Genomic DNA, 72089 nt, shown 5'->3' with positions numbered 1-72089 from the left:
CCAGGAAATGAGGAAAGAGTGAAGGAGAGCAGATGGTGGTCAGAGAATGGGAATGGAGAGTTGGAGAAGTCATAAAGAGCACATTGATGGAAGAAGAACAAGTTCAAGGGAGTGACTGAGCGAGTGGGCGAGGAGAGAGGTCCATTGTGAGAGGCCAAAGGAGGAAGAAAGGGCAAGAAGTTGAAGAAGAAAAAGAAGAAGATATGTAAAGTATGAGGTAGAAGAGATGGATAGAGTGAACTTCAAAAAAGGAGAATGAAAGGGAGGGCTCAGGGGAGATTACAAGAAAGATACAATTGGGGGATAGGAGTATGCCCACCCGCCAGTCATCAGGTCTGACCAAGTGGGTAAAAGAGAGGCTGACTGATATGCATAAAACTGACTGACTGATGTGTATGTAACTGAGTGATTGATGAGCGTGAGTCATAGAATGTATTAGTAAATACGGGATGTATATATCTAGTCTTTCACCTAAAAAACTGGCATAACTGACTTTCTCATTTTGACCTTGTGGGTATAGGGAATTCAAACAGAAAATAGATTTACTTTCTATCTGCTAGAGTAATATATCTATATTTCTATCTCTAAACATCTATATCTCTTCCGTGGCCTCTCTCCTTCTGTACTATTTCCTGTAACCAACTGTCTTCCTGCTATCTCCACATGGACGTACCAACGCTACCTAAAGTTCATCATGTCCAAAACAGAGCTTATTATCTTTCCTCCAGCCAGAGTCAACACCTGCCCTCAAATCTCCCTCACTGTCAATAACACCACAATTTACTCAGTCTCCCGAGCCCGCTGCCTTGTTGTCACACTTGACTCCACCCTCTGCTTTATTCCTCACATCCAAACTCTCTCCCAGTCCTGAAGTCAAACAGAGAACCAATGTGTTTAGATGGGGCACTCATAGAATAGAATCAATATAAAACATATTAAATTTTATTGATATGCATTAAAATAAAATCATCAAAAATAGTAAATAGTAGAGTAGTGAAATATTAAAAGATGTAATTGACAAATTGAACCAAATTAGTTTGTGAATAACTGTTAAGACTAGCAGTCTCTGCTAGTACGCGCCGCCCTTTCTCTCAATATATTCAATCAAAGTATATATTGATTGTATATTCGATGTGAATACATAGAATATATCCAGAATGTAGGGACTTAATAAGGTAGTGGGCTAAATGCTATTGCGTTGCAGTGATACTGCTCTAATTGGGATTCCCCCTTCTCCATAGTAAGGAAGCTATTTCCCTTAATCAGAACGCTATTCTAAGGTCAAAGGTCCCTTTAATATAGTGATTGCCGATACCTATGATATATGGTTGCGCTGAGTTATAACATATATATGGTTTATCTCCCAGTCCTGTCGACTACACCTTAAAAACATTGCCAGAATATGCCATTTTCTTACAAAACATGCTACCGAAACTCTTATCCATTCTCTCATCATCTCCCATCTTAAATATTGCAACCTCCTGCTATCCGGCATTCCTGACACCCATATATCCACTTCAATCCATCCTGAATGCTGCTGCAAGACTGATCTTCCTCTCTCACCGCTCCACATCTGCTGCACTATTTTGCAAATCCTTATACTGCCTCACCGTGTCCTCCAGAATCAAATTCAAATTATTCACCCTTACCTACAAAGCCCTCAACACTACCCCTACATACATCTCAAATCTCCTATCAAAATACTCTCCCTTCCGCCCTCTTAGATCTACCTCTGACCTGCACCTTGTCTTGTCTCTGGTAACCACCTCTCACTCGCGCCTACACAACTTCTTCCGTGCTGCTCCCCACTTATTGAATTTCCTACCATGCTCAATCAGACTTTCCCACAGCCTTCAAATCTTTAGATGCTCTTTGAAACCCCATCTTTTTTAGAGGTGACCTTATCTCCGTAACACTATTCACACTAATACATCCTCACAGCTGTCCCAATCTCCACTCTGAGCCACATATTTCATCATCATCATCATTTATTTATATACCGCCACTGATTCCGCAGGCTGTACAGAGAACTCATTCACATCAGTCCCTGCCCCATTGGGGCTCACAGTCTAAATTCACTAACATACACACACAGACAGAGAGAAAGACAGACTAGGGTCAATTTTCGATAGCGGCCAATTAACCTACCAGTATGTTTTTGGAGTGTGGGAGGAAACCGGAGCACCCGGAGGAAACCCACGCGAACACGGGAAGAACATACAAACTCCACACAGATAAGGCCATGGTCGGGAATTGAACTCATGACCCTAGTGCTGTGAGGCAGAAGTGCTAACCACTTCGCCACTGTGCTGCCCACATTTGCTCCTCTTGTTTCAGCTGTGCCCCCTTCCACTTAGAATGTAAGCTCTTTAATGAGCAGGGTCCTTCATACCCTTTGTTTTCATGTCCATGTTTATTTTGTCTACCTTGTATGTCCCTGTTTTATGTATGTATTGTTTTCTCTACTGTACGGCGCTGCAGAGCACTGTGGCGCCTTACAAAGCTATAATAATAATACGTTCCTTGGTTAGATCACCTCTTGTTATAGCCAACTTGATTTTTTCAATTCCAAAAGATTTAAGACCTCTCCCATTGCCATAATGTTTTTCAATAAAGTGTCTCGCGACTGACATGAGCTGTTTTGTTTTTTCTTCTCAGAGACAGCATTTATAATTGTCCCAATGTGTTCCAAAAGTCAATGTTTAAAAGGCCTTGCAGTCATCCCTACATAAATCCTTTCACATTGACATTTTAGAGCATAGATTATTCTATGTGTTTCACAATGAAATCTGATATTTTGCTGAATTTCATTGTATTTCTCTTTTATCCGCACAAGCCTGTTCATATAGAGACACGATATACATTTACCGCAGACATGTGAACCTAAAATTCGATTGGGAATTGATTTTGATTTTGGGATAAAATGGCTTTTGACTATTCTATACTTTAAAATAAAATAAAATATGGTTTCCCAGGCGCTCCACCACTTCAATAGTAAGAAAGAAAGACAGGACACACATGGGCAGAACGGAGCCCAAGCATATGGAACACCACAGCTAGAGTGCTCGCTGCAGACACAAGAACGGACTCCAGAAGGATCACCTGGTTTCTGACCTTTTTATCATCTAATTGTAAGTTCAAAGACTACTATATTGCATTGATAAAGATTTCAGATATCAATTTAGAACTTACATTTACCACCATACTAGTGGCTGAAGCAATCACAGAGGACATCAGTATGTATACAACTTTTCATCATACATATGCTTATCTAGCCTACAGTAACGGACAATAGAACCCACGTATGGATGTTTATTTTTATTTGTACTTTGCTCAAGAAAACTGCATGTTTTAGTATTTTAATAAATACAATACAAAAGATATATCCAAGTTTGATGGAACATTATTACTATTGAAGTGGTGGAGCACCTGGGAAACCATATTTTATTTTATTTTAGAATACTGTGAATGTTGGAGAGAACATTCAGATCCCTAAGGGCAGCACCTCACCTAAATAGATTTGCTTTGATTAAGACAGACAGCGCTTGGATTTTTTTTATTTCCATTTTATTCTATACTTTAGATTTTTTGCGCTATTCCATCTTAAGGAGACTCTTGGTTCAATGATGTCGGCTAAATCACTGATAAATAGTAAGTTCTTCCAGTGTCACTGTAGAATGTGCTGAATGTCTTTCCAATTATTAGAAAAATCTCAAATGAATCTTATCTTGTTGGTTGGTGCTATTTGTAGTTTGGGGTACAGCAGTAGATTTCAATCCATCATCTTTACCCCTTGTTAAATTGAGCGTTTACTGTAACCTTGCTCTATTAATCTTCAATTGAGCTCTTCAGATCTTTTATCAAAGTCACGGGAATTTGAACAGTTTACTTTCAGTCTAAGGAATTCCCCTTTGGGGATGTTTAATTATTAGGAGGAAAAAGGAAACTGTTGTTATGCAACACTGTCTGTAGCTGTGCATCTCCTATATAAGCCTGTTTCCACTGCTCCGTCACCTCTTTTATGGATGGTAACATCCAGGAAGTTGACTCTATTTTTTTACATCTCATAGGTTAATATAAGAATGATGTAATTTGTATTTAGAGTATTTAGGAATTCCTCAAAAAAAGTGTGTTATGACCGTTTCTATCGTCACCAATAAAGATTGTCCGATGCGATTAATGTGGTTCCCATGCACAAGAGATTTAATAGCAAAATATAACAAAATACAATAAAGTATAAGAAAGAATAACAAAGTACAAGAAAGTATAACCAATACATTACACGTGCGCACTGAATTCATAAACAGCCATCAATCCTGAAGTCTGCAGTAAAAGTGGCAGTTACTAGGTCCAGTGCTTGTTTATATACAGTTTGGTATGAAAAAATACAGTGATGATGTCAATGTATACAAAGATAAACTAAGGTCTTGTTTCATTGGTTCAGGGTGTAAGATAGTCCAGTACAATGCAGATCATAGGTCAGTTCAAAGTATACTTCTTCCAAAGGTGGGGGCAATTCACTTAAAGAGCTGTGTACGTGTCATGCCTCGGGAACAACCTTAATCCAGTTTAAACCAACCTATTACAGTGGCGCACCGCCGCGGACGCCTCTTTGACAGCGCCGCGGCTGCTCTATACTACAGTGCAGCCGGAACAGAGCTGCTACACATGCGCTGCAGGTCTCTAGGAATTATTTTGGGGGGGGGGCGGAGGAAACCCCCCCCCCCCCCCCGAAAAATCCTCCGTGCGCCCCTGTATTAACATGTGCTGCATACAGTATTTTAGAGTATCAATCTTATAATAATCATAACTAGCGATCACAGTGTGCGATCGCTTGCCCGCTGATTCCGGATTTCTGCTGATGAAATGAGGATTAATATAAGACCAAACACCATACATTTCTTAGGACCTGAACCATAAATACCTTTAATGTAAATTTATCTTTGTATAAATAACCTTTAAGTCTTACTAATAAACTGATGTGAGTTAGAACTTTATTAAAAGTGAACTATTTACAAATGTACGTGTGAATGTAAGTGTATTTGCTGTGTTTTCCTATGTGATTGCATATTTAACATTCATACGCCAATGTGTAAGAATCGCATTTGCACAGGATTCTATAATAATCGATATTTATTCATTTAAAATGACTTCATCCAATTATTCGACTTCGACAAGTGTGTTGGCTTCCCTTCCAGAAAATCAATATGTCGGCAATATAACTAGCCCATGTAACTAGGCAGTCCAAGTATTTTGATTTTCATCTTTAAACACTACTTCTCTCTCCCACAAACTCAGATAAAGGTCCGCATATGTGGGTACACATGTTGCTCCCATCACAGTTCCTTTTATCTCAAAATAGAATCTATACTCAAAAACAAAATATTTGAGTTTGAGAATGAAATCCAGCAGTTTGAACAAGAAGTTAATAAAGTCCACATTAGGTTCAGCTTGTAGGAAGAATTTCACTGCTTCAATTCCTACTGTGTGCTTTATTTTAGTGTACAGAGATTCCATGTCTACTGTCACTAGCCATACGTCGGATACCAAGGTAATTCCATTTAGCATTTTAAAAATATCAGATGTATCCTTCATGTATAAAGATGATTAGATTACTTGTTTTCTAAAATGAGTATCTACCAACAAACCAGATTGTTCTGTAAGACTTCCTATTCCTGACAGAACTCATATCAAATCGTATTCCGTTTTCACTCTTATGCCTTCCCGATATACTCCATTAACAATGTTATGATAAAGTTCTTTGAAATTTTCAGTCGGATTTGACAAAATGTTATTTGTAGCAGTTTTTATCCTTTAACGGTTTGCAGATCTATTTTTTTTATAAGTGGTGGTCGGCCAAAAAACTATATTGCATCCTTTATCAGAGGGTTTAGTAAGGACATCATCCCAGGTTTCTATTTCTTTCTATGCTTTTCTTTTGTCTTTGTTTAAATTATCGTAGTGTATCCATCGGGAGTTGTCCCTTAGGACATATCGATCTTTTGATACCACACTTGTAAACACTTTGATCTGTGGACTGATGCTATCACTAGGAATATAGGTGGAGTTTTTTTTGCATATTGGTCTCAAACTGTTGGCTGGTGGTATTTATAATCCTTGTTCCATTAAAAGTCCATTTAGTGAACGCCCTTTGCTCTTCGGCCATGGCGGCTGCCAGAACACCTATTACTCTCACTTGAGGCAAAATTAGAGATAAAAGATGCTATTCACTCCTTCATACAAACTAATGACCCAGCTGATACCTCGGTCTTTACTTACTGGTGCGCCCTTAAGGCGGTAGTTAGGGGCAGGATTATTCAAGTGGCTTCTAGACTACATAAGGCGACCCTGTTTCTGCAGACGAAACTAGAGGCGAAACTTAAACTTTTAGATACCCAGAACAAAACACACCCGTCCAAAGCGCTAAACCTTGAGAGAACACAGGTCAAAGCAGAATTACAAAAACTTCTTATGCAGCGTACCCAAATGGCATTATCTAAACTACGCCAAAAATATTACGTAGCGGGTAACAGAGCGAGCGGATTGCTGGCACGTAAACTTAGGGGACTGCAAGCACGGAATCGTATTAAAACCATCACGACTCCCAAGGGTGCTAAGATTACTAACCCTAAAGCCATTGCGGACTCTTTTGCAGCTTTCTATACAGACTTATATAATTTACGCACCGACTCCTCTACCCACCAACCGACAGATCATGACATTGCCACCTTCCTGAGAGATCTCCCCCTGCCAACCATATCCCCCTCTCTCAGACAAAAACTAAATGCCCCTTGGTCCCTAGATGAGATAGATAGGGTTATCAAACAACTCCCTAAGAATAAGGCGCCTGGTCCTGACGGATACAGCAATTCATTCTTCTCCACATTTCAAGAGGTACTGTCACCTATCCTTCTCCAATTATATGAGGCCGGGACTCATTCCGGCTCCTTCCCTTCTGAGATGTTAGAATCCCATATAGTAGTTATCCCCAAACCTGGAAAAGACCCTACTGATTGCAAGAACTATCGTCCCATAGCCCTTTTAAATTCAGATGTTAAAATATTTGCAAAACTGATTGCTAACAGACTCGCTCCTATCATCCCGAAACTGATCCACCCAGATCAGGTGGGCTTTGTGACAGGTAGACAGGGACCCGATAATTTGAGACGTATACTTCACTTAATAGAACAATGCCATAAGAATAATGATAGCATGTTACTGTTATCCCTGGATGCTGAAAAGGCATTCGATAGGTTACACTGGTCTTATATGACTCAGGTTCTTCACACCTTTGGATTTGCTGGCAACATTTTAAAGGCCATACTATCCCTATATTCAAACCCTTCAGCGCGAGTGTATAGTGATGGATTTCTTTCTCTAAATTTCTCAATTACTAACGGGACCCGACAGGGCTGCCCCATGTCCCCTATAATATATCTGATGGCCATAGAACCGTTGGCGGCACGGATAAGACTGGACCAAAGATGCTCAGGCTTAGAGGTGAAAGAGACATCTCATAAAGTGTGTCTATTCGCTGATGGCGTGCTCTTATTTGTGACTAACCCGGAGACCTCGCTGCCAGCAATCCAGGACCTGCTGTCACAGTTTGGGAAAGCCTCCCTTTATAAATTGAATACTTCAAAGACAGAAGTGCTCCCTATAAATGTCCCGGTAGACGTATTACAGGCTTTAAAAGATAAATTTAATTACTCTTGGAAAACTACTGGACTAACTTATCTTGGAATTCAAATAACCCCTCATTTAGCTTTAATAATAGAACATAATTTCTCTATATTACATCAACAACTATTGAAGCTTATAGGCTCATGGATGTGCTTCGAGGTCTCCTGGTTAGGTAGGATCTCAGCGTTCAAAATGATGCTTCTCCCTAAATTAATGTACTTATTTCGTATGCTCCCATTTTGCCTTCCCTCGGGTCTGCTGGCCAAATTGACCTCCCTGTTGAAAACATATGTCTGGAAGTCCAAACCCCCCCGTATTGCTATGCAGCGTATGACTAGGGGGAAACGGCAAGGGGGACTGGCCCTTCCTCATTTGACAAAATATCATGAGGCTTGTATTTTATCTCAGATCCGAGACTGGTATCTCCCGGGAGGAGTGAAGCCTTGGGTAGATCTGGAGGTAGCGTCTATTCCAGAGTTCCCCTTGACAGATCTTTTATGGATACCTGTCCAGTGGAGACCCCCTGTGGAGACCTTGCCGGCTCTTATCAGAGATACATTGACTGTGTGGGATCGATTGTGCCAGAGAACCGAGGGACTGTTGCGTCCCACGACGAGTGTGTCTCTACGAATAATCGCCAACCAAATACCAGACTTGAATCTTTCTGGATGGATTGGTAGGGGTATTCGGACCCTAGGACATTTGATGGACTCGGATGGGATCTGCTCCTACTCACACCTCAGTGACCTATATTCGTTGCCTAAAGGTGACTTTTACAAATACCTTCAAATCAGGCATCTATTAACTTCCTTACCGTTGAGCATTCCGGCAATAGGCCCTCCTTTAGCCAGGTATTATTCCCCATTAACTAAAGGTAGCAGTAGAGCCAGTATTACCCTCTGGTATAAAAACTTATTGAGTCTTGAGGCCGCTCCCAAATCCAAACCTCAGATCCAATGGGAATCAGACCTTCAGTTAGATTTGTCGGAGGAAGACTGGGAACATATTTTTGCCAACTCCTTTAAAATGTCCAAGTGCCTTAATCACACTGAGATGTTGGTAAAATTATTGAATAGAATATATGTTACTCCAGACAAACTTCATAAGATCTGGCCTTCTATATCCCCACTATGTTGGCGTAATTGTTCTGAGCGTGGCGATATTTTCCATGTATTTTGGTCATGCCCGGTAATAAGGCCTATATGGAATAAGGCCTTTCAATTGATAAGCTCTGTCCTTCGTCACTCGGTCCTCCCCACACCAGAGTTAGCTCTATTGCAATATTATCCCCCCTCTCTTCCCACTTGGGATAGATACGTGACAGGCCAGATACTGATAGCAACCAAAGCAGCTATAGCCCAGGCCTGGAAGCAGCCTCTTCCCCCTACTCTGGCCAAGATAATCTCCAAAATTAATTTCAATTTTGAAATGGAAACCCTGGGGGTCCCATATTCCACGTCAACATCGTCCCCGCTGATTAAGTGGAGAGCCTGGCATAATTATGTGACAGATGGGGAAGGAAATCCATCACGCTCACTTACCTCACCCTCTAATGATAACGACGCTGGTGAATGATCCTTTGTTTGATGGGGTGTAAAGTATTAATCAAGCCGAATGTACACAACGTATAGTCAATTGCTTTGAACTTTGACGCTGTATTTTCTCTCAAAAATATTGTGTATGTGTTCCATCCCCTTTATGTACCCTTTACCCTTTCCCCTTTTTTTTCTGTACCCCTTTTGACAAACCTTGAAAAAACCAATAAAAATTTTACTCGTTAAAAAAAAAAGTCCATTTAGTGTATAATTTAGTTAGTTCAGTATATCATCAATGGACAGCCAGAGATAGATTCCCTCTCATCTTTAGGTTGTGAGAAGATTTTTGCCAGGGTCAACTGTCTAGTAAAAAGATGCAGATCTTTTTCCCATCCAAGTCTTTTGAATTTGGATATTGGTAAGAATAGACCTTTATTAAGTAGGTTCATGTGTGCTGTTTTCAGGGTTCTTTCAGATAAGTTAATAATTCTCATCTTGGATTGTTAGTTTAATTCTATTTGCAGGTCTTGGAGGGAGAAGCATGAGGGAATGTGGAGAGAGGGTGGGGAAGGAGGTCTAGCTATTGCAGGGACAGCCAGTGAGGGAAGTCGAAATGACCAGATCACGAAACAGAGAGAAATGCTAGAGAAGGAATAGATACCCTGCAAGGGAGTACTGAGAAAGGACAATGAGTACCATGTATAAACCAGCAATAAAGAGTCCTTTGGGGTCCAGAACCGATCCAGTAATCCAAGGTATTCCAGATCCGTCCAGATGTTTAGATCTAATCCATGTATTCAGAGGTAGTCCAGAACTGGTCCACGTGTGCATAGAGTATCCAGATCTGTCAAGAGTGGAGAAATCATTTGCTATTCCAGTGGTCTATTTGGGGTCCAGAAGTGTTCAGAACCAATCCAGGTGCCTGGAGTGAGTCTAGAACAGACCGAGTTGCCCATAAGGAATCCCGATATGGTCCGTAGGTCCAGAATGAGTCCAAATGTTTTCCAGGTGTCAAAAGAGAGTCCAGAACAGGACTAGGTGTCCTGATTATGTCCAGGTCCAGTCCAGATTTCCAGAGGGAGTACATCTCCTTTCCAAGTGTTCCACGGTGTCTAGATACCTCCTATGACTACCTTATCAACACCTTGGCTAAACAGAGATGGCTCATGGAGCCAGTTGGAAGGCTTTGAGCCTCACATCAAGTGCCTGTATGACCTTCAGAACTGATCTATGTTCACGGCGTGTGTGAGTAACCCTTACAAATTTGCATTGCACCACCCATGGGGCTGGATCTTTTATAGTTCATTTTTCTTTGATAAAGCCACTATATTACTGTATATAAAAGTTTGGTGAAAAAAACATGAACATAATCTTTGGAATAAAGCAGAGTAGCCCCGATCCGGGTTTGTATTAGACATTTGTGTTTCAGCGCTGCAGCTCTGAAAGGAATAGACTGTGATTTTCATTCCATATGAGATAAATATGGAACTCTCTGCTTCCACTGAATCTTCCGTGAGTTCTGTAGCTGGTTGGCTATTGCGGATTTACTTTATATAATGGGATACTGTTCATTGTGTAAGTATTTGAAAAATTCAAGAAGAAGAATAACACGATTTGGGTTCACTTTTTATACTAATAATCCCTGAGGTTGGAGGTTGTTGGACACTATGCAATATTACCTGCTTTATGTACTTATCAATTTGTTGTAAGTAAATATTTACCACGTTACACGTTATTTAGTTATATCCTGATGAGAATAACGATTACTTTATATTGGCCACATTGTATTTTCATGCTTTATATATATAAATAAATTGATGGCTGTTTTAATTCACAGAATGATTTCTAATTATAATCAGCGCTCCTTTAAATTTGTTTAATAGCTTTTTGTATTTTAGCATTAATTTATATGTATATTAATAATAAGATCATTGGCAGGGTGTTTTTTTCTGGGATGTTCGCCAATATTTGTTTTTATCTTCTTATAGTTGCCCCTGAAGTAGAGGTCTGACCTTGAAATGTCTAAATAGAGCTGGGACTACTCCTCCCCTCGTCCCTTCATCTTGATTAGTACATAAACGGCTGAATAGTGTGTGAATCCCTGCAGCCATCCAAAAATCTAATCTAATGTAAATGCTTCTCAGAAGAGTGGAGGCTTAAAGCAACAAAGGGAAGACCAACTCCATATTAATGTCCAAGTTTTTGAAATGAAATGTTCAAAAGAACATAACGAATGTTATGTTAAGGTGTTCACATACTTTTGATCATGTAGTTGTATATATGGGTGGGGTAGGTTATACTGATGCTGATAATTCTGACAATCAGTATAATGAGAAACGAGACTTACTATAAATAAGACATCATGTGCGGCTTGGCTCGTATACATTCGGACAGCAGGAAATGCCGGCAGTTCAAATTTACGTCACTTACAATGGAGACAGTGAGATTTGCTGTTTTAAAGCAGCAATGCCAGGACCCTAACCCTAATACTAACCCTACGATTACTTTGTCCAGGCGGCGGGTTCTGGCATTGCTGCTTTAAAAGAACAAATCTCACTGTCTCCATTGTAAGTGACGTAAATTTGAACTGCCGGCATTTCCTGCTGTTGGAATGTATACGAGGCGCCACATTGTTAAGTGGGGGTGGAAATGGGGGTTATCTGTGTGCAATATATGATCAACGATAAGGAGTCTGCATGAAATATGGGCAATAGATCCCTCATCATTTCAGCTTTCACTAGGCCCTTAATATACATAAATACAAGGCCTGAATAACCTGGGGTTCTGCAGGTGTTGTAAAACTGCGAGTCCCAGCATATCCTGACAGCTATTGGCCGAGGTTTGTAGTGTTACAACAGTTGGAGAGCCACAACTTGTTCTTGCCTAATATAGACATTTGGGATAATTTAGGGAGAATGCTGGTGGAGCATAAATTGAAAAACTAATAGATGTGTCCCATCTGAGGGATATTTGTGGTCCATATACAACCAAGTGAATAGAGCAGTGAACAGACGGCAGCTCAGAATATGGCAATTTTCTCATAGTGATATATGACTGACAATTGGTGTAACCCCTGTTTAATGTATGATTGGTAATGTGAGTTTAACAATATGCATGATAGGCCCTTTATCATTTTCAGCTCCAGGCCCACTAGACCCTTAATCCAACACATCATAAGCAGCAACTCGGCTTAAGCCACCAAGTCACAGGTAGTGAAAGCTGCAATAACAGGTAGGAGAGAGCAGGACTGTCTGACAACTCCTCTGATTCTGGTGGGGCACTCCTGAATTTAGGTAATTGTTTCCCTTAGTCAGGATTTGGTCCAACTGCAAGAATATTTGGGTGGTATGTCCCATTTTACACTGCTCTGCTTGTGCAGGGAGAGTTGTGTGCACTTAACAGTATTGTCGTGTACTTGTTATATTACATCATAGGAGCGCCTGGCCACCCAGAGCCTGAATCAAGGTCTTGGGTGGGGGGCATATGTCCTCTGGCAATTGGTTGATATTGAATAACAAGGATATATCCAGGAATAATAATTTTCTGGGCAAATCATGAAAACCGAGGGCTGTCACTAAAATTTAGGGACAGCTTACTACACAAACTGTCTACAGAAGTGATACATTGACTATAAACAGTGGTTTTTTTGTAAAAAAAAAAAAAAAGATGCCGGAACTCACATCACGTAGTCAATCACTGTACACAAACTCACACACGTCAGTTGTGTAAAGAAACATAATGGTCTCTGCCCGCAGTAAGCAATCAGCGCGCAACCACATGACCAATCACAAGCTGAGCAGCGCCTCAAGCCAAGCATTGCCATCACAACCAGCGCGGACGATGTACGCATGCATCGGACTCGACACACAAGCAGCCTGCATGCACCGTTTTAATGATTTTGACCTGCTACGCTCAACAGGGCGATTCAAGTCCACGTCAGTGGCGGATCGCCCCCCCTACCAGGGGTTTGCTGCCGACAGCTGCACACTGTGCAGGTCCGTTCGGCAGTGACAGTGTGCTGCCCGGCTGTTCTGATTGTGTTTTAAACACAATCAGAGCAGCGGGGCAGCACACTGTCACTGCCGAGCGGACCTGCACATACTGGGCAGCCTTAGAAGTCGGACCCCCTACATCGCCCCGGGTATAGCAATTTCCTAGATCCGCCCCTGGTCCACGTGGACCAAACATCAAATGTTCAAGTTACTTTTAAAACATGGAAAATCCGTTGGAAAAAGGTGCTGGAACTCAGTTCTGGTGAGTTCTATGACAAAAAAAACACTGACTATAAATATATATATTTTTCTTAAGGGCAAAACTGTAATGTTTTATGTACATACGTGCTCTAGGACCGCGCTACCTGCTTCCGTCACACGCCTGGTCGGATCGTGGGCGTATTTGGCAGAACCCGGCGGTCTGTAGGGCCGCGCTGCCTGCTGTCATTATATGCCTGTCATTAGCAGCTTGCTGTCTTTTCACAGAATCCGATGGGCTGTAGGACCGCGCTGCCTGCTGGCATTATACGGCGGGCTGTGGGACCGCGCCGCCTTCTGGCGTTATACGGCGGGCTGTAGGACTGCGCTGCCTACTGGCATTATACGGCGGGCTATAGGACCGCGCCGCCTACTGGTATTATACAGAGGGCTGTAGGACCGCGCTGCCTTTTGGCGTTATACGGCGGGCTGTAGGACCGCGCCGCTCCCTCCTGGCGGTATACGGCGGGCTGTAGGACCGTGCCGCCTACTGACGTTATACGGCGGGCTGTAGGACCGCGCCGCCTCCTGGCGTTATACGGCGGGTTGTAGGACCGCGCCGCTCCCTCCTGGCGGTATACGGCGGGCTGTAGGACCGTGCCGCCTACTGACGTTATACGGCGGGCTGTAGGACCGCGCCGCCTCCTGGCGTTATACGGCGGGTTGTAGGACCGCGCCGCCTCCTGGCGTTATACGGCGGGTTGTAGGACCGCGCCGCCTCCTGGCGTTATACGGCGGGCTGTAGGACCGCGCCGCTCCCTCCATTTCCCGGCCAGGCCGACTCCCCCCTCGCCTCTCGCCGTGTTCGTGTCCCGCGCCCCCAGCATGGAGTACGAGTGGAAGCCGGACGAGCAGGGGCTCCAGCAGATCCTGCAGCTGCTCAAAGAGTCTCAGTCCCCGGACACGTCCACGCAGAGAACCGTGCAACAGGTATCCTTTTACCGGGCTGCACCGGGAAGGAGGGGGCGCCTCTGCGGCCTTGTGGATCGGCTGCCGTGAGCCTGGTCTGGGCCCGTGCTCCCCGCACCGGCCGGCTCTGGGCCTAGTCAGCGGGGGTTGCCGGCTCCTGGAAGTGCGTGCTGAGGCCTCCTAGCAGACGCGTGCGGCCGGGGAGTGGCTGCCGGTGCCCAGGCTGTGTCTGCAGCCCCTCTCCGGGAGGAGTCACCCGCTGTCACCCCCCGGGCTCTCCCTTCCCGCCACACGCGGGATAGGCCGCGCAGCCTGGACACTACTTCCCGCTGGTCCCAGCTTGTCCCCATCAGTGTCTGTGCTCAGATAGTCCGGCCCCAACCTGTTGCTCTTCAGCTCTGGTGGAACTACAAGTCCCAGCATGCCTTGTCACTGCATGCAGACCTTGTACTACTACACCTGCCAGAGATCCGTGGGCTGCCAGCTAAGCTTAGGTTATCTGTAAGATGTCTTCATTAAAATGTCTTATTTTTGTTGCTCCCTGACCACAACTAGGTGACCATGAGTCAGTAATGAGGGAAACTTGCTGAACGCCATTTTGCTGAGATTTGATAAGCGCTATAAAGAACATTTGTGTGATAGGGAGAACACGGTTTCCACATGGATGGAGAGCAGCCTCTGCCCAGCTTGTGGATGTTTAAATATTGCCTTCCTTTATTTTTGTAGACAGCAACGTATAGTATATGTTCATACGTTAGATTTCATATAAAAGGTCAATTCACAGGGTCATGACCATGCAATTCTAGACAAATGGAATACACTTGTTGCATTGGTTGCAGTTACCATAGTTGACATTCCTGCCTGCAGTTCTTGGTATGCAGCATGCATGTGAGTGATGTTTTAGTGAAGCCTTGCAGTCATCTTCCATGTGTATTCAGAGTTGCATAACCCATCTGGAGCTTTATCTGCTCATAAAATCCTGGAAGACCAAATCTTCATTGTGTTGAATTAGATTTTGCTAAAGGTCAATAAGAACAAATGTTTGTTCTTATGTCTAAAATGTAAGTAGTTTCTTTATATCTTAGTTCATCTCTGCAGTAATATGCTGCTTGATTTACACATGGGTTAGGATTAAAATTTGTGGATGTATCACCGAAGAGCATAATGCTGCCTGATGCTCTAAATTAAACTGGATTAATCTAAATGTTTGGTTGTGTTATCTGTTGCAAGTTTTTGTGTGTATGTATGTGTGTGTATATATATATATATATATATATATATATATATATATATATATATATATATATATATATATACACATATACACACACACACACACATTGGCATTACACTTCAGTGTTTAAAATTCAGATGTCTGTTTGACACAAGCAAAGCTAAACTGATGTGAAAATAAACTGTACCAAGTAAGATGTTACATAATTACATTTAATTTCAGTACCTCCCTGCAGTTGAAGATTTTACTTTTGTCTCAATGGGAGTGCATTGTAAACGCAAGTAGATGTGGTTAAGAAGTTTAAACTTGTGGTTGACTAAGAAAACTTACTGTTTTGCCAGAAGCATTTTGTTTGTATTTTAAAGCAGACTGAACACATTTGTAAATACATATCATGTGCAATGCGTTTTTAAAGCTAAACCGTCGGTGTATTGCCTAGTCATTTATTTCTTAGTAAGTGATTAATTACTATATTTATACACGAACATGTTAATAGTAATTAGTTATCAATGACACAATACTGTAGCTGTCTTCTGTTGCATTTCAAAACTGTAATGTAAAGAGGCACATATTTATTTGGTCATGTTATCAGTGACTTTATAATTTTGATTCTTTTAACAATTCCCCTGCCTGTTGGCTTGGTGATTTTAGGAAACAACATTTTTGAATTGGAGTTAACACTTGTCACGGTCATGGATTTTAATGGAAGCAACCAACTCTGGACAAGAACACCTAATTGCCCAAAATGCAACTTTTAGCACTGAATCTGTTATGCTTACATTAGCTGTCCAGTCATGTTTTAAGAAGTTCAGTATTATAATGTCTTGAGTACCAAGCAATGCATTCTTCATATAATCCTATTGAATATCAGTTTAGGGGAAGACACATGGCAGTGCTTGAATGCGGCGCTCTCTAGCTAGAAAAGTGCAGCATTTGTACGAGCTGCTACCGTGGTCTCAAATTGAAGTGTAGGGAACCACTTATCTCCTGCCACATGAGAATCTGCTCTGAAGACACTAGACACTGCATGCAACACTTCTAGAGCCGTGACAGGGAGGACCATTTTTTCCTTTATCCTAAATTTTAATACATATGGCAAAGTTGGCTCTGATTTAATCCAAACTTGGATTTTATATATTATAAATATCAGTAGAGCACAGTGTTCAAAGAATGCAGTGATATGGTGTCGCGTTGAGTGCATGTTATATTGAAAATGCCTTATTTGGCCATTAAAATTGCACAATTTTTAGGACTTGCAGTTTTTGGTAAAGTCTTGATTGTTAAAAGGTTTTTGGATGTAATTCAGTTACTGGTGATGTCATGTCAGAGCCTTGGATGTTAGGGCAGTAATCCATTGCTGATCTTTACTCACCGTACATAGCCGTGCAAGTAAAAATCAGCAATGTTTTACTTGGCGTAATATCAAGAAAGTGTGCGAGGCTCCTATGGCAGCTTATGCTGAAGTTAACTTCTTGGGGGACATTCAATTCAGTGTGAGGTCCCATAGCACCTATTTCCAGGTATTGTAAGCAGATGAGGTCCAAGCAAAAATAGCAATGTTTTAGGTACGAAACATGGTCCATTGATTTGGAATTGAGTTCCCTCACTTATTGGCTACATATGTGTACATCTATTACAACAAGTAAAACATCTGATTTTTTTCTGCTCTAACATCCTGCGGAGCCTTCTGCTTGTTCCAATGGGGCATTGCTAGGAATTGAATCCCCTCCATAGGGAGAGATTCAGTTAAGCACAAGTTGCCTCATATGCGAGCCCCAGCTTTAGACACAGATAAATGACCTGATAGGCATTAGAATCTGTCCTATAGTATCCATTCAGGTTTTGTTTTTGTTTGTTTTTTTAAAAAAATTATTAAGACTATGGAGAAATCTCACAAAATGGTCCGTTTTCAACACCACCTCTCAAAGACAGATTTGGCACATTGGATGCATTTTTCGGTCCAAAATATTTGTTTTCAGCAAGCAGAAAACTACATGACCTTTTTCCTTACTCTAAAGAAACCACCCCCATGATTCCATATTCTACTGCACAGAGGTGATTGAATATGTAGTAAATACACAATAAAATTTGGTTTTAATTCTTCAGGGATTTAAAGTCAATTTTTTTTTTTTTTTTTTTTAATAGTAATGTACAATATTTCTTTAATTCAGTCATCAACAAATAATTGTTTTCTAAACAACTTAATGCAGAAAGGGCAGGAGATGACTAGATGTGACTCTAGAAGCAGCGTTTTGTCAGTCTTCTAGTGAGTTATTAATATAACCAATCATCAACAGTAAAAATAGATACTGCTGAGAAATATACTTTACATATATGGTGTAACTCTTATATACTTGTGTATATTTATAGCGCATCTAAAATGAGGATTCACGTTTTCGTTCAACTTCATCATAGGATAAATCAGTGTTTTTAGCAATGGTTTGAATTGCTAAGTTTCCATCTACTACATTTTCATATACAACATAAAATCCCCAGAAAACACAGCTGGAATTACCAGTTGAACGTCTCCTGAATAGTGTGTTAAAGTAGAATTTAGGAGCTATTCACTCTAATCTGGGCCACCTGTGCTATTACATTGCCAGGGATGTGCACTGATTTCAGATTTATATGGTTTACTCTCAAAATGTAAAGTGTCAGCAACAAAATTAGAAGCACTGTGGCTGCCTGTTTAGGAGGTTTAGCCTTGCAATATATTATCTATTAGGGTTTTAAGTAATTGATATGACTTTAATTTCTGTTCATAAAATGTTAGTCTTGTAGCTTCCAGAAATTGTCTGAACTTATGACAGTCTAGTTTACTAGGAGGATATTTTCTTGAAGTTCATGGTATTTAAAGTGACTTACAAATTATCCCTGTTTTGAAAATATGGCCTTTAATGTGTTCACTACAAGCAGGAACTAGACATGTTTTCTGCATGAAAATCTAGGGGAAAATACATCCATCATGGTTTGCGAATTCTATGAGTGGTCAGAAATATTTCAGATTTTGTATTTTAATTTTCACCATGAAACTAAATTTGACCTTGACTCCCTCTCTCAGAAATTGGAGCAGCTGAACCAGTTTCCAGATTTCAACAATTACCTAATTTTTGTACTCACAAAGCTAAAATCTGAAGGTAAGTGCTAATTTCTTTCTAATGGTTAAAGCACAGTACTTATGTACTATTGGGCTGTCAGAAGCTGTTAAATGCACTTGTTCACTGCGGAGACCAGGTCAAGTTGCACTTGCATTGAAAGAACACCTATGTATGTACACACATACGCACGTTGTATGTACTTAAAAATTAAATAAAATACATTCCAATTAAATTTGCAGTCCATCTTTCAGCGTTACAGTAGTCTTATACAAAAAGGAAAGTGTTGTCAATTTTTCTACACTTGTATTTCCATTGTGACTTTTCAGTTCCTTTAAACAGTCTAATTTCCCCTAACTCTAATACATTATTTTTTTTAATAATGCAATTGGCTGCCTTTTTGTTCTTAAAACTTGCTGTCATATGGTATGTACTTTTAACAGTATTTAAAATAAAATGTTTTTTTATTTTTATATTCCTTATTTGGCTTCTACTTCTATTTAACAGTATTCTTTCCAAGTCTACAAGCTTTGATGCTTCCTTGAGCTGATCAAACTTTCTTTCTAAGCTGATTCGATTAGCCACGAGGTTTCGTCGTATCCGAGCAGCTATGTTTCTGCGCGCATTACCGGCAATTGTAGTAATGAAAGCTTCATGCTTTTTTGTTTGCGCCTCTGAGGTATGAGTAAGACTGACCAATGATTTATTAGTTAGATAGAACATTGTGCGGTAACAGCTGCAGGGTTACTACAGAACTTTGTGGCTAATTGAATCCGCTTCTAAAATTTAGTGTATGTGTGTATAATGCCATGTCACAATTTCTGCGGATAGCTTAAATCATTCTTTGGCCATTTCAATATGAAGTTTTTTTTTCATTGCAAATTGTGTGTTTATAGTATCCAAAGGAGCAGAAGACAGAGCATTATCCCCTTGTGTGCACTACAGGTTAATAAGTAGAACATATTTTGGGGTGTATACAATTCTGATGAAGCGCACCATTGAAGAAAAAACGCCTATATAGAGGATTTAATGAAAACAAATCTAGTGCTACCTAAGGAGTATTGTTAAATGTGAATAATGTACGTCAATCATGAATGTGCAAAATATGATGGTCAAAACGATTAGACCGTTAAATGTCTAAATCTAGGATATTTTCAAAAAAAAGTCACTGCAGGGATGGTGTGACTAATGTTTCAATAATGTTAAACTTCACTACCCAGTCATGACTTGTATCCAGCCAAGTCTTAGTTATTCCAACTATATCCCAATATTCCGCCAACATCATTCTATTTTGTTTTGAACTTAATGTAAAGAATCCTTAAATAGATAAGCAACATTTCTCCTCTTCTTATTAAATATGTTCATGCACATTTTTTATATATGAAGTGAATGACTGCTTACAAGTAAACTGCAAAGGTTTGATGCGCTCTTCTTCACCTAGTGAATATCGTTTTTTGTGATGTCCTTGTATAGTTAATACAGCAATGTAGCTTTTCCTCTAATGTGTAGGTTGTTTCTTTGTTTGTTTTCAAGCAGAGTATGAAGTTAACAAATTAATCTTTGTAGTCTTGGCATGTGTGCTGCTGCAAACCATATGTTGCAGTAATTGTTCAGATCATTAAGGGTTTCTGATTGTGAGGGATATAGAACATTTAATTATTTCAGCTGCTTATGTTCACATCCTACAGAAAGACTTAACATTTGCATACAGTAGGCTGAAAGCTATTTGTAGCAGGGCGATTTTATAAATGCACCACAGATGGAGATGATGAATTTCATCAGTGCGGTGTCTATACGTCTTTAAACAATCCGTCGTGGTTGCATGCATGTTTAATATACATTTACCTTTGTTTCCCCTGTAATGTTATGCTTAACATTTCATTATTGTGTGTATTTATAAGAAGTGTTCCTAAGCTGCTTAATGATGGTGTTGCAGTGACTTACACCTTGACTTCAGAGTGAGTTGTGCAAGCAGATCAAACCATTTCATTTTCTGCCTTTACTGTTGCTATGCAACACATGGCTAATGGCTTCTCTTTGTCTAGCATTTTGATACATTAAACAAATTTGAGTATTTGAAAGTAAATGGTTTTTACATATTTGTTATGTTTTTTTTTTTTACATGCTACTAGATCAGCCAAGCTTAATATTGAGGGAGGTTGCCAAAAAAAAGGCTTGCGTGTGCAAAGTGTCACAAAGTTGTTTGTTAAATGTTACACAGCCATTTTGCTGCAAGTGGTATGTTGTCGTGAAAAGGGAGTTTGCTCCTGCTCACTTTTGTCACACGAATGCAACAGGGGATGAACCTAAGGGACTTTTTGTTTTTTTGTTTTTTTTCTCCTCTACTCAGTTTGGCTTCCACACAAGTTGTGGTGCCACAGGGGAGAGAGCGACTCATCCAATGTCATAAGGGGCTCTCGGTTGGTTCACGTTGGCGTTTCTAGCTAGTCGTTGCTGCTTTTGAGTTTCTTGGAAGATAAGGAAATATTACCGTATTTCCCCATGTGTAAGACGTACCTTTTTCCCCAAAATTTTGGGACTAAAACCTGGGTGCATCTTGTACAGGGGTAGCGGGGATGCAGGGGGATGGGGGGGACACAGGCAGAGAGTGGAAGCGGGGATCCAGAAGGCGGACAGGCAGAGGGTGGCAGCGGGGATCCAGCAGGTGGCGGACAGGCAGAGGGTGGCAGCGGGGATCCAGCAGGCGGCGGACAGGCAGAGGGTGGCAGCGGGGATCCAGCAGGCGGCGGACAGGCAGAGGGTGGCAGCGGGGATCCAGCAGGCGGCGGGTGGCAGCGGGGATCCAGCAGGCGGCGGGTGGCAGCGGGGATCCAGCAGGCGGCGGACAGGCAGAGGGTGGCAGCGGGGATCCAGCAAGAGGCGGACAGAGGCACAGTGTCAGCAGGGAGGGCGATTGCTGGAAGAGTGTGCTGCCCGGCTGCTCTGATCATAGTCAAAGCAGCCGGCCATTACACTCTCCCTGTCTTTTTTGACAGCTCCCCTAAAATATTTTTTTTCAAAATTAAGGTGCGCCTTATACATGGGCAAATACAGTACTTTGGATGTGAACCTATTATTATTATTATTTATATGACCATATTCTGATGATGCAGGTGTCTTTTTATAAATACTATTTAGTTTAGCTTCTTTTCTCTGAAATCGGTTATCCACTTAAAAATTAAAGGGAAAGTCTAATATGTACTAAATTACTACAGTAAAGCATTTGTGTTTCTTAGAGTTGGCACCTTGACAATTGTGTTTCTTGAAATGTGCAACTTTAAATAAAAGCCTACGGTTTGTTTTAACAGCTTTTAAATGTTTACATTTAGCCTTGTTTAGAATGTTGGAAAATGAAGCTTACAGTTTAGTACGCACTGTAATTAAACATACATTGGGTTATTTACAGCATTCCACGCATATGCAGCATTACCCCTATATAGTTGCTATTAACTGCTCTCTTTACAATACGCAGTGCTGAGTGGAGCCTCTTTCAATAGAGCCTATTGTGTATGCAGTTTTTCTTCACTGTCAAAGCTTTTTTGGTGTTGAACGTTTTCAACAGTTTGGGGTTTTCTATGACATTCTCCCGGCCTTTGAAAGCTGTAGAATAAAAATTACCCTTGACAATGACCAGCTTTTGTGAATTGCAGCAGTTCCCAAGCGTTGACAGTTTTGCTATTTAATTGCAAGACCCTTTTTCATTTGTGGATATGTGTCAGATTATATTGCATCTTTAAGCTGGCTAATTTTATTTTCTATCTTACTATATTTTTATTTGTGAAGAAATGACACTTGATGGCTTTTGGGGGTTTAAGTTAGTTTTATATCCTACATTTTATCCCATTAGCACCTGTCTCCTACACACAGCAGACACAAACATCGGGGGACATTTTATAAAACTGTTCACACTGAAAACATTTGGGTTTATTGGGTAAAAATGCCTTACATTTATAAAAACTGCACAAGTGGCTTTTATAAACTAACCCCCAAATAGTACCAGGTGCACGTTCTACAGAATGTGTTACTTGACAGACAATAAGTCTGTCTCCTCCCCTTCCCCACATGTGCCGCTGGACATGTGTTAGATTTATGACCGGATCTATGGTGCCTTAAGGATTAAATTTAGTAATTAACTCTCCTGCACAATGTACCTATGTAAAAATGTTATAAATGCTTTTAAAACATGTAAATATTTAATGCAAAATGTATTTAAAACGTAATCTGGTGGTCCAGTGGCGATGGAGACACATCTGGTGGCGTTGAGCCGTCATTTCAGTTACTGTGAATGAGAACCAAAGTGCTGTGTTGCTGCAAGGTTCCACTTTTCCTAGTAGTCCAGAGTCATGGTCCACAGCAAAGAAGTGTCCGCTAGCCCCAGCCAGCAGCCGCATAACTGCACCGAATGTGCTTTTTAAGGCTGTCTTGGGGTTTGGCTACCATACCTCTGGAGTAAACATCAGGTTGGAGAGTACTCTAGACTCCGGTGCAGGTCTCCTGGAAAATACTTTGGAGGCAAGATAAATCTCCCAGCTCAGATTTGGGTGCACTGTGTAGTAATGCTAATTGTGAGCCAGGCCCATTCTGATTCACATACAAGCGATCCTATAGTTTATTTGCTTCCCTGCCTCTCTTGAATGTAAACTCACAAACTTGACCCTCTCTACCTCCTATCTTCTCATCCCCTTTTTGAGGTTTCCTTTGTTCTAGTTGTGTCCTGTAATGTAGTTGTTATCTCTATTGTCTCTTCTTGTATTGATTTAGTGGTTGTGTTTTTTTTTTTTTTTTTTCTTCTTGCCCCTTGCTGTTTGTTCTGTTTATATTTTGTTGATTGTATGGCACTGAATTTTGTGGCTTATAAATAAACGTTCATGATGATGAATGCAAATGTTGTCTGTCTGATAAGACAATATTAGGGGGGTGTGTGTGTGGTAATCGTGACAAAAAATTCTTTATTCCACATCGGTATACAAATACAATGCATAGATTATAGTATTACAGCGCAAAGTATATAATTTTTTGTATTCCACGCCATGCTGCTCTTCCAGGATATTGGCATGTAGTCTTTTAGCTTTTGACTTCACACACCTTGTATTGTTTCTGTTTTCAGATGTCTCCAACATTTGGAGCTTTAAATTGTTATTGCCATCCATTTTGATTCTGAGAGGAATATTCCTTTTTCATTCAATGCTTCTTGCCACCTGTGACTGGATCACTTATAAATAACTTCTGGCATAAATGAATTTAAAGGAAATGGCGCAAGGTGCTTATTTATAATTGCACATGCACTGATATTGTGTATATTTTGGTAAGGGAAATCTTTAATTTCTGAGACCAGGGGAAGAAATGTGTTTTTTGTTTAGCCTTGCTAGAGGAGATGCATTGTTTCTGGAGGTGTATATTTGATACAATAAGCCATTGTGGATGGAGGTCTTTTGTGTATTGTGATGTGGGGAAATGGCTTGTTTGGGGGTTGTACCTTACTTTGGGAATGTGTATTCCGCAACTGTCTGAAGAAAGTACTCATGTTAATTAGACCCTTTGACTTTCTAGTAGATTTCCTGCCTCTGAAATAAGATGCACAAATCACAGCAACGTTTCAGTAAATCACAGATAAGTGTAAATATTGTTAACTTTGAATTGCATGTAAATCCATGTTTTGGTAAACAGGTTAAATCCTGATTCTAAAAATAGCTCAGACCTCGAGGGGGCTGGCTTACCCAGTGAGGCTGTATTTAAATGTGTGTAAAAACAGCACTGTTTTTATTAAAAGTTGTTCTTGTTTCATCTGACCTGATCACTGGTACATTTAACCAGTGAAGAGCAAATAAACATCACTTGCTTCAAAGACCTGCTTGAAAATATCTTCCATTGTGAAAATCCTGTGACTTACAGATTAGACCCAAAATCTAATCCGTTCCCGGCTGTTTCTGAGGTTTGGACCCAGCTTTTCCAGTACCACCGCTCGGCCTGCTACCCATGCAGCCCTGGTCCGTATGATCCATCCACAGAAACCCTGATCCATAGTAAGAGGTCAGGAGTACCAGCCCAGGTACACCAGTAACGGGGTATACTCGCAGCGTCTGTTACCCAGAAGAAACCCCTTACTGGATGCCGGTAAGGAGTCCAGTGGTGGCAGCATTTGTAAGCCCCTTTTACTGTGGCAAGAGAGCGCATTTGGGATAACGAAAGGGAACGGTGGCAAAGTAAGTCCAGACGGTTCCCAGCAACAACAGACAGAGTGGCATAGGCGGTCCATCCTGTCACACCACCAATCTAGAGATCTCATGGATTTTTTTTTTGTCTGTCTTACAAGGTTGCCTCAGATATTTTGGATTGTGATGCTATAGTTTTGAGTACTTCTAACTGCAGCTTCCTCATGTGTCAACTTGCCCATTTAAGAACACCTATGGTTCACGAGAACATTCCTTGATGCATACTCTCACTGATATTTGTTGGTGCGATTGGACTAATTTGATTGCTGTATCTGTACTCCCAGGAATTTCAACTATTGATCTAGTGCATCGGATAGTTTTTGCTGAGACTTGTGTTCCAGCCATGTTTCTGTAAAATGCAATTACCTTACTCGTCTTGATTTTCCGATTAGTAGAATATCTATTAAGTATGGCAGTACTGTAATTTGCTGTTTCTTGAGGCAACGATCAGAACAACTAACACTCTTTCATAAATGTCCTGGGAGAAGTTGAAAGGGCAAATTGTAGTCTCATAAACTAGTAATTGTGCCCATACTAGAAAATCTGAGAAAGTGATGATGCTCAGGTGCAAATGGAATGTAAAGATAGTCATCCTGTAAATCTATTGATGTTCAGAAATCTCCATCAACCACTTTGCGAATGGAACTTGGATTCAGTGTGAAAATGTTTTGTCTTTACAAATTAACTGTCCTGGAAAGTCCGTAGATCTCCTTACTGTCTTTCTACCAGAAAGAGTCTGGAATTAAATCCTGTTCCTTTTTTGATCTTTGGCTACTGTACAAATTTTGTTTTTCAAACAGTGTTTTTAGACTTCTGTGTAAAGCTTTTCTTTGTAGTAGGGTTTGTGGATCTTGTTACTCTATAAAAAAAAATGTTTCCTGGGCAGTTCGTAAACAATGGGTACAAAATAGACCCAATGGATTGAGTGTCCAGTCCTCTATATACCTTGAAATACTTCTGTCTAACTCAGCTGTGAATAAAAAAAAAAAGAAATGAGAAGATAGGTGGAGCAATACTACGTACTTCCAGGGGTTGTCAATTTTTTCCTCCCTGACTATGGGACTAAACCCATTGGTAAGGGCTCCATTGAGTCTGATAAGCGAAGAGGATTTTTGTACTTCCCGTCGAATACATTTCATAGATTGTCTTCCCAACCTGTTTAGCTCTGTTTTAAGTTTGTGTTCTTGTTTTGGTTGTTTCAGTCTTATCCTAGAAACAGAATTTGACAGCAGATAAGAACCACTTGACCCATTTAGTCTGCCTGTTTTTTAACCTATGGTAACTTCCAACCCTAATTGACCCTTAGTTCTTTGTAAGGGTATTCTTTTGACTATCCCAACCTTGTTTAAATTGCTCTATTGTATTAGCCTCTACCACCTCTGATGGGAGGCTATTCCACTTATCCACTACCCTTTCTGGGAAATATTTTTTCCTCTGAACCTACTTCCCTCCAGTGTCAGTGCATGTCCTCATGTTGTAATACTTCTCTTCCTTTGAAGAATGTTTCCCTCCTGTACCTTGTTCAAACCCTTGATATATTTGAAAGTTTCTATCATGTCCCCCCTTTCGTTTCTCCGCTCCAAACTATACATATTAAGATCTTTAAGTCTTTCCGGGTAAGTTTTGTGATGTAGGCCATACACCATTTTATGGGGCATTAGTCTCATGTGTTTATATCCTTCTGGAGATATGGCCTCCAGAACTGAGGACAATATTGTAGATGAGGCCATACCAATGACCTATACTTTGGCATTACTTTCTGCTACTTATTCCTCTCTATGCAGCAAAAGCATCTGACTTGCCTCTCATTGCTTTGTCACATTGCTTTCCGCCTTGTTATAGCTATCCACATGTCATAATGAGTTTTGCTAGCTTCTGTGACTCTGAAACTAAATATTCAGTCTCGGAATAAACAAATTATTCCATCTACAGCACTCTATATTTAGTCACCAGGGCATGTTCATTGCCGACATCGTCTGAAAAGACCATGACTCTGTAAACTCTATGGAGATCGTGAATGCATACACACTACATAATTGGAAGGTGATTGGAGCAAGATTATTAAATCGTATGACCAAGTCTTAGAAGTTCTTTGAGTTGTGTTGACCAATCTGGTACTGAGATTATTTGTGTAAAACCAATAATGTGATTATATGCTGTCGCTGAAACTAGTCTTCATGTTGCTCATATTTATTTTTTCCTGTACAGTTCATTATTGTGTATGAAGTGTGTTTTGTAGGGGATGTACTACTAGAGAATGGCTTAATATTAACGTGGTGTAATAAAATGTATTTGTCCTTTTAAGTGTGAAATGATTTGATAAATAGGTATGAAATCAAACTTTCTGAATGCTTGAGTCATTGGGCTCCAAATTATGAAAACGCTTTAAATATAATTACACGTTAAAAGTACCTGACTTTCCCCACACTGCCACTGGCAACCTTCTGCCTGTTAAGCTGTATAGCAGTGGTCCCCACAGTAACTATTGACATTTTGCATTCTGGGAATGCAGAAAACGTTCACTACCGGAAATAATCCTTACAAGCGAAAGCTTTTAATTTTTATTTCTCTCATGGTTTCATTACTTATTCGCAAAGACTCTTTTATCATTGATTCTGTCTGTAATTTTACATTGCTGCAAATGTTAATGGATGTTGTAAGTATAATATATGGTAATTGAAGCTACATGTAACTGAATACCAACCCCTTTCTCTTCCAGATGAGCCTACACGTTCTTTGAGTGGGCTGATCCTGAAAAATAATGTAAAAGCTCATTTTCACAACTTTCCAAATGGGGTGACTGACTTTATAAAGAGCGAATGTTTGAATAACATTGGTGACTCGTCCCCATTAATTCGAGCAACAGTGGGTAAGTGCATCTGTAATTGGACACAGCCACTTGTCCATTCTTCAATACATATTCAGGCCTGTTACAAATGTAAGGGCCTGTACACATTGAGTGTTTTTTGCCCTTTGAGTGTTCATTGTGGGATATATTGTAACCTGAGCTTAAAATGAGACTTTCTCAAAGAACATTCATCCTTGAAATCCATTCCTTACTGCATACAGTTAAACGTGTAGACCAGACCTGCGCAACTTGGCAGTAGGTAGGGGCCAAAATTAAAATAGGCTAAATTTCTTTGGGCCGCACGCAGATGGGTTATGAGCACCTCACTTTCCAAGTAAAGGTATAATGATTAAACTATTTTGCAAATAAACCATATTATAAAAAAAAGGGAAATTATAAAGAACATCAATTAATTACACTTATTACTTAAGATTTTTATTTTTCATGAATGCACAGTAATGTTAAAAAAAAAATAATACTTTTCTAAGCAGTAAAAGTTTGAATACATTTTTCAGGTTTTCTTACTGTTTACATTTAAAGGGACGTATTACACTTCTTGTCAGCGATCAGTTTATTGTACTCCGGAATCCTGTTTGAAATTGTTTTCAAAATTGTCAGCTAAATATAATGGGATTGTTCTAATATCGATTTGTCCACTAAAGATTAAACACTATGTTCTGATTCGATCTTCTGCTTCTTTTTATCACCCATTTTACAAAGTCACCCCAAATATTTTATTGTTAGAACCAAATAATCTCCATAGCAACTGTTTACCTTGGAGAGAGCACCAGACACTCATGTAACCTGGCGGGTGACCGTGCAGCAAAGCCTTTGTGTTGCTACTGTCAGCTGCGTTGGCGCTTAGCTGCATTCATTTTTTCCCTGTTCAACGCCAGTAATGGCCGAAAACACAGCGAAAAGAGACAGACTGGCAATGGTTGGTTGTCGTGGGTCACGTGACAAACAGGAGAGAGTGCGCAGCGGCCAAGTTACATGACGGGAAGAATAGTGACTACTGATGAAAGGCAGGTTAAGCGGGATGGCACCGGGTAATGTCGGGCACAAGTTATGTACAGACAAAGCACTCAATACATCTTTACTTTGTTTTACATACTTTGCGTTTTTCGTGTGCCGCCTAAAATTCTTTGGGATTTTAGGGGTAGGTGACCAAAGAATGTAGCAAATGAGTGTACCTAATATAAAATATTGTCACACCTATTAGAGGATGGAAAATCTAATTGTTTATATAACCAATTTACAAATCCTCAATGCTTCCTCTAACAAACCATGAGGAATGTGATAATAGTGAAAGTATACAAATACCAGAAAGTTACTATAAAATATACATATGATAACTTATTGTAGTCCAGCAGTTTTACAATGTTTTTCCTGTTTGAATGCTGTCAATATTTATATATTGAAATTGAAATTAAACTGTTTAGCAGCACCTGTTTGCTATAAATATAAAGTTGAAGCAATAAAACAATATAAGTAATATAACTAACTATGACCTCAGTGGATTGCGTTGCAGTAAGCTTTTGTTTCAATTAGGAGTGTAATAAACATTATATCATTCTATGCTGATGGAAATGTTCTGCTCAGTGTATCATTCATTGCCTTTCTGTAACTGCAAACAAGGGGTTACCTGGTGTCTTCCAGTATGAAGTTGGCCAAGTGATGGCACCTATATTTATTTCCATGAGGGCTTCACGTTTGTGCTAAATTTAAAATTGTGCTATAAAGCCTCTTGTTGCAATTGCTTCATTGGTTTACAAACTTGGCTTCAAAGAGAGATAATCTAGAAAAAAATGTGAATATCTCAATTAAACTTTATATGACTGGTATAACAATCTCCCCAGAAGTAACCATGGACGTGTAACTTATTATGACTGTTCTAGCAGATCATCTGGCGCTCTTAGAAAGACATTTGTTGGGGCTATTGGAGCCTCTGCTTCCTGCTCACCTGTCTTTATCTTTATCATCTAAGACCTGCTAGATTATCCTAATATTCAGGCTAAATGCAATGCAAACTAACACACACAAGTACATTCTAAGGTGATCTCTCGTTTACTTGATATCTAAAAACGAATTGAATTTAGGCACACATTGTTTGTCTTCTTCTTTGTTACTATGCCTCCCTTTAAAAGTAAAATAATGTTGCTTATCCCCAAAATATATTTTTCAGGTATTGGCAGTGTTGTGGGTTGAGCCCAAACCAAAAAAATAGTTGGTGTGAAGGGTAGTGTTCCCACCCAGCTGTTCTTGGTTCCTATTCTTGGCACTTGTGCTGATGTACGCATTTCAATACAACTTTTTTTTTTTTCTCCATAATGCATTTGTGCATAAACTTACGTTAACTATACAACAGCAGAGTGATTGCTCTACGTAAATTGTTCTCGCACTTTCTAACTGATCAGTTGACACAAATCCTTTGTCCTCAGGTATCCTGATTACTACAATTGCTTCAAAAGGAGAGTTACAAAATTGGCCTGAGCTTCTGCCAAAGTTGTGTAGCCTATTGGACTCCGAGGATTACAACACTTGTGAAGTAATTTAATTTTTTATTTTTTTTATTTTGATTGAATGCAATTTTCAAGACCTTTCTTTACAAGTTTTCTTTTGGGACCTAATGGGTGCACATGACATTCATGTTGCTTTTAGTCGTCTGATAATGGAATGCATGCAGCATTTTGCTCTATACTTATTAGTCATAATGTTGACACACAATATTTAAAGCATATTTAAATAAGCAATAGGGGGCGAGCTGTGTTTTGTAACACACCAATTGCTTATAGCAGCGGTGGCTCTTTCCAGTCAGGGCCTACATTTGAGTTCTCCCTGGCTGTCATTGTCTGATAAGTTGACATTGAAGTGCAGGTGGGGAGGAGTTTTTCCGAACTGCAGGGATCTGACATGGGAGCCACAACATACTGATAGTTGGGAAGAGGGGAGAATAAAATGACGCTGCATGTGAGTGGTTTGTTCACATTCCACATGGTTTACTACTCAAGTCCATTAATTGTCACTATTTCTTCATACTGCTTGAGAAGAGCAGACGCTTGAATGTTATCAATAAGTGAGTTGACACACCTATGCGAATTGTTTTGGGTTTTTTTTTCCAGGATATTGGCATGTAGTCTTTTAGCTTTTGACCCCCCCCCCCCCCCCCCCCCCCCCCATTGTGCAGATTCTTGATACAAAATTACCAGAATAGATTTGGCCAGTGTAGGAATGTCCAGGCATTCAGGGTATGAATGTTACACTAAAGAATCACTAAATCTGAAAGCTTCTTCCTTATGTAGAAGCTAATAATTACATTCACAAATATATTTACATTTCAGGAACTTGTCAAAACTCGTTCAAGATAAACTAGTGTTCCTATAATAATCGAGAGGGAACTCTATCTGGCATGGTTATAAAGTCTGTTAGAAGATGCCTGATGTAGGGTTGTGAGCAGTCTGCTCTGACAGGCCGCATCAGCTTTCCTTCAGTAGGGGAATATTGAGTTTTCTAAATGTTACCAGATACCACTTTGGTTTATGGTCCTCCAAAGAGCACTTTCATCATGACCTATATTGCATTAAGTGCAGTAATTTAAGATGAACTGTGTGCCTAATACCAATGATAAACGTTTCAAAAAAGTGTTAAAAATCTGTTATGTTTTATATAACTCCCCCATACAATTATTTGTTGTGTTAGAGCCTGATCCTTTTCGCTGTATGAACTCCCTAATCCTTATTGAGTAGAAATAAACCCTGCACAACAATGTTCAGTGCTTCTGATGGACGGTTTATCTGGAGAATGGTAATGGCTAGGTCCAGCAGGTTCTACGATCACTTAGTGTTGACTTATATGTCTAGTACAAGTTTTGTTGGGTGTAGATTACCTTTCCCCCCCCCCCCCCAAAATACAAATTGTAAGTTAAAAAAAATAAAAAATAATTACGTGATTGACTGCTTCTGCACAGTTACCAGTTACGTGTGCACCAGTTCTCATAAATGTCCCTTATTATGAAGTAGTTTTTTCCTATGTGTTATGAATGCCAATTCCCAAGTGCTTCATGGTTTCCAGACCTCATGTATACTAAACCCTGTGCATAACATTTTTTTCAGCTATGCTAGCTTTGAGGCTGATCTGTTGCCGATAATTTACCACCTTGTTCCATAAAATCATCTTGGACACTAAGGGGTATATTTACTAAACTGCGGGTTTGAAGAAGTGGAGATGTTGCCTATAGCAACCAGTCAGATTCTAGTTATTTATTTAGTACATTCTACAAATGACCGCTAGAATGATTGGTTGCTATAGGCAACATCTCCACTTTTTCAAATCCGCAGTTTAGGAAATATACCCTTAAGCCTTTAGTTTTGTATTCCTGCCTGCTTCACCCAGTCATTTTGAGAGCTGACCCAATGTTCATATGAAGTCAGTCTTTGAACTAGAAAATGATGACATGAAGTCGAACTAATTCATTGGGGCATATTCAATTGTTTAGTTTCTTTTTATCACCCATTTTACAAAGTCAAACTATTACCGGTATTACGGTAATAGTAAGCTGGATTTCAGCTCGCAGCTCCCTTAGCCGCGAGCTGAAATCCAGCGAGAAAAGTACTGTAATACCGGTATTTACGCGCACTATTACCGTAATGACGGTAATAGTGGTCGCCACGAGATTTTTGGCTATAACGCCAACAATTGAATATGCCCCATAGTGTGAATGTTGGTGAAACCCACGGAAAGGCTGCCGGTTGTAGGAACGGTTATGCTTTAAATCAGAACAAATATTGTAGTGGTTTCTTTTTTTCTTCAGTTAATGATTATAAACGGCTTGTTTTATGTATGTTTTCTAATTTCTACATGAAGCGTCTGTAAATGCATCCTAACATCTGGTTATTTATCACAGGGAGCCTTTGGAGCTCTCCAGAAAATTTGTGAAGACTCTGCTGAAATATTAGACAGTGATGTTTTGGAAAGGCCTCTCAATGTTATGATTCCAAAATTTTTGCAGTTCTTTAAACATAGTAGTCCAAAAATAAGGTACTTCTACATTTTTTGTTTTTATTTAAAAAAAAAAACTAACCAAATGACTTGATGGAAATGTATCCATGAGACTGAAAGTTGTATTTGATTATTTGTATACAATAGTTTTGAACACCACTCTCAAGCTGGCTACAATAGTCCTATATTGCCCTTGACATGAGCTCCAAGTGACCGTAATAATGACTGGGTTTGATGCAAACCTACATGTGCACAAATTAGATGAGCTTAGACAATTCGCCCCCATGGGCTGTGCAGTCAGATCACCTCTGCATTACTGGGGTGTATTATTGCTGTCCACAAAGTGACTGCAGACATGGTAATTTTCCAACTGCATTTTCATCAGGTTCTCGGGCAACATAGTTGCTGTGTGTATAGTATTAGAATAGACATTTTTGTCCCGATTCTTGTTGTCTTGCAATTGGCTACCATTGTAATATACATCATCAGCACAGACACACTCCTATGTATGAGTAGTCGGAACCACAGGGTTTATATATACACAGGACCCCTGCCATTTTGAAATACTCTATTCTAATACATAGAAAATGGAGAGGTTAATTAGGAAATGTGTTTGAGTGGACATGTTCAATGCCTGTTCTGTTCATATCTTTGTCTGTGGGCTGTTTGGACTGTTTGAAATGCATTTATATGGGTATATTGCTAATAGATTCCTCCAACACAGGTCACATGCGGTCGCCTGTGTCAATCAGTTCATCATCGGGAGAACACAAGCTCTTATGCTGCACATTGATTCCTTTATTGAGGTATGAATCTACAAGTGTTAGTCTGTTGTAACCGTCATGTAATGCCAGTAAAACGTGGGAATTGATCTTGCAGCAGCCTGAGAAGCACTGTCCTCTTCTACACTGGTTTTCACATGTGTCTGTGCTCAGTCCTGACCCCGGCTCATGTTCACAGGGCTTCAAACACCTTAGTGTGTTTGGTTTATTGGGAGGTCATAATAAAGTATAGGAAAGGGAGTACAAAGGGGCAAATGCAATTAAGCAGTATGTACAGTTTTATTGGTGCATAAAGCTATTTAAGAATGTGAATAACCATCTAGGGATTACTCTTCTCTTTTCATATGTCCGTTAGGGACTACAATAAGTCTAAACTCCACCTCTTGCTAAAAATGTAATACAGTAGTTATGGCTTAATAAAATATCTCGTAGTGCAATCTGTCATCAACCAGAAGTAATTTTTGTAAATTTTTTATGGTGGTGGTTATGCTTTTTCTCATCCATATGTGTACATTTGGTGAATATAAACCAACATACTTTGCCTTTACAGAATTTGTTTGCTTTGGCCACTGATGAAGAATCAGAGGTTCGTAAAAATGTCTGCAGGGCACTTGTCATGCTGCTTGAAGTTCGAATGGACCGTCTGCTTCCTCACATGCACAACATTGTGGAGGTTTGTCTCCGTTTGACCTCATTGTACTTTTTTATGTAGTTGGGAAAAACACTAGATATTCAGTATTCTATAGTCACCTTAGGTGACCTCCTACTCAAAGACTAGGCATTTGTGCCTGACCATTAAGAAGTGAGCTTGGGAGGTTCTGCACACAGTTTCCAAGATGAGTGCACATTTGGGGTCTCCTCATTTACGGTCTCCTCATTTACGGTCATGTGATCGCACAGGTGACATGTGACCACCAGGAGGAGGAGTTAGCAGCACTACTGACCACTTGTTGACACCCCACAGATCATCACTAGGAAGGAGGTTGTAAATCTCCATGGGATGCCATTCAAACATGCTTGGATTACACATGGATTTGACCTGACCCAACAATTAATAATTGTTCCATGTAATTTATCTACATTTCCATTACAGCTTATACCATAGCAACACAGAAGGTTGATAAAAAGTAAACATTTGTCCTTTCTAGTATGACCCTTGCTGTAAACATTCTGTTTTGCTGATAAAACTAGACTTAATGCTTGATGTTATAGGGTCATAGATCTGTGACTGTTAAAGAATTTCTAACTTTTGCGACAATTCAATTCGGCCGTGTTATTCTAAGAATAAAACAGCCTGCACTCTATTACCGTCACTACGATAAAAGTGCGCAGTATTATAGGTAATAATGTTGCAGGATAATTCAACACATGATTCTGAGGCATGGCACTGCGGCAAGATTGATGGTTTTCTATATTTTGATATAAAAAAAACAAAGGATAGGCAGCTGTGCACCCCCTAGGTTTGCTCTTACACAGTAAGGAATAGTGAAAAGGTGTATTTAGTGTAGGCATCTTCTTTTACTAGGCACAAATAAGAAAATGGAAATGGGAGTTTATAGTGCCTTTCAGTATAAATATTTTATTACTTGTGTTTATACTTATGGAACTGTATCTTTGTACCCCAACCTGTAACTATAGTACATGCTGCTGAGAACACAGGACCAAGATGAAAATGTTGCTTTGGAGGCTTGTGAGTTTTGGCTGACTCTTGCTGAGCAACCAATCTGCAAAGAAGTTCTAAGTAGACATCTGGCAAAGTAAGTAACTGCATTCTTTTATACATGGACTGACTGTATGTTAGGTTCTGTACTCTCATGCTGTGACATTCGTTTGCTAGGTTCTGTCCTCACACTGAAAGATGGTGGTTCCTTATTATAATCCTTATTAATCAGCTTCACTTTGCTTTCTAGGTTGATACCAGTCTTGGTAAATGGGATGAAATATTCAGAAATAGATATTATATTGCTTAAAGTGAGTAATCTAGTGCAGTACAATATAAAAACAAGCCATGTAACATGACTGGTGGCCATTGTGTGATGTGCAATGCTTATTCTCAGGGTGACGTAGAAGAGGATGAAGCTGTTCCTGACAGTGAGCAGGACATACGGCCTCGGTTCCACAGGTCACGAACAGTGGCTCAGCCACATGAAGAGGATGGGATTGAGGAAGATGATGATGATGACGATGACCTTGATGATGATGAGACAATATCTGACTGGAACATAAGTAAGTTGAGAATTAATTTATTTGAACTGTAAAATAACCTTTTTAATGTTGCTTGATAAAGTACACTGTGCTTTAGTAATGTGAATGTGATATCTTGTTTGATGCTACAATCTATACTCATTCTCATTTATTGTATTTGATGCTGGCAAACTGAAGATTATGCTATTGGTCATTTTTATGCAGCACTAATATCTGTGGTACCTTTGTCAAATCCAATGCCTTGTAGTCCTTTGACAAGGCACATGCACCCTTTTTGTCTGCATTAATAGGAATTCACTGACCCGTCGTCTTCTCTCTCCCAGGGAAGTGCTCAGCTGCAGCCCTTGATGTACTTGCCAATGTGTTTCGGGATGACCTTTTGCCACACATTTTGCCTCTATTGAAAGAACTTCTCTTCCATCCGGAATGGGTGGTGAAGGAGTCTGGAATCTTGGTTCTTGGTGCAATCGCAGAAGGTTAGTCCGTTCTTATTTTGCCCTATACAGTAACCTCTTTTGGTGCCTCTGTGCTGGTGAGATCCATGTTTCTTTAATTTATATCTGATAAATCACATGTTTTCATTGTGTTCCATGCAGTTTCTGTAAAATGCTGAACAGCCGTTTGAATTCCATTGAACTCCGCTACACTGTTCTTTTCTCATGGAGATGCAGTGGCGGGAGATTGTCTTGTGGTTTTGATGAAGTTCACCTTGCTAATAAACTCTGTGAACCTGTTTCATCTCCGTGTAACTACTAAGCATTTAATTTTGCAGATGTTTACACAATATTAATGCCTCAGAAGAAGTGGTAAACTGCCATTGTAGAATGCATTCTTGTGTTTATCTTTGCACTGATGCAAAAAGTATTAAGATGGTCGACTGTTATCAATATCTTTGCTGTAGTGCTGGTCTGTGTAAGAAAAGGCTCTAACCATATTGCTGTTCAGGGTAACTTGTCACAGACTAGGTACTCGTGTGTGTCGGCTTGTTTTGTCTGTGTATGTAGAGATATGCAAGATTGAAGGATGCAATGGACTGGTCACTTTTCTCACTCTTGAATTGATAATTAAACTTTTGCATATGTTTTTGTTTTCTTTATTGTTTTGACATAAAATTACTGACTAGTTTAGGTTTGTGGAAATGACAGATGGCACTTATCAATCAATACAATACATACCAGTTTGCATAAAATGTGATTTCTGGAATATATTCCTTAAGAAATATCTTGGGAGAGAAAAAAAAACTTACACATGTTTTCATGGGTTTCTAAAGTTTTTATTTCCATTGTGTGCTGGTAAAATGTCTAAACTTTGAAACATGTAAATGTTTTATATTTTAGGTTGCATGCAGGGAATGATTACATATCTCCCTGAGCTCATCCCCCACCTTATTCAGTGCCTTTCTGATAAGAAGGCTCTTGTACGCTCCATTACTTGCTGGACCCTTAGCCGCTATGCACACTGGGTAGTTAGCCAGCCCCCGGACATGTATTTAAAGCCATTAATGACAGAGCTGCTAAAACGTATCCTGGACAGCAACAAGAGAGTACAAGAAGCTGCTTGCAGGTATGCTTTGTTTGTTTCTGTTTATAACCATTTGGGAGAGCGCCATCTAAACTCAATTTTGACCAAATCTGTTTCCTAGTGTCTTGCATGCGGTTTTATAAATCTCCTAATTGCCCAGAAAAAAACAAAACTTGGACCTTATGGTTTCCACATTGTGAAATGTAGAGCAGGGGGGATCTCTAGTAAAGGGCGATTTTTGTAAAATCACCATGAAAATCTCCAAAACTAATCTTGTTCGTTTCCGGTATTCAAGTTTATCTGAAAACCTGAGAGATGAGTGCAATTTTTCCATTCATTCCATTTGACAGCATTGCATTAGGCGCAGAAAGCCGACCAGTGTGGAAATATGCTTATGACTGAGCTTTTTCATTTCCACAGGCAGTGCATTTCAGTGGCTTTTCTACTCCCATTGAAAATGATTTGCCTAATCAAATTAATGGGAAAAGGTGCACTTCCTTGTTAGAGTAAAAGCTCAGAACAAATGGTTTTGTTAATAGTTTGCGGAAAGAATTTACCATGTGTTTATGGCGCTATTGGGCGATTTTGTAACTGCTACAGAAAATCGTCCGTTAATAGTTCTCCCTTTTAAACTATTTCAGTATTGCTGAAATTCAGACATTTTATTACTATATTTAATAGCTGTTCTTTTAAATGGGCCGGTAACTTTAATTTTTTTCTTTTGTAATAAAAGCTTTAATTTTACTGTTTATCAAATATTCCCCCTCCTGTAAAATTATGTTCTATGAAATATCATGAGACTAATCTGAGCATGTGCCTGGTTACCTGTGCGTTAATCTACAAAACTCTTCTACCCTAGTGCCTTTGCTACTTTAGAAGAGGAGGCTTGTACTGAACTTGTCCCTTACTTGGCTTACATTCTCGATACCCTGGTCTTCGCGTTCAGTAAATACCAGCATAAAAACCTTCTGATCCTTTATGATGCTATAGGGACACTAGCAGATTCTGTTGGACATCATTTAAACAAGCCAGTGAGTATGATTTTGTCAGCTGCTGTAGGGACAATATTTCTGTTTTATTGACTCCTATAACATTTTGAATAAAATCTGGTTTTGTGTTGTACATTGGTCGAGGAGTTGGGGTTCTATTGAATGCTTTTCTGGACTGGCATCAACATTATTATATAAGGGAACTGCTTACATTTAAAACGGTGCAGTTCCCTTATTAGTCATTGTTGTATCTGTTAGTAATTGCTTCATTTTATCTTAGGAGTATATTCAGATGCTGATGCCTCCACTTATTCAGAAATGGAACGTTCTAAAGGATGAAGACAAGGATCTCTTCCCCTTACTTGAGGCAAGTACTTTAGCAGTAGTATTTTAAAGGATAAAATGTTTATATTTGTACTTTTTTCACACATATATAGTTATCTTTTAAAGTTCATCCCAACAGCATATAAAGCAGTGGGTTCAGAGTCCTCTGGTTAAGCAGTTGCTTGCCCGAGTGACAGCCTGTTCTATCACGTGGCATCTGTTCCTGGAGAATTCTGGAAACAGACAGGTGTGATTCTAGATGTCAATATGCTGCAGATTGGATGCTAAGAGATTGGTGTAGATTATTTTTTTTCTAGCTTGGAGAAATACATTTATTGAACACCAGTGTTCTCCCCAGCACATATTCTTGGAGCCCAACAGAGAGGTCATTATAAAAGAATAAACCATTGTTTCTCCTATTAGAACAGGCACTATGTGAACACTACAACAAGCAGTGTGTGTTAGACCACTGACCTTCAGTCTGATCAGTCCTGGCAGGTGTGTGCAATAATCTCCAACAATATTGCAAAATATTACACTGCCTCCACCTGGCTACTTCTTAATGCCTTCCGGATGGCAAAAAGTTCTGGGGAAAACACTGAACACCTGTGTTTTGTATGGAATTGTCTGTTTTTAAAGTGTCTTCCTGTATGAGAACTGGTCACGGTCAAATATTATTTATTTTGGGTACTATATTAGTGTTGTGTATAATGAGTGAAGCATCTTCTGCTCTCATACCGCTGCTGGACATTGGCTGTTTATATCTCTCAGGCAGTCTGCAGTTTGCTCTAACTGTAGTGCCTAAGGTGCTCACTTGCTATGCATGCTTGAAATGTGGTTCTGTAAAGACTTTTAAAGACTGAGGAGTAGATTTATCGAACCTTCTAAAAAGGAAAGACAGGTGTTGCCTATAACAACCAATCAGATACTAGATATCATTTATCTAGTACAATCTCAATTGGCTGGTATGGGCCACACCTCTGTTTTTTTTGGGGGGGTGTTTTTTTTTTTTTTTAATAGAAGATTTGTTTGACCATCTGTCTCCTAAAATGTCTTTTGTTTTGCTCCTCTCATTTGCCCTAGCTTCAAATTTCTTTACACTTTGTTCAAAAGTACATATAAATTTTGTTTGATCTTGATAATCTAGTGCCCCACATTGTCTTTGGGAAATAATTGTTTTGCTCATGGAGTTTGTCACCAGAGCTGCCCTGAATTCTACAGATCACTTTTGGCATCAATTTTGGAATTCCAATCTGATAAAGATAAAAGTATAGACTGCAGACATATTCTGGCACTGCTGTCTTGTAGATAACATGGCCATACTTACACAAATAACTTGCATTTGCAGGAAACTGCACTAAAGAACAACTAAAAGCAGTGCTTTTAAAAGTATTCTACAACTTTTACTTTTTTTTAAACTCTTTATTTATGCAAAAAAAAAAAAAACAGAGGTACCATATAGCAGATAGTAACAGGGAAGAAAAAAAACATTTACAACTTTTTAACCTTTATAAATTTAGAGATGCAAATCACTGTCTCAAATTCCTTTTTGAATGATGTGAAAAAGGAATGCTATAATTTAATTTTTTTTTATCTTTATACTTGGACATTAGTCCCTGTAGTTCTACTATTTGAATAGGAAAAAAAGGTATACTAATATGGTATGGTATGGTTTGGTTTGTTATTTTTGGCTTTTTTAATGGTGCAAATGTGCGGTAGTTCATATATACCATTCAGATATTTGTTTCTATGTCTATCTTGTGCTAGATAGATCAAATGAAAAATAACAATGTGTTTACAATGCATTATGTTTGCAACACGTTAGTAAATTATCAGATACTTATTTACTATTAATTTGTCTATTTCTAGAGTTAACTTTTTAAAAAAGACTTTACTTTGCTATGAGTTGTGATACATGTGTTAATATATCTTTAGCTGTTACTATGTACTACAAAATCTACTGGTAATGTGGCACTTGATGTTAAGGAAAAAAAAATAATATATTCTTTTAATAAATTTCAGTGCCTATCTTCTGTCGCTACTGCACTTCAATCTGGTTTCTTACCATACTGCGAACCTGTGTACCAGCGCTGTGTGAACTTAGTACAAAAGACTCTCCAACAAGCGATGGTAAGGTATTACTTATTATTCCCTGAAAACGATGTAGCAGGAGAGTTTTCTTTTGTGTATTTGTTGTTCTGTCATCAGACCTTTATTATACATATATGCTTGCTAGCCTTGTTCGAAATCTGTTGACCAATAACCCTATTACTATTGAGTCATAGGGATAAACTCAATCATTTTAAGGGAAGTCACTTGGAGAGAAAATTGAGATGTGCATAAACCTTTATAGCCCCATGTAGGTTTTGTTTTTTGCTTGACTTTTATTTTTGCAAGGTCAAATGAAAAAAGATTTACTACAGACTGAGCGTTTCTCATGTAAAAGCTAAAGGAATAAACAGTGTCTATGACTAGCGTAGAAATAAAACACGTCACGTCGGCAGAGAAGTGTAAATGGATAAGGAGAGAGGTAGAAAAGAGGAGCTGCTAGTTTCATGTTGGAATAAACAAAAAGCAAGCAGAGAAGAATTATGGAGGGGAGGGAATACGTATCGGTACAGAGTCAGGAGAAAGAGAAGCAAGCCTGGAAGGAGAGCTACAGGTCCCATACCTTGGCGAAAGCGCTTGATGAATCGCGAATAATGCTGGTCATGTATTCCATTCGTTATGTCTGCCAGACTCCGTTCATTGGTCTGGATGGAAGGGGGAGTTTGCTACCGCAAGTCCACTGCTATTTGTCAAGTGGCTGCCAAGAGGGTGTATCTAGCCAACTTATTCTGATGACTGGTCGCTGAAAGTGCTCTAGGAGAAAGAAAGAATTTTGGCTCCAGGGGCACATCCACCTGGAGAATTGCTTGAATCAAGTGTTTGATCTCAATCCAGAAAAGTCAGTTTTGGGCACATCCACCAGATATAGAGACAAGAGCCTTCATGGGAGCACCCCTGCCAGCAGTGATCAGAGGAATCAGGGAGGCTTCTATGAAGTCGCACGGTACATAGTACCAGCGAAACAGTACCTTTTATAGACGTTTTTATCCTGACGCAGATAGAACTGGAGGCAGCATTCTCCTAAATCTCAGACCATTCATCTAAATAGGCTTTCGCCAAGGTCACGTTCCCAGGTTAGTTCATGGGGGTCTCAGACCTGAGGTAGAGGGAGCAAGTTGGTGGTACAGTGTAGAAATGAGTAACTTTGTGGAGGATTGACGTACACAGATTTTGAAAGTAGTAGGTGCACGGGAGGAAAGTCGAGATTTGACAGTATTATGAAAGTGGCGTAGCTATAGAAATTAATAGAACTTTTTTTTGAGTGAATGTGAAAGCGTGATTGAATGTCAGAAAATTGAGGAAAAATCATGGAAGAGGTTAGGTGATTGAAATATCTGACTATCTGCGAGTGCCACGGCCCAAATGTATTAGGAATAAGTCCTGGGAATTGAATAACTCTATCACAGGAGAGGGATGAGGCAAAAGGCTGTACTTTTGAGAGGAGGAGTCCCAGATAGTTAGTGTAAGATGACTGAGTGGTGTAGGGAACGTTTTGGGCGTTGAGCTCTTGGAAGCCACAGTGGAGTAGACAGCGAGAGCAGTCCCAGACCTTCTACCTCGATTTTGGATCAGACTGTGGAAGGTGTCGAACCACACCACAAAATACATTGAGCAAGTTGGGCGAAGAGGTAATAACTTCAGGAACCCCAGTCACCCACCCCGCAAGAATCTCTGAAGGACTTTAAGCTGGACCTGGGGGCATTTACCAGACCAAATAAATTTAGATGAATTTAGAGACATAAAAATTTCCCTTGGCAGTGTGTGGAAAGATAAAGCAATCTAGGGAGCATATTCATTTTAACCGCATTTCTACGGGCGATCCAGGAGATATTCATATGAGACCAAGAGAGGTCATCTAGCTTTATTTGGGAAATTAGCTTGGAAAAAGGTGGCGGTAGTGTTTAGTTATAAAATCCCCAAAGTACTTAATTTTGTTGAGGCGCCACTGAAATGGCAAGGAACGCTCAAGGAGCAATTTGTGGTAGGAACGTTGAAGTCCAGAACCTCAGTCTTGTCAGTTGATCTTGTAGCCCAAAAAGTGGCTATATAGATTCAACTTGTCCAAGAGGGAAGGTAAAGAGGTAGTCTGTTGAGTAATAGACAATAGGACCTTAGGCAAGGAGATTTCAGAGTGGACTGCTATGTTCGGATGAGTTTAGGAAAAGGAGTGGTTAGGAGATCCTCCAAAGTAGGAACCGGGATATCTCTGTTAGGGGGAGGTGCAGGGAAGTTGTAGAGGGAGGAATAAAACTCCCGGAATTCTCGGACTATCGCTGATGGGTCATAGGTGACTTCTAAAGGGGAGTACTGAAGTTTGTCGATATCACTCGGTAAAATTTTTACTGAGTTTTCATAATGTTGTTGGAGCTTCTGCATAGTGGTGGCCGCTCTGTGGGAGAGGAGAGTGTTGAGTTGACCCTTCAGTGAATCAATCTGAGAGCGCAAAGTCGGGTCATTGATGTATCTGGTGCTGAGCGAGGCTATCTTGTGTTCCAGAGAGGACACCACCTCCATGGCTATTTTCTTAGAGGTTGCAGTTAGGCTAATCCTAGTGATCTCGGATCGTGGCTTTTTGGGCATCCCAGATAATCCCTGGGGCTATATTGGGAGTTGAGTTCTCCAGGAAGTAGTTGGAGATAGAGGTTTTATTGTGGAGACAAGTCGATTGGTTAATAAAGAGTCATCTAGGCATTATCTACCCCGTTGTGGTGGCGGCTTAAAAAGACCAAAAAGGAGGAGTACACCCAATTCGGTCTGTCCAGGAGAAGGAGCGGTAATATCGGCTTGAGTCACATGAGGGATGGGAGACGTGCAACATGTCTATACGTGAATATAATTATTGGGGCTGGGGGGGCGAGAAGTGGGTAAGCTCCATGAAGCTTTTAACATAAGTGTTAGAATACTATTGTAGGTAGCATGTTGAATGTGTTCTGCAGGTTGCTAAACCATTGTGGGATTTTGATTTTGTTTTTTTGTGGGTCTCCTTTTCCAACTTGTTGATTTTAGCCCTGTATGTCTGGAGCTACAGAATGTACTATTTCAAGTGCCTTAAACATTGGACAAGTGCATTTGTGAGTCTGCTCTGTAACACTGTGTATGCAGTGTAATAGACGTGTTAGTACTTCTGATTGTGGAATGGCCTCAAACACTATAGTGTCCTACTATTATCTCAATTATTTCTGTACAGATGAAAGCTCTTGTGGTGTTTGTGTGTGCATATGTATGCATGTGTGTATGTATATATATGTATGTGTGTGTGTGTGTGTATATATGTGTATGTATGTATATATATATATATATATATATATATATATATATATATATATATATATATATATATATATATATATATATATGTGTATAATGTGTATATATTGCACTTTTTTAAATATTTACACAAACATACCTCCTATAATGTATGATTGGATCTATTTTTGTTTAGATTTGTTATAGTAAGTTGAAGCTTTTTTAATTCTCCATTTCAGATGCACAATGCTCAGCCTGACCAGTATGAGTCTCCAGATAAAGATTTCATGATTGTGGCTCTTGATTTACTCAGTGGACTTGCTGAGGGCCTTGGTGGTAATATTGAACAGCTTGTGGCTCGGAGCAACATACTTACTTTAATGTACCAGTGTATGCAGGTGAGATGGTTTTAAAGGGTCTATGGCCTTAAACTTTTCTGTTATTGCACTTGGAATTAAATAGAAAATAGTGTCAAGTTAGAACACAAAAACACAGTGAGTTTCTTATACTCCCTGATCCCCTCTAAAATAATAGACTGATAATGTAAAATAATTCTACCTTCAGTTGTAGCGTGGTGCAGTTAGAGGGGGGTGTTGGCTCCATTAGGTTAAGCCTATGAAAAAGTGAGGAATACTATTGTGTTTATATATTGTATAATAGAAGGGTATATAATCTCCAAATACACTTTTTCTCCCATAGGATAAAATGCCAGAGGTGCGGCAAAGCTCTTTTGCTTTGTTAGGAGATCTGACCAAGGCCTGTTTTCAACATGTCAAAGCATGTATTGGTGTGTATACCACTTTATTTTATAGTTTGGTTGTTTTTTTTAAATTACCCAATTTGCATATAACTGTGTAATACACTTATAACCTTTTCAAAGGTTGTTAATCTGTACATTTCTGTTTCCCTTTAGCTGATTTCATGCCCATTTTAGGAACAAATTTAAACCCTGAATTAATTTCTGTGTGCAACAATGCTACCTGGGCAATTGGTGAAATCTCTATACAAATGGGTAAGTTATTTTTGTTCTTTAACATGAGCACTTGTCAAATTTAATAAACTCCACTCTGGTCACATGACTGTGAATAATTCCATTATATGGTTTGGAAGAATCAAATCTAATGTAGAAATGCATCTCCTCCGTTAGCCTGTGCCATTTCTGTTTGTTTGCGCTCCATGAACATAGTGCTCATTTTCCGATCTGTCATACCTGAAAGACAGAATATAGATGTAAAACTGATAATTTTTTAGGGTATTACACATACATTTTGATGCATTGAGTTAAATCTGGAGTAACGCCACTGTCTTCCTTTTTAATGCATACATGCAGTCTCTGCTAATATGTGTTGAGCAGTGTAATGCATTGTGTATTCCATATTGGTTATATGGGTAGATAGGTCAGCATTGTTCCTTGTGCGGTATGGCCACTAGTTTCTGTGTCAAGTTGACACTGCCAGGAATATTAGTGACTGTCTACATCAGTGTGTCTAATTTTAAATGCGCATAAATATTAAGTAATGTCAGTAAATATTCCACTTAATTTGCTGTTACTACTACAGCACCCTTTTAGATTATTAAAGGGAAGGTTGCCTCTGGTAGTAACTCCTTTTTAGTCTCCCTCTTGATTCCTATTTGAGCAGCATTACTTAATGTATCATCCCTGTTTGAAGAAAAGAGACTATGAACAATGTAAGCATATTACTCAGGACATCAGGTTCAAAGACTAGTGATGGCTAATTGTTGGCCTGTGAGTGTCGTCCTGGATCTTTACTTGTACCTTTTATGGAACATTGTATCAGAAAATTACTTCCTACATATGCATCTAGTAATAATAATCAGATTTTTTTTTTTCCAGGGCAAAGGGAGGGGGAGGGATAGTGTTTCTTCTGTGTCTGATCTCTTGCCATTGCTTGACACTGTCTCTTTTGGGTCTGTCTTTAATGTTTCTTTTGTCGTGGTTGGAGCAATGGGTATGCCAATTCCTGGAGGCAAAACAAAATAAGTTTTCTCTGTGCATAATCATATCTGCATGTCTGTTCTGTTCATTACTAGGAAAACTATTGAAAATGACCTAACTCTGAAACTGCATGCTTTTCACAGCTTTCAAATATGTGATATAAGTGGTTCATTTGATACTAAAATGTTATAGCATTCTTTATTGGTAATATTTTGTGATGCTAACTTGTCTCCTTGGGACAAGCTCTTCATATTTTCTTTTAGCATAAAAAGAGCAATTGATATAGAGGCTGGCTCGGCATAAGCTTCCTTTTTTCCGTAAAGCTCTGGCCTCTTCCCAGAGGTCAAACATGGCACCTAAATTGTGGTAATGGCTTTTCAGTCACCACCTATGCTTAGGGAATTATATATCTACAAGTTAACCCGTGCATGATACTCATGCATTCTAGTCAAATCAAGCTACTTAAGGTGTTAAAAAGGTTCTTGTCATGCATTTGGGGCTAGGCCAGGCCTCCTCAGGGGAAGAGCGTTACTTCCTGACGTAAGCACCCTTTTTTAACGTGGTTTTGTCCACATGTCGCCACCTCATCATTCTTCTCCATCACCTCATCCTTCATCTTCATCACCACATCCTTAATCTCCATCGTCTTACTGTTCTAAAACCTCTCGATACACAACGTTTCTGCTAAACACCTTATCGCTGTGCTCAATCAGTCTTCCTTGAAGGGCAGTATTAATAACCTGCACTTTCACATCACTGCTTCTCCGTACTCGTGAAAATGCGACATACAATTGTCCATGACCAAACACAGGCTCTGGTAAATAAATATCCACACCGTCAAGAGTTTGAGCCCTCAACTGGTAAATTTAGCCTTTACTACCCCTCCCACGGGGGGAAGGGGGGATGATGGAAGTTAACCGACTTCACTATTATTTTTTTTGTCAAATGTCAGTATACCAAATTTCAGGTCAATTGGATGAACCCTTTCTGAGAAAAAAGTTTTTGCCACACACTAACATATATATAGGCCTATATATATATTAGATGCTGTCCTTGAATGTCCCTCCTCTTTGTGGTTGCTTCCATAAGTAGAGGTTCAGAGTTGGCTATTCTCCTACTTTTACTGGTTGTGTTGTAGGAAGTAGTTGTACTCCGTACTCTGCAAACATTATTTCGGTTTTCAGCCTTCATCAGAGAAGGAATACAAGCTACACACTTGGATGTCATGCTAGGTGACATCTTCTGTGTTTGCACAAGGGTAATAGAAATGGTGCCCTGATCCTGATTGATTCCATTTTGTTGTGGTCCATGTAATCGTTACGCAAGCTTATGCGGTGGTGGACAAGCTACCTTTTTATCTTCTCTGTCCAAACTATTGGGCTGTAGTTTTTTTTTAATAGTCATGGTAGCAGCAGGCTTCTACTGAACAAGCATCAGTGTCCATGGGTGTATCCTTACATATATGTTATGTTATTCCCTGGTAAATAATGAGGCTTAAGCTCGTCTCAGACTGCAAATGATCTTTTCTTACCCCCCTATATAAAGGCTTTGGGTTGTTACCAGAATGTGAACCCCAGATAGCTGGTGGTGAAAAGAGGGTTTATTAACTTGCCATTATACCTTTTCTCTGAAGACCTAGTGACACAGACCCACACACTTGCAATATCTTTTTTCAGACTTTTGTTCTGTTAGGGGTTAATTTGCCCCAGGTTTGCTTTTCCTTGATGCATCTTTCTCAGTTGTATGTAAATTGACACTGCCTGGCAGTGAGGATGGGTTAGCAAACCTAGGAAGAGGAGAGCTATCTTTAAGGTGGCGTGTGGTCCACGTAATGTCTGTCCATTGGCTTCAGAGATAAGACCTTTACAGCTAGTCACGTTTTATATTTGCATACCGCACCCTGTTAATTTAAATGGTTAATTAAGGAAGTGGTTTCGATGTAAATATAATGCTTCGTAGGGGGGGCAGATCGTGCTACAGTGGCTTTAAATGGTTAGTTTTTGTATTGCTTTGACTATAAAATGTTGCATCCAAATGTATTACTCTGCACAGCGTGTAGTGACTAAATCGTGGTTTGTTTATTTGTTGTTTTTTTTTTTGCTTTTTTTAGGAATTGAAATGCAGCCTTATATTGCAATGGTGTTGCACCAACTTGTAGAAATCATTAACAGACCCAACACACCAAAGACACTCTTAGAGAACACAGGTACCACTTGCCAGCTGTTTGATGAAGGCACAAACGCAGTATTCATATCCTCAAAAGTGGGAGTTGCGGTTTCTCTACTATGCTTGTCACATGCCTCCAAACATGCCAAAATGTCTGCAAGCCTCTGCACTTACACATATGTATGTCACTCCTTGTCCTGAACCAGCCAGTGTTTAAGTAAATATGAAAAACCAATGCGAAATTCACCACTATCCGTTAAATGGTTATCATAGAAATTATATAGATCTTATTTAGATATTCTACTGTAATAGTCTAATTGTATCATATTGTAAGTGGTGTCTATTATGTCAATGAATGGATAGCAATGAGTTTGTATTGTCTCCGCCTATTAGGTCCCACATAAATTTATTGCATCATCAGTTTCACAATTACAATTTATTGTATTTTTTATTTTGGCTGGCATAGGATCTTTACAGCTTTGACACGGCTTGAGCCTTGGTCTATTGAATCTAGTAAAGTAAGATGGGATTGTCCAAATTGCTCACACTGACTGTAAAGCAATACACCCTACATTTATTTATTTTTGGTCCTTTATATCGTGAGGCATTTAATGGAGAGCATTTTAAGGATGCTATTTGTACAGCTCAGGGTCGGCTGTTTGTTCTCTTGTCAATAATTAATGCATTCTTTATATGTGTGATAAGACAGGCTTGTACGTTTAGCATGTTATGAGAGCATGGAAACCTGAAAGGATTGACAAATTGACGCACATTTTAAATTGTTAGCCCTGTTTATTTTTCTCCCCCTTCAATTATTTCTATTTTACAGTTGTGCGATATGAAGAATGCCTGTAAGGCATTGTGTAATATATACATAATCCCGACATTGTCCACCACAAGATAATTGATCTGTTTATTTGTGGAATATACATGTATAACCGAGGCTTTGTTAGGCATAATACATTGGGGTTTCTACAACATTTTCTATGTATAACACAATAAAATATCAAATGAAAATAGAGCAAGACGAATGGCTAATTGAAAATGTCAGTCTTTGTAGAAAACCCCCGACGGGGCCCATATATTGTTTTGTTTTTTAATTTATCTTTTTGTACTTTATTTTTTAAATGTTGAATGTGATGCACTTTTTGGCTAAAAGTTCATTGTGGGATGTCAGGCGTGATGCGACAAACAAGGCCCTTGTGTCAAACCAAAAAATCCTGCACTCTCCTGGATAGTCAAGCTTAAACAGAATTATCCGTTAGTCGTCTCTCTGCTTTAGGCTTTAAAATTGGTGGTGGCAGGGGCAACACAATTTACTTTGTAGAGCCATAAATGTAACTGACCTATTAAGAATGTTCTGAGTTACTAGTACTTTGGAAGAAACTCCAGTAGGACAGGAACCTGCTGTTTTGCAGTTGGTTATCTTGTTCTGGGTTACTTACGTGTGTGTGGCTGGGGGGGGGGGGGGGGGGGGGTCTGAATTGATTACGACACCTATACAGATCCTCAAAGCAAATATATTGTTAATATCGCCACCACCTATATACTAGTACCTTTAGAGTACAGCTCCTGCAGCTCTGTTATATTGTGCTAGTAAATTATACTACATATAAATATACTAATAAATGCTACATTTATTTTAAACCATAAAAAATTCAGCTTGTTAATGGCTCTTGAGCAGCAGTGCGGAGCGGCTCTGGTACGGAGAGTTTATCTTGGCTCTGCAGCTAGAACCAGGCTGATGGCACTCGTCTGGAGCACGAATACTAGGACTGCATTTCTTGGGTCATTAAATGTAACTCCTTTGTTGCGTTACTCGTCCCACACTGAGCTTTTAAACTGAAAGCACATCCTCTGCTATTATTGCATGCTGTCATCAGATGTTCACAAATGCCTGTTTAATGAGAATGTTGCATAGTTTGTCACCTACCATAGGTTTTGTTTTATTCTGCTTCTATATAAATCTGCTGAGTTTTAGTATTTGTTTAGTTTGCTTAAAGGATTTTTAAACTAGTCTTCCAACATCTCCCTACCATTTTCTCCTGTCTGAAGTTATTAACCATCTGTGTCTGAGAGAACACCTCTAAAACACATTGAACCATAATGTACATTATTTTGTGGGCCTTTTTTAAACAGAGTGCAAAGTTTTAAAACGTTGTTCATGATTCATAAACGATTGTTTTAAGACTTGTGAACAGCCCTCTCTTACAGTGCAACTGTGTATTGTGAGAAATAGAGGAAAGTTTGTTTGTTTTTTCCATAGCATTTAAAAATGATTTCCACATTGACCACACATCTCTCTGCCTAGAAACAGAATGGCTCATATTTCTGGGCTCTATACTATTTAGGATAGACCGGCCCCCTCGGCACCATTGTAAAAGGTCATTCTCTTGCTGCAGTCACATGCTGCTAGTGCTCACATTCAGCATTATCCTGATGCAGTATTACTTGTTACATAGGCTACACCAGGGGGACAATATATTTCACAGTGTGTGGAATCCACCTTTAAGGTATTAAAAATATCTTTGCCTGAATTTGACCGTTCTTTGGTAGAAGTGGCTTTAGGGCAAACTCAGAAAAAATTAGCCTTTATAATTTGATGTAATTGTTGCAATTTTTTATTTGGTGCACCCAGAGTTTAGGGTTCATTAGTTCCTTTGGTAAATTGTTGTTGTAAATATGGGGTTGTCTTTGAATGTGAGGAAATGAAGTTTCCCTCGTATCTAAAACCCACCCCGCTTTCAGAGAGTGTCTGTGCGTTGGGGAGCGTTTACAGAAGGGATTAATGAACCCTAATTCTTGTACATTCATGCAAGGGTTTGAAAAATGCACGTTCAAAGTGCTTGTGTGTACTAGGCTTTAGTGTGTTTAGCAGATAGTTGTCATCAGTCCTGTTGTGCAGTGTTGCTAAGTGGATATATTGCTTTACTGCTCAGTATTAAGAATTTGGTGTTGGGATGGGAAGTCATTTTTTGTAGTGGATAAGAGTAATGAGTGTGCACGTGGCAAGAGTATATAGCATAAGGATTTTTTTTAATAAAGTGACAAAGTATTTTTCAATCCCTGCTTCTAGGATTGTAGCAGGTTGTTGGTGACTTATAGGAAGGCTAGAGTGTGCTAGTTATATCATTATTGAAAGTAGGCGCAGTTGTTACCAAGTAGTTGTTAATAATGATCATTAGCCTTGTAACAACTCTCACATTAAGACTGATGAAATCATTTAAAAAAATGCCCTGTGGCCAGACTTAATGTAACATTACTTTTATATACGTTAGTCTCCTACGCACCTTGCAAGCAAACACTGTGTGGGTCCAACCAATATTCACAAGCATGTAACCTAGAAACTCACTAGGAAACATACATGCCTTAGTTTAAGGTATGTATATTGGTTCATCTCTCAAAATGTCAGTACACCTCATGCTTATGTATTGTTTATTGTACCGTACATTAGGATGGTTAGGCTTAGTGACTTAATCCTCAATTCTGAGTGACTTATAGGCTGGGTCAGTCCACAAAAGGGAGGTCCATAAATCTGAAGCCCTACAACAAGAAACATATTGGTTCCTAGGTTTTTTGTTTTTTTTTTACACATGGAGATCCCATCAGTTGATTTGGGGAGGGTGAAACCATTCTATGTAGGCTCTGTGTTTTAGGTGTTCTCTCATTACCTTTCCTGCTCCCCAATATTACTTAGAAACTCCCCCCCACCTCCACCCCATACCTAACCCTCCTCTGAGAGTTATGCCATGTGTCACTATCTTTTGAGGAGGCAGTGATCATAAACTACACTAGTGATATCTTATGTTTATTATCATACACAGATTCTGTTTTCTGTTTCTGAGTTATTTGTTGTTTTTTTCTTTATTTTTTTCTCCTCCCCCCCCTCATTTGCTCATGTCTTGGTTGGCGTTTGGTGGTGTATAACCGTGATTGCGTTGCCTTAGCAATAACAATTGGTCGTCTTGGTTACGTTTGTCCTCAAGAGGTGGCCCCCATGCTACAGCAGTTTATAAGACCCTGGTGTGTATTCTTCAATCTTTTTTTAATTCATTTCTGTTCATGTTTTCTTTTATAGTTCACATTATTAGATTTTATTTTGTCAATTATTACACAATCCTAAGTCATCGTCAGCCATGTGACTAATCTTGTCCTAGGTTTCGTCCCTTTTTTTTTTTACCCCCATTTCCTTTTTATGCATTGTCATGTAAACCGTTACACTTTCTGTTGTGCCTAATGACTAATTGATGCATGGGAGCATGGGATAAGATTGTCACATGCTTGCTGTGTTTAAAGCTTGTTTATAAAGTGTACCCGTTACGTACACATGATGGAGTCCGCCATTTTGTGGTCCAAGACAGTTGCCACAAGAATGCAGCCTATCATTAAGTTATGTGAAAATTGATGTACATCATGCCTCTGTGATGCCACTAGTTCCTAGCCCACAAAATGGCTGCTTTCTGTGTGTAGGCAATAGCTACATCTAACGCAGCATCAATTTCAGGTTTTATCAGACAGGATGCATGCACATACTTCATGCGCCAATGTATTATGTCGTACAATATGGTTACATTGGCGGCAATGTATACATTATCTCCTCAAAAAATAAATTGAGCATAATAATCGTCAGTGTTTCACATTCTGCAAATATTAGTATTTATGTAATATTTTGCAAATATTTGCTTACGTAATATAATTTAACATAATGTTGGATTCTGATGTATAACTGATTTAGTGTCTCAAACATTAGATCTTTTATGTAAATTTCTAGTGTACCTGGAGTATTCATGAACTTAATTTCCATTGTGTGCGAAATTGTGCGACATGCTCTAGTTTAGATGTTAACGCCTTACTACCCAATATCTGTTACTGCTGCTTGATATGCGGTATTGCACAATTAAGCATTATTATACTTTCCCCTTTGGAATGTTGTAGGTGTACTTCTTTACGGAACATCCGAGACAATGAAGAGAAGGACTCTGCTTTTCGGGGAATTTGTGCTATGATCAGTGTTAATCCTGCAGGTGTGGTTCAGGTGAGCGAATAGAATTGCATTTCCTGTATGGATGCATTGTTATCAGACAATGACCTAGCCGTCCGGTATCCATAGTAGGGGAATCTATAATAGGCTAACCCAAAGCCGGGCTTTGATGGTAAAGATCCAGTTCTGCACTTTTATTAGAAGACCACTATGATCAATGGGACTAAGCCGCACTTTGCATCTTGAATAAACTTGGTGATATGCTTCCTAAATTCTATCATTTTTTTTCGCATTGGCACTCGCCCACTTACTGATCTAAAGCTTTACGCCTTCAGTGAGCCTGGAGAATGTAAATAGTATTTTACTATAGTAGTAATTAGACACGTGTTCACCTTCTCTGTTCTTTATAACGGCACTGGAGACTACAGGAAGTACCAGAGATCACCGGTATTTCCTAAATTAAAAGCACATTGTCACAGCATATTTACCATCAGAGCATACGTTTACATGCATGAACATAGGCTGTGATCTCTGCAAAAACAGCAAACATGAAAATGCTTGGGTCGATTCTTGCACAGACACTTCCTTGACAGCAAAAGAGATCATATGGTAGAATGTTATAGGAAGGTCATGACCTTTATCTGTCTTGCCTGTTCTCTGGAGAGGACCATGAAAGCAAAATCTCAATCCGGTTCCTCAATGGCATATGTCCCTGAATCAAGCCTGTAGTGTGGAACAAGGTATACCACATCACTTTGTAGCAATCAGGAGTATATATTACCTCTTTAGTTTTAGTATGCCCCTATTTATATAGTATAATGCTGATACTCCTGCAGTCTCTCCTACTCTGGTTCTCTAGTGCCCCACACAAAACTTCAAAGTACTTAGAGCCAGATAGAGGGAATATTGAGGCAGATCTATTGAGTTGAGTTGATATATGGCAGTTTGGGCCATACAATAAACTCTTCTATGGACGAGTTGGAGCAGTGGTTGAGTTGTCTGACAACAATCATGCTTTACTTCAAATGACTAAATTATCTCTCTCCAATCGGTCGATCAGCCACTGTAATGTTTTAGCAGAAATTAGTCCATTATACTCTATAACACAGAAAATAAAAACAAAACGGGGAGCGCCAGGTGACTGACTGAAGCTAATGAGCGTAAATATCTATCACTAATATAGTGCAGTCCGTGCCCACAAGAGTTTTGTTTAGAATATAGCCTAATACAGGTTTGCTGTGTAGTAGTATTGTATGCAGTTTTGCTCAGTGGTTGCGGTAAATGCTGCAGCTTGATGACCAACTTCTGGTTTTGTGATGCCTTTGCACCCATGGCGATTTATTAGCATGCCACCGAATGATGTGTCCATGTGTAGGAAATAGACCAGTCTTTTCACCTTGCTTTTTTTTTTTGCTGGACCAGCAGATTGCCGGATATTAGGTGATAGGAAATACTTAGCATTTGCATGATTGCTATGTTGAAAATACTATTTTATAATAGTACAGCAAGACACTAAAGGCATACAATTGAGATCCTGTTCAACATATAAAGAGTGTCATTATGCTAATATATACAATCTAAATTGCTTACTTTACAGTTCGGACTAAAAGATTTCTCCCTGAAAAATATATTTATTGTAATGTGTGGCATTATCTAAGAATTGAATTCGCCTAGCATTTTGACATGCTGCATCTCTAGCTCCTGGGTTCCTAGCTGTCTTCCTTTCACTAGAGAGACATTGGTTTGCATACACCAGCTTGGCAAGTTCCTCAGTTTAACAGATACAATGTTTTACTAATAAATGTTTTAGATTGATCAGTGTTTGGTGTATTTTTGTGTAATGTAAGTATTCTGGCCTGAATTTCTATATTGATAACCTGATTTTGTTTTTACTTTAATTACATTTTAGTATGAACCATTATTGCATAAATGATGTAGTTACAGTAAAGTTTGAATATTCATGCACAAAGTAATTGACCTAAACAATCTTCTTAATTTTCAGGATTTTATATTTTTCTGTGATGCTGTTGCGTCGTGGATTAATCCAAAGGAAGACCTTCGAGACATGTTCTGTAAGGTAGTTACTTTTTGTATGTATTAGAGTTATGTGGGCAGCACAGTGGCCTAGTGGTTAGCAGTTCTGCCTCACAGCACTGGGGTCATGAGTTTGAAACCTGACCATGGCCTTATCTGTGTGGAGTTTGTATGTTCTCCCCGTGTTTGCGTGGGTTTCCTCTGGGTGCTTCGGTTTCCTCCCACACTCCAAAAACATACTGGTAGATTAATTGGCTGCTATCAAAATTAATCCGTATGTGTGTGTGTTAGGGAAGTTAGACTGTAAGCTCCAATGGGGCAGGGACTGATATATGAATGAGTTCTCTGTACAGCCCTGCGTAATTGGTGGCGCTATATAAATACTGATGATGATGTAGAACCTCAGCCCAGAGTGTAAACCGTGTCTTGGCATGGAACATGTAGACTAATTTTGAGAAGGTATACAATGAGCACTGCTCGGGTTGTCTGAAGGTACCAGCTTTAGGCATTTTAAGATCTTGTGAACCAGGCCATCTTCAGTTTCAGTAGTGGTGTGTCTCTTTAATTTGGTCTCCTTTATGGTACAGTGCTGCAGAAAATGTTTGTATGATCTATTGAAGGACGACTATAGGGAGAAAAAAAAACTGGGAGGACTTTTTTATTGTATTTATTTTAAGCATATATAAATTACGTGTTCCTTTCTCTGACAGGGAAACTGGCATATTCATCTGTATGTAACCTACATGATTTGCGTGTGTGCTATTCATGCAGAAGAAGGCTATTTACTGCCAATAATTAATTGGGCTTCTTGATCTTCCTGTATAGGTTGTTAGGGTTTCTGAATGGTTTTAAGTCCTGAGGAAAAAAAACGACTTGACAAAAGTTGATTGTTTTAACTCTTGGCTGCACTACCTGACAGATGTCCAATCACACAGCTTCACAAATGATCATTTGCTGCTGTGAAGTTCTGTTTAAGTTTCTTTGTGTAATAAGGTGTCTGATATAACCAGCAAGATGTATAGTTTTCTACACTTTTTATTGCTATAAGCTTGGCTACCACTGAAGATTGCTCCTATTATGTACATTGACCATTGTATGGATGGAATAGCACAAGACCATGATGTGATCCATTCCTTCAGACTACTGATTTTGCCCTAAAGTCTGTATAAATGAATGCAATTTTGTGTTTGCTTTGTATAGATTCTTCATGGATTTAAAAACCAAGTAGGGGATGAAAATTGGAGACGTTTCTCAGATCAGTTCCCGCTACCCCTTAAAGAGCGCCTTGCAGCTTACTATGGAGTTTAACCTAGATGTGCTCTAGCTGCAGTCTCAATGTTAGGGGTAAGTAGTCTTGCAATTGATTGGTTTCTCCCCATCCTTGGCATCCCTTGGCATCAGATGCTCCTCTCGTCTGTGAAATCCCTTTTATAAACTTACTGGGAATTCTTTGCAAAGTAATTAAAATGTTGACACCATTTCTCACTTCATTAGGTTTCTGGAGTCCATGTATTACTTCATAAAAGTTGTGTAATTCCTACTAGGCAGGACAAAGGGTTCAGGAGAGAGTAACTAAACACAAGCTTATTTTTGCTAATTAAAAGATTGAAGCTTCCCTGCCCACTCATACTTATACCCTTACTGTACATCATCCCTACAAATATTTAAAAATGCTGCATACATATGCGATTTAATTATATTAGTGGATTTTCTTTTTAAAAAAAAAAAAAATACTGTACAAATTTTCTGTTTTTTTTCCACAGGTCCTTCAGTCTGGGAGACAGCGGGGGAGCCTCTGCACCCAGGGAAAATGCTACCCTATTATAGGGGGGAAGGGCAAACCAGTAGGAAACACAGTACAATCCCAAAGCCTACTGGGAGGGGCGGGAGGGAGGTGTTGCCGTCACTGTATTAAGTCGATGTTGGGAAACGTTTAAACGTCTGAAGCCTATGAGGGTGGAAATATGTCTCCATTCCAATTCTGCACTGGATGTGAAGAAGCAAATTCTAATCGCCAAACTGCGCATTCTGGTATATGGGGAATTGTACCTTAAAATTGAACTTTAGAGGGATGAGTAAGAGGAAAATAATTTTTGCACACTTCAAAGGAAAATTTAGGAATGGGTATTATAGCAGTAAATTGCATTTATTTTTAAGCAAAGGGTTGCCTAACTATCCCACTAATTGGGAGTTCTGTGTTTGCATGTTAATGAAGACATAACTAGATGACATTGGCGAAGTTAGAAACAACTTGCTCTGCGTGTTAAGAGCACGTAAATGCAGCCTGCACTTCAGATGCCTGTGAAATAAATTTGGATCTACTGCATAAAGTGAAATCCATCAAAATGCCAAATTTAGTATTTTTCTTTTTATTTTTATATTTATTTTTTTCTCTTTCAGGAGGGGAAGGAACTAGTTAAAATGAAAACATTGTTTTTAGTTTACTGTAAAATGTTTAATATTAGTATATATTTTTTTTTTTTCATATTTTTTTTGTGTTTTTTTTTTTTTTTTTTTTAGTATCACTCCTTTGCTGAGCATTAATTTGCAGGGTTTTTTTGTTTTGGCTTTTTAGTTTTATTGCAGCGATCATGACATTCTAGACCATGGCATTCTGTTCCAATTTTGAGGAGACTGTGAAGTGCTCTGCACCATAGTGCAGTGTCAGAGGTTTTCCTTGTCGGGCTATGTAGTCCAGGATTCTTAGTGGTAAAAAGTTACTTAATTTAGAGGGTTAAGTAGCATGCTTGTATCACACATAAAGATAAGCCAACACTTACCTGTATGCGCCAGTGTTTTGGGTTTCCTTTTTTTTTTTTTTTTTACAGATTAAATATGCATTAAGTGTCTGTCCTTCGAAATTTGATTTTAAGAAAAAATATATACTTATAAGTGCTGCAGAGTACGGTTAGACATTAGCCCTGTACCTGTCAATGGGGCCTGCTACACTGTATTGCACGCCTCTGATGGGAGAGGGTTAAATAATCTCCAGCATCGGTTAAGAAAAGGATATTGTATTGTAAAACAACCTGGAAAGCTGATTTACTTGTGCAAAACTGTTTTGCCTCTGTGCTGTCAGTGTGATGTGCTTTTTGCATGGTTAAATACTAGTGATTACTACAAGTAACATGGAGTAAGATCAGTTTAAAAGGATGCATATGTGTTAGATGGCGCATACTGAGAACTGTAGACATAAAGATAATTGCTATAATTTACTGTTGATTTACACTTCAACATATTATCCCATTTTTATTTTACTTTTTTTTTTTTTTAAAGCATGATCCTATACCATTAATTTCATAAATGGGGTGCAGGGTATCTGCACTGTATTGGCGCATGTTGGTGGCCCTTTGTACCCTGAGCAGACACGTCGGGGTTAAATAGCTACAAAATAAAAGTTGGGTTTGGATTCCACCCCCACCCTTTTTTTCCCCCATTCCATTTGTTCAGCTCTTTTTTGTTGCTTTTCTTCACTTGTATTCCTGTGAATAAACCCTTATTAATTTAACCTTTTATTTTTCTTTCCATGTGTATTTTCTTATGTACTGTGAATGTGAAAAAAAAAATGTAACTGGCACTCTTAATGAAGGTGTCCATGTAAGCGCATGTCTTTATTCATTCAGATTGCCTCAAAGGTATCCCATGATGAGAAGGAAATGTTTTAGAGATACACACACTCTGCAGGTCAGAGATGAAACAGCCACTTTCCATTTTCTTACAGCAGATTATAAAACTTGCGAGCAAAGTTAAGCCATAGCCATTTTCTATATTCTTTGTTCCTCAAATTGTAATCAATTTTGTAAAGTAAAGATTCCCTAATTTGCATGGTTTTATTTCTCTCGTTGAATAGTGAGATCTATTGCACTAAACCTTGAAGGGTAGCAGGTGACAAGTCGACATAATTGCTTTAAAAGCAATTTAGGCAGATGGTCAGAGAAAGTATATAGTGCTGCTGCATGAATCATTGAGGTCTGAACTGTAAACCATTAGATAATACTGCTAAACGCATAAGAGGCCTTCCCTTTGGAGCAGCATGCAAACAACTTGTGGAGAAATGGTGGGATATTTGAATATACTGTGGACATTTCTGCATTTGTTTTCTTTTTAATAACAGTTTCTTCTGGTTAAAATACAAATGTTTGAATATTTTGAAATTGCTCCCACGACGGCACAAAACCAGATTAAAAATATGCAAATTTTTCTTTCTTCCACCCCATTTGGTAAATGTAGTGATTTATTTGACGTTCGTCTGCTGTTTGAATGGCTTTTAGTAACTGTTGCACTCAGGTATTCCTAATCGGATCAAGGTGAATTGTTGCTCCCAATCTCTTGTTGCTTCATGAAACTTGGTAATCTTGACTTGTCAATAAGCTGCTGTATTTTTAAGATGTATTTTAAGAGCAGCAAATTAAAGTTCAGTGAAAAATAGTCTGTGTGATACAGAATGGAGACCTTTTTTGGGGGTGGGGGCATTTAAGTTTGTGTTGACGAAATACCAAAATTGGTTTTTAAAACAAAAAAAAAAATAAACTGATAAACCGAAGAAACTGTGCTATAATATCTATAAATATCTATAATAAATCTATAATAAAACCATTCAAATACAAAATTGATTAAACTTCGTACAAATACAGGTCATTTCATGGAGATTTTTAAAGATGTTTTTTTGTTCAAAACAAAAGCCATGTTTGACACTGTAATACCAATCTATCAGTCTTAATGGTCATAGGAGACAGGGTTGCCTTTTTTTTGTTTACCATCAATAGTTCTTTGATTCTTGCATCATGGGATATATAAAGCATCTTACTATTGTGGTCTAGTCTTGACAGTTTTTGAATGTCAATGGAATGTTTATAGAATTGTGAGTCTTTGTCTTGTTACATTCCAGTGTTTTTTGCCTCTTGGCATGCTAAAAGCACGGCTTAAAATGTCTGTCTCTCACACTGAATAAAGTGCTGTTAGAGTGCTAAACTACAGAAATAGCCGCTGCTATGTGATGTAGATTCTCTACTTGAATATTTTTATGTTGTAGGAACCTCAGGAGGTCTGTGTTTACTGTTTTTATATCTACCGTATCTTTCCTGTTTGAGCTTCCCTGTTTTGAAGGATGCTAACCATGATTGAAAACTGCCCATCAACCTAAGTTGGTAACAGAAAGTGATCTTGATTTAATCCACACCCATTTCAGTGTCATTTTTCTTAAAAAAAAATTTAGTTGTCACATAGGAGAGACCACTTTGGATTACCTGGAATCTCACTTTTCAGTGGTGTAGTTATGAGCCTAGAACTTTTTTTGGGGTTGGGGGGGTGGTGTCAGATGAACGTTATTTAGAGCTTTATACAGTTTGGTCCTGTAAATGTATTCATATTTTACTGTGTGTACAAAGGTTGGTACCACTTTCTCCATTTAGTTAGAAATTTGTGCTTGTTAATGTTTGATAAATACACAGCAGTAAATGCTTGGCATAATACAAGCACAGTAGCAAAGTTTAACATTATAGTAAGGGAAGAGTTACAGGAATACTGCATGTTTATATAGTAGAAGAGAGAATGCCATAAGTAGCCTGACAATGCTTTTGTGCTTTATGCCTTTTTGAGACTACATAGGCTCCTGGGATGACTCATGGAATCCAACCCATATATAGATAAATAAAACACACATGGCCCTTTCACATGAAAAGCGCGGATAGCTCTGTAGTAAAATAACAAAGTTGGCTATGGCTTGCTTTGCTTTTGTTTCTTGTTGCATTTGAATATATTTTTGTAAGAGCCCTTTCTGAAATATACTGTACTATAGCACTGTTGATTGTAAGAAAATACTGCTCCATATAGAGTTCAGAGAAGGAACTACTGAGTTGCATAGTGCCAACCTGAAGAACTGTAGGTGTTGCTGAGCTGCATCTGATAGATAATCTAGTTCATTAACACCTGGCATTCCAAAGACTTTCTCATTCCTTCTCCAGTTATTTCATTGAACTAAACTAGCGGCATAATATATTGCACATTCTTTATAGAACACCAGTTCTGCCCTTGTTCAATCAAAAACCGCTTCCTACATAAAGTTTGCTTTTTATCGAAGAGATTCTACAGCATGAAGATGGAGTGTTCATTTGTGTTTTGTTTACCGTTTTTCTCATTGTTCACTTTGCCCTTTAGGTGCTGTATCTTAGCCATTCTGTGAAAGTGTTGCATTGTGCATCATTTCCAAACATCCAGTTAACACTGCTACTAATCTTCTCTATGTATTTCACTATAAAATTGAAAACAAAACGTTTTTTCATGTCGTTCTCAAGCATTGTTAAGGAGCCCTCCTAGAGGTACTTGGGCTCTTTGATGAATGTGACTGATTCGTAAATCAAAAGAATGTTTTATGACCTACCCAGTAACCTGGTCTTTCTCAGGGTCCTGAGGACAAATTTGAGGACCACTGCTTAGGGGCTACTTAAAGCACTAATCTGGAATAGATAGCCATCAGTAATCTAGCACTGTGATTATGAACAGTTTAAGCAGCCATGTGATAAAACAATCAACATGTGACCTTTTTATAAAGCAATATGCACATATACATAAAGAAGAATTGCAAATTTAATTGCACTTCCCTTTAACATCTCCCAACTTATTTAGTGAATGCTTTGTTATAGTCAAATATAGCATTTTAACAGATAACTGCATCTTTCTGCTGGCAACTTAGGTTGAGTGCATTTCTGAATAGAAAAAAAAAAGCTTTATATCCAATTGTTTCTTTACTTTACCCTGGAAGATGTTTACTATTACACTTCTATCCTCATGCAACGTAACAGTCAAATACAGGCTTGGGTATCCTGTGGCTCTCCTGCGTTGGACATGTAGTTCAACAGCTTCTGGAAAGCCCAGTGCGGACAGGGCGTATTAGGAGTTGTGGTTCCACAGCTGGAGAGCCACAAGTTTCCTACCTCTGGTCTAAATGAGCGATATTTCTCAACTTTGCCTCTGCTAATTGAACTACACTTTAAATATAAAAAATATGGTTTTAGTTTTTGATAAGCTGCTGAATTTTAAACGTTTTTGGGGCCACCAAATATTTTGGATCATGCAGAGTATATATATATTGTACTGTAGTAATTTTGTATTTACATTTGTATGATGTGATAATAGATGTGAATGTTAATCACTGCTTGGCTGTGTTAATAAAGTTGTTTAAATACATTGTGCACTGTTTTTATTTTTTGTAAAATATTTATTACGCACACAAAGCAGTGTCATATCAAAGAAGTATAGGTAACTACAAATCCTATAAAGTGCTAGTGCCATATTAACCTAGTGATAACATCAACACACTTCAGTTGTCTAAAAAAAAAAGTTTGTGTGTGAATATATACATAGGTACGTGTGTGTGTGTGTGTGTGTGTATATATTTATTATTTCAGTCCCTTACATATCCAGTGATGGATATGTAATGGACTGGACTACTAGACGTGACATGGCCTCCTTTATGGAGACATCCAATGAAAAGTATTAGTAGTGGTGTTTTCAAATTCATGCATTCTTCACTAAAGTGGCATCGCAATGGAGATTTGGTTCTCCAGATGGATAGTTGGTACCTTGTGCTCATTGACCACCACTACAATAAAATTGCCAAGAGCTGAAAGCTCGGAACACCCAAAAGGCAACAACGACAAGTTCACTAATAAGAAAGGGAGTCATGGGAGAATTTATTATAATGGCCTAAGGAAGTCTTCCTCCTTTCATCTACTTTCTGGCATTTTCCTGGCTTATTAGGAATGACTCAAACTAATTGACCTTTAATGCCACAATACAAACAAGCCAGGATTCCATCTGAGTTTCTGTGGTAAGCCTTGCAGCCACTATCTGCATATGCTTTGACTTATCTTGGGTAATGGGAAGGTAAGAAACCACTGACGTAGAGTCCTTCTGGCAGTGCTTCTTTTAACGCCAATCTATCAGAATAAACAATTGCACAAGATCTAGAAGTTAAATGAGTGTCTCAGGTGGCAGGTACTGGACCTAATTTATTCTGATAGTCCCACACAAAACGGACTACAGATCATTTTATTCAGTCTGTAGAACTCTGTACAATGCTCCTCTGCTGTCCTGCATACCTTCAGAGATCAAATGTGGAACTTTGCCGAAGCCAACCTATCAGTGTCACCATTTTAGGACATCCAAAAATGATTTTGCAGACAAAAGAGCAGGACTACTGAGGTGAAGACCAACGGCCTGTGTTTGAGGGTCTCCTTGTAAGAGTGAGATTATAATTCCAGTATGCTGCTGTTCAGAGGCAGAAGTGGATTTTAATTTAAAGTATAACTTGAACTTGTGGTGCCTGACAAACTCCTCCTGAACGGACAAGAGCAGAGAAAGTTCTTGCACTGCTTGAGGCGGGGTACATGAGATGTCGGCACCTTTGCTAGACTAGGTGGATTAGTCTCCATGGTATGCATTGGCTGATTTATAATGTTATGAATACCCTTTGCTCATAAGACTTTGTTGCCCACCAGAAAAAAGGCAGGGACACGGAGAATCCTGGTGTGGAGTACAGATGTTTAATGGGTTGGCTATAATCTGATAAATCGGCTTGGTTGAGAACTGGCAGAGATCCAAAACAAATAATCTGAACAGGCTTTGACACGCACATCATTTTTGTTAGTGGGCTGCTATACGGTGGTATCCCATACCACCACTTCTACTGCTTTGATTGGAAAACTCAAATTTTCATACTACCCAGAGGCTTATTATCCAAAATGCTGGCTTGGCTCCAGCCTAAGATGCAAGGCTTTTGGGGGGAACAAAATTGTGACCGGGAGAGGTATAAACTGAAATTCAGTTTAACTATAAAAGAATAGTAATCCAACGTAAAAGAGAAAACTTGAAATAAAAATGTAGACATTCCCATGATAAAGACTGACGATCAATGAATCATTCCTGGGAGGGTACTTGAGGAATAGCGATTAGGAGACAAGGATGGGAACAGGTTCAGGGGTGACAGCCCCCTCTACCATCGCATCGTCGCCCTTTTTAGCAGAATGACAACATGAATGAGAGCTACTCAGTTCTGACTTTAATGAAAACTAAACGAGTGGCAAAGATGGTTATGACCCTTTGAAAAAAGGCAAGAGGAGCTGAATTTCTAAAACTTGGGGATATAAACATTGGTGGGGTGAGGGAAGCTGGATTTTAAATTAAGGATGAGTTAATTTTTACTTAGTGTATTAGTCTTGCACAGAAGGCAAGGGAGCGCTATTCGCCTACGGTTGCCTGAACCCTTGATTAAGCACTGAGATTGCCACTTCTAAATTTTCACTTCAACCACTATAAGATGTGTATGTGTGTATGTATATATATATATAGATAGAGATATAGATATATATATATATATATATATATATATATATATATATATATATATATATATTCTCAGACTGTAAACTATAAAGCAAGTTTTACACTACCGGGTTTACGGACTATTATCGGGCCAATTGCACGATAGACAACCATTCGTCCTGATATTGTATTAGTGTGTACGCTCCAATGATTATCGTTCCAAAGCTCCTCATATAGCTTCATTTTATTTTTAAACCAAACTAAAAAAATCTTGTTAAATGATGGAACGATGTTGGTTCCAATTCTGCAGTGTGTATGCACTCGGGACCAGCAGTGTCCATAGATCTCTATAGAGTGTGCAGAGTCATGATCTTCTCAGGTGATGGTTATGACATGAAGAGCATAGATCTGACGGTATATCTTGTAAAATGTGTTTAGTGAGAACACATGAATCGGCATGCTGATTGAGACTTTCAATTGTTGGTAAAACTTAATAATATCGCATTGGGAGAAATTTTCTGTAGTATGTACCTGTAACTGGATCACTTATAAATAACTTATTGCAATAATATATTTAAATTATTAGCACAGTGTGCCAATTTATATCGTTGCAAATGTACTGATTCTTGATACTGTGTACTAGAAATGTACTTATTTTATTATATTATGTTCTATTTCTGTATAGGAAATGTACTCATTTCTGAGGTATTGATTTGTGAAACAGAATGTCATTATTAGCTTTGTAACTTTTCTAAAGAAAGGCCCTCATGTTAAATAGACCTTTTCACCTTAATGGCCAACCTGTCTGTTTAGCCTGTATACACTGCAGGGGGCAGGGGCAGCTGCCTCTCTGCCTATGTGGCATTTAATTGTGCATTTCAGATCCTGTCTGAATAATGCAACCAGCAAGTTTTAGGATATAACAGATTAGTGTACAGTAAATTTGGTCAACTTTCCATGCTTTGGGAAAACCTTGTATCCTGATACTAAAAATAACTGATGTGGCAGATTCATCCCGGATCAGGGGGCTGGCTTACCCCCTGCTGACGTGTGTCAGAATGTGTATAAAAAGAGCACTGGTTTGTACTGAAATGTATCATTCCATCAATCTTTCTGGATGTCGCTAGTACCTTCAACTAGTGGCTGTGACTGTCCTACCATTGGGGGGCCCTGGGGTTCATTGGGGTATAGTAGATGGAGTAGGACTTTAGTCACTTATAATCTTGTATATTCCACACTCCTTCACTGCTCTGTCACAGTAAACTCAGTTTTTGTTAAGTGCCTTAGGAGATAGAGCTGTCGGGCCACTCCTCCCGACCCAACTGGCTTGCCAGCATTTCACACAACGAGCAGTCTATACAGGGGATTGGTCAGGCGATTGCACTGCATAGGAGGCAATACGCTGACCGTAATAACAGCTGCGGGTCTGGGCCCCATTTATTACCCTGCAGCACTTGGATACCAGCAGACAGCCATAATAGAGATTGGCTGTTGGGCTGCGAATGAAGGCGGGCCTGGGGGTGGAACTGGCAGCTCTACAAATCGCTCTGCATGCTGACCCTAATGTGCCTCTCCTAATTGGTACCTCTGTATTTGGTTACATATATTGGTGCTTTTAACTGAGTTTTCTCCTTATATTTATGTGTTTGACCTAGTTTTTTGTTTGTTTTTTCATCAAGGGACAGAACTTGTTTCATAGTACTGGGGCCCAGGGTGCTGGTGTCTTACACTCAGGAGTTACTTAGTTTACGAATCCTGGTATATATACAGAATATCTATATATTGTATATACAATAAAAAAAAAAAAGTGACAGTGACACCTTTAGAACGGCACCATGTCTGGAAAAAAAAGGTAACTCCAAGGGTAAGGGACTCAATGGAACATCTGTGAAGCATTATACATGTGCAAAGTGTAATGGTAAATCTGGACAATCTGACCCGGATGCCCTGTGTGCAGCTTGCGAGGCTGAGAGCCGTGAGCGCCGTGTGCCTACACTGTTGACAGCCATGGAGCAACTGACCTGGGTCAGATCGCTAGCGACATCTATAGCCGAACTCACTTAGGTGATGTCATGGTCTACAGAGGTATTTGATTCTTCAACTTCCTTGACTACACCAAACACAGTCTGCCCAGTCTCTGCCTGTAGTAGGAGGTTCTTCCCAGGCTGAGGCAGGATTGCCAGTATCTCTGACTGAATCCGCACAAGGTTTGATCCGCTTGCTTACTGTCTCACAGAAGCGCATAATTCCTGAATCTTTAGGCCCCTAAACCTCATTATGAACACGCGTCAGCTGAAGAGGGTGAGTTTCACGCTAGGCACAGAGGAGTCTTTCTCAGCACACAATGTGGATAATCTTATACTGGGGGACATAAACTCATTAGGCATTGTGGCTTTCTCTCTCTTCAAAAGAGCGAAGAAGCAGGTTGTTTTTCCCTTAACTGTTGGACAAGGTGTCTGACGCTTGGCAGAAACCTAATAAACAGTTTTAGATGCCGGGCAGATTCAGATCTCTCTATCCACTACCGGCAGAGGATTCTGATAAATGGGAGGGAACCCCTAAGGTGGATCCCCCAGTTGCTCGTTTATACACTTCGGCTATTCCTGCGTAAGCCAAGGTATCTCTTCAGTATCCAACGGACAAGAAATGTAACCTTATTCTCCGTTCCGCTTACATAGCGGCAGGTACTTTGTTTAGACCCAATATGTCCATAGTTAAATGTCTCCAGGATAATGTACCTAGGGCTTCCGATTATGTGGGTCAAGCATCTATGGATGCAGTGTCTGTACTCTAGGTTTCCAAGCCTCCACATTGCGGCCCATCATACCTTGTGGTTACGCTCCTGGGTGGTGGATGCGGACTCAAGTGCACCTTGAAAGCTTTGCCCTTTGATGGTATCATGTTATCAATTCAGGACTCTACCCTTTGGCCTGGCCACTGCCCCGGGGGTCTTCACCAAGGTGATGGCAGGACTCTGGCGATCCCAGGGAGTCACTATCATTCTCTATCTGGACGATCGCCTACTGAAGGTTCCGTCCACATCTCTGCTCTTACTCCACATCCAGATCACCATTCACTTTCTAGAGGAGCACGGGTGGGTGCTGAACCTACCCAAGTCCTCGCTCAATGCATCTCAACAGATGCGGTTTCTGGTCTCAATTTCAACACGGTAACCCAGAGGGTCTACCTTCTGGAAGATCAGGTTCATTTGCTTCTGCACAAGACCAGGATTTCATGGCGCGACGTGAAGTATATCTTCTCCATTGCATGAAGCTGTTGGGTTACATGGTGTCAGTGTTCGAGGCGGTGCCCTTTGCACAATTCCACTCAACCTCCCCTCAGGAGACCACACTATCTATCAATGTCCTGGAACTCAGGGCGATTAACAGAGTATTACTTCAGGGGCAGAGGTTTCTAACCGGGAAAGCCTTAAAGATACAGTTGGACAATGCCATGCAGTGGCTTATCTGAACCACCAGGGGGGAAAACACAGTTCCATGACAATGCGAGAAATATCCAGGATCATTTCCTGGGCGGAACGTTCCGATAATCCTATACCATTTTCATACCAGGGGTGGACAATTGGAAAGCCGACTTTCCAAATCGTCACATGGTCCATCCTGGGGATTGGTCCCTCCACAAGGTGGTCTTTGCACTTCTGATTCAGTGTTGGGGCACTTGAGAGATCAACCTCATGGCTTCCTGTGTAAATTTTCAGGTTCCTCTTTATTGCTCAAAGTCAAGGGATCCTCGAGCAGGGTACACGGATGCCATGACGATCTCATTGCGCTTCAATCTAGTGTTTTTGTTTCCTCCATTCCCAATGCTTCCACGGGTGCTAAAAATGTTAAAAAGAGAACATGTCCCCACAATTCTGGTGGCTCCAAATTGGCCATGCAGGGCATGGTTCTCGGACCTTCTCGTTCAGGGCTCTCTTCTCTGCCATTATTTAAATCATCTGAATTTGATGACGTGGCTGTTGAGACCTTGATTCTCAGGGCAAGAGGGTTCTCAAAGAGTGTAATGGGTACCATGGTCAGATCATGAAAATTTTCACCTTCAGCAATCTATCATCGGGTCTGGAAGGCATACATCCTCTGATGTGAATCACAGGGGTTTCACACTTCCTGCTTTCACCTTCCCTGATTGCTCTCCTTTTTACAGGCGGGTATGGATAAGGGACTTCGTCTGGGATCTTTTAAAGTGCAGGTGTCTGCACTATCTATATCTATTCAGCGCTAGCTGGCGGCTCTACTGGAAATACAAACTTTCCTTCAGTGTGTCTTACATGTTCAGCTACCCTTCGCTCATCCTGTAAAACCATGTGACCTCAATCTCGTGCTGCGGGTTCTAACTAGACCTCCCTTTGAGCCTTTGGATTCAGTAGACCTACGTCATGTCTCTTGGAAGGCAGGATTCCTCCTAGCTATTGCTTCGACTAGACGGGTGTCAGAGCTGGGAGCACTTCACTTCAATTCTCCATTCCATGAGGATAGGATGGTCCTCCGCACTAAACCCTCTTTTGTTCTGAAAGTGGTGTCCCGGTTCCACTTGAATCAGGAAATTGTTGTTCCAGCATTCCGTCCTTTTTCTGCATCTTGGATTAGACTTTACCCTTGTTGGACTTTGTCCGTGCCCTTCAGTGTTACGTTGATCGTACATCTGTCAGAAAAACAAACAAACTTTTTGTCCTCTAGGACGCACAGAAGAGGGGTTGACCTGCCTCAAAGCAGTCCATTGCTCACTGGATCACTTCCACCATTTGCTTGGCTTATATCCGTGCATCTCCCCCTGTGCCGTAATCCTTGAGGGCGCATTCCACCAGGGCTGTTGGTGCATCATGAGCGGCGCATCACGGTGCCTCGGCGGAGCTGCTGTGCCGAGCGGCGACATTGGTCATCTGTCCACACCTTTTCAAAATTCTATAGGTTGCAGGGCTTTGCATCCGCGGATGTGAGTTTTGGCCACAATGTCTTGCGCACATCCGTTCCAGAGTAATCCCTCCCTTAGGGGACAGCTTTGATAAGTCCCCAATGTACCACAGTGTCCCTCAATGGTAGGAAAGAGAAAATAGGATTTTTACTCACTGTAAAATCTGTTTCTCTGACTCCACTATGGGACAATTTGCAACCTCCCATTGCTCTATAAATGGTTCTGTTCTGTTTTAGTTAAGTTGTTTGGTTTTTGCCTTGTTGGCTTTTCCTCTTTGCTTGGTTATACAAAACTGAGTTTACTGTGGCGGGGAAGGGGCATAGTAGGAGTGTGGATTCTACAAGTTTACAAGTGCCTAAACTCCGAGTCCACCTAATATACCCCAATGTATCGCAGTGTCCCCCAATGAAGTCTGAGATTTTACGGTGATTAAAAATTCATATTTTTTTTAGGACTTCCTGAGCGAATAAACCTCACTGCTTAAGGAACTTGCTTTGACACCTAATTCGTCTTCATTCCTGTGTGGACACCAGCGTTGGGTAAAGATATTTGATGCACGTTTTACTAGGAATTGCATTTGCCAACCTCTTTGCTGGAAATCAGCAAGCATGTGCATGTCAGCAGCAATGTGTGATGTCATTTCAAAGTCATCCTGGTGCAATAACGGGTGCTGACATTACTGATGGTTGCATGCAGATCATTGGGTCTGAACTGGTTTTCTGTGAGGCACTACTGTGAAGCAAAACCCTGCAGCAATGTAACAAACACAGAAAAATCCCCCAGCACACTGCTATAGCCAGCAAAGGAGATGCCATTTCGCCTTTTGCATACATTTGCAAATGTATGTTAAGCCACCCTCCAGTCCACAGCACTTTTGCGAATAGGGTGATCCTGACTCTAAACAGTGAGAGTCCCATATATGTGAGCCAATGTAACCAGAGAACCTTCCAAAAAGCTGTGAAAGACACCTATCCTAGGTAAGCCCCTAGTTGCGAGTGTTTTCTACATAATTTATTAGGGATTGATTATACCCTTTTGCAGTCTGCTCAAGGGAAAGGAAGTATCCAGTCTTACAACTTATTCTTTAGAGTATGTGATATCCTTTACCAAATGTTTATATTGGGGTTTTCTTACAGCTTGTACTCCTCAATCCAAGACTGATACTACTGAACCCCCTGAACAACTGTAGAAAATACCAATTAACAAGAAAGTTATATACATATTTTGGTGCTTACATAGACAGAAAATAAGTTGAGAGAGATCTTCAGAGATAGCGCTTCCTTTTAACTGGATATACCTCTTCAAAATAAATAGGCAAATCTGACGGTTTCCAGTGGATCAGGACCTTTGGCTGCATGAAGGAAGATACACACCCAGAATTGATTCCAGCTAAACTTTCTTCTCCGCTCATACATCCCTACTTTCTGATAGGGGAATCCACACTGCATCTATGCAGATGACCCTGATTTTTAAACTGGTTACTACATGTTTTTGTTTTTTATATATATGAAATGTGAGTGTTTATTTGTTTTAGTATTTGTTTAATAAATGGTATTGCTCAAGATATTTTTCTACTTCATTTCTGTCCGTGTCCTGATCTAGTGAGTGGTACAAAAAAAAATTCAACACCTGTTACCATATATCCTGTCTATGTACCATTGGACTAAGTGACTGACCTATTTACGCAATCTGGTTTTTTTGTGTTCTCTGAGTTCCTATTTAGAAAAATGTATTCTTCACCAACAAATGTTTTATTTTGGAAAAGCATATTCTGTTAAAAGGAATCACTATTTCTGAATATCTTTGGTGTCAACTTTTTATTTGTATGTAAGCACCAAAGAATGTATATAACTTTCTTAAATGAGTGGATTCTATATATACTAACTATGCTGTATATATTGCGCAAGAACTGTACCTATTGTCTACTAAAGAAAGTAACTGGATGCTGAAGTAAATGAAGGATACATTAGTCACTATAAAAGAGAATAGACAAGGGATAAAAAAAGACATTGAAATGTCTGTGGGTCATTTAATCTAATTTATGCTCATAAATTTCCCAGCAGTCAGCCAGGGATATTACAGAAGATCACCAGTTTCTGTTTCCCCTAAAGATGCCCCATTTCAAGATTATCAGAAAGAAAGTAAGAGAGTATTAAAGATCTCATTAATGGCATCTGTTGGATAAGATATTTGACTATATGTATACATTCCAAGATGAGAAATTTTAGTGTATAAAATAGATTCTGCACATAGCCAGCCTTTCACCAGGGCCACTGTTCCTTTAGAGGATGCAGGTACATTAACAGATCCCATGCATAGGAAAATGGAAAGCCATTTAAAAAAATGTATTCTTAGATTGTATCTGTGTATCTGGTATGACCATGGATTCAACATCAAGAGCACTCAGGGTGTGGGCCAATACCCTGCATATGAACATAGAGAAGATTAATAAACAGTATATACTTAGATACATTTTTGCATAACCTCAAAGTATTAATTTCATTTGTGAGTCAGCTGTAGATATTAATACTTTTTTATTTCAGAAGGATAACCTCAGCAGTGGTGGCCAGAAGGGCTTTTTGGCAGTGTCCACGGGCAGTAGATCTACAAAGAATCACCTAGACATTTTTCCTTTTGAAAGTGTTTTTTTTTTTATTATTATTATTATTATTTTTGGTCGAAATCTCTGATTCAAAGGATAAGTCACTTGCCACAGGACAGGAGAACAAGATGTTTCCCTTATCAGCCTGGTAAAGAA

At 39.5% G+C, this 72089-nt stretch overlaps 1 protein-coding gene across 2 annotated transcripts; it reads left to right on the top strand.

The window, feature by feature from the left end:
- Positions 1-14074: 14074 nt before the first annotated feature.
- On the top strand, positions 14075-62261 carry TNPO1 (transportin 1). 2 transcript variants are annotated; one of them, XM_075179956.1, is made up of 24 exons: positions 14076-14398; positions 18673-18748; positions 27638-27787; positions 30208-30314; positions 32670-32803; positions 33489-33570; positions 34097-34219; positions 35185-35303; positions 35457-35517; positions 35604-35772; positions 36075-36227; positions 37089-37314; positions 38132-38303; positions 38542-38628; positions 40608-40715; positions 44180-44338; positions 44640-44727; positions 44854-44952; positions 48008-48103; positions 52011-52086; positions 52999-53098; positions 55047-55121; positions 56279-56422; positions 56842-62261. In XM_075179956.1, the coding sequence occupies exons 1-23, from the start codon at positions 14294-14296 to the stop codon at positions 56384-56386; spliced, it is 2673 nt and encodes an 890-aa protein (XP_075036057.1). In that variant the 5' UTR covers positions 14076-14293; the 3' UTR covers positions 56387-56422; positions 56842-62261. The 2 variants fall into 2 exon arrangements, 1 of the variants encoding a protein (XP_075036057.1); XR_012678245.1 differs by lacking the exons at positions 52011-52086; positions 56842-62261 and having other exon boundaries at positions 14075-14398; positions 56279-56312.
- The last annotated feature ends 9828 nt before the right edge of the window (positions 62262-72089 follow it).

The sequence above is a fragment of the Mixophyes fleayi genome, chromosome 1 (genome assembly GCF_038048845.1).
Source record: "Mixophyes fleayi isolate aMixFle1 chromosome 1, aMixFle1.hap1, whole genome shotgun sequence".
NCBI classification, from domain to species: Eukaryota; Metazoa; Chordata; class Amphibia; order Anura; family Limnodynastidae; genus Mixophyes; species Mixophyes fleayi.
Note: the sequence above shows the minus strand (reverse complement) of the source record. Positions and strands in the feature narration are given on the sequence as shown.

Bases quoted from the DNA above. Each gene is read 5' to 3' on its own strand.
- TNPO1 (XM_075179956.1), top strand. From the start codon at position 14,294: ATGGAGTACGAGTGGAAGCCGGACGAGCAGGGGCTCCAGCAGATCCTG. The intron at 38,629-40,607 runs GCAAGTACTTTA...AATAAATTTCAG, and splicing joins ATCTCTTCCCCTTACTTGAG to TGCCTATCTTCTGTCGCTAC. The intron at 53,099-55,046 runs GTGAGCGAATAG...CTTAATTTTCAG, and splicing joins ATCCTGCAGGTGTGGTTCAG to GATTTTATATTTTTCTGTGA.